The 62215-nt window shown below is 45.3% G+C and overlaps 3 protein-coding genes across 4 annotated transcripts; 2 read left to right on the top strand and 1 right to left on the bottom strand.

Moving 5' to 3' along the window:
- The first annotated feature begins 6646 nt into the window (after positions 1-6646).
- pwp1 (PWP1 homolog, endonuclein) lies at positions 6647-49641 on the top strand. The gene is made up of 15 exons (XM_072484903.1): positions 6647-6863; positions 9478-9536; positions 9715-9884; positions 11893-11978; positions 12178-12274; positions 13224-13334; positions 14247-14374; positions 14877-14953; positions 15990-16086; positions 39792-39853; positions 40780-40891; positions 42749-42839; positions 43899-44020; positions 45215-45320; positions 49326-49641. Exons 1-15 carry the CDS (start codon positions 6798-6800, stop codon positions 49433-49435), a joined length of 1494 nt encoding a protein of 497 aa, XP_072341004.1. The 5' UTR covers positions 6647-6797; the 3' UTR covers positions 49436-49641.
- LOC140396352 (complement C1q tumor necrosis factor-related protein 4-like) lies at positions 18402-28634 on the bottom strand. 2 transcript variants are annotated; one of them, XM_072484901.1, is made up of 3 exons: positions 28472-28634; positions 27492-27522; positions 18402-19599 (listed from the first exon to the last, which is right to left on the bottom strand). In XM_072484901.1, exon 3 carries the CDS (start codon positions 19591-19593, stop codon positions 18502-18504), a length of 1092 nt encoding a protein of 363 aa, XP_072341002.1. In that variant the 5' UTR covers positions 19594-19599; positions 27492-27522; positions 28472-28634; the 3' UTR covers positions 18402-18501. The 2 variants fall into 2 exon arrangements, with proteins under 2 accessions (XP_072341002.1, XP_072341003.1); XM_072484902.1 differs by lacking the exon at positions 28472-28634 and having other exon boundaries at positions 27492-27614.
- Positions 49642-50920: 1279 nt separating the features above from the next.
- On the top strand, positions 50921-59389 carry LOC140396354 (lysoplasmalogenase TMEM86A-like). Its single transcript, XM_072484904.1, has 3 exons — positions 50921-52982; positions 55527-55716; positions 58502-59389. Exons 1-3 carry the CDS (start codon positions 52965-52967, stop codon positions 58930-58932), a joined length of 639 nt encoding a protein of 212 aa, XP_072341005.1. The 5' UTR covers positions 50921-52964; the 3' UTR covers positions 58933-59389.
- Positions 59390-62215: the final 2826 nt, after the last annotated feature.

Below are 62215 nucleotides of genomic sequence, written 5' to 3' on the forward strand. Positions count from 1 at the left end.
CTAGCAAGGCATCACCGCAACCGGAAGTCTCCCTCTGCAGAATACTCAGTCTTTGACCTGCTCTTGTAGCCACATTATTTATATGACTGGTCCTGTTAAGGTTCTGGTCAATGGTAACCGCCCCCAGGCTGTTGAAAGTGGGGATTCTGTGATGTAATGTCAGGGGGCGATGGTTAGATTCTCTCTTGTTGGCGCTGGCCATTGCTTGGCACGTGTGGTACGGATGCTACTCGCTACTTGGCAACTCAAGCCTGGATATTTTACAGGTCTTGCTGCATTTGGACATGGGCTGTCGTGAATGCTGCTGAACATTGTGTGCAATTATCAATTAACATCCCAACTTCTGACATTATGATGGAAGAACGATCAATCATGAAACAGCAGAAACTGATTGGATCTAGGACACTACCCTGAGGAACTCCTGCAGTGATGTCCTGGAACTGAGATGATTGACCGCCAACCACTACAACCAACTTCCTTTGTGCTAGATATGACTCAAAGAAAGGGAGGTTTTTCCCCTGATTGATGCCACATTCTGGCAATAATACTGAAGACCTGTGCTCCAGAACTTGCGCACCCCTAGCCAAGCTGTACCAGTACAGCTACAACACTAGCATCTACCCGGTAATGTGGAAAATTGCCCAGGTGTGGCCTGTACACAAGAAACAGGACAAATCTACCCCAGCCAATTGCCCTATCAGTTATTATGGGCCAGGGTTTAGAGAACACCAAAGTATATCATGGAGTTCACCTGACCCACAACTTGGGTTGTGCGGACCATTCAGCCTCCCCATTACGAATCTTGCCCAGGCGACATCCATATCAGTGACACAGATGACCGAGACGCCTTCCGTGTTGCGGTCATTGATGGGAACCGAGTTAACACGATCAATCCGGGTGATGAATGGTGTGCCACCCTGACGGTCAACCCAAATTTGTCGCCCACCTACTAGACTGGACTTATGAGACTGTTTATACATTGAACTCATGCAACCACTTTGTTAATATGTTTATGTTCTTATCGTTACAGGAATTTGTTTTATCGTTCAACATTTCCCCGTTCTTTGTTATGGTACAACCTCGTTGTTATGTCACACCCGACATCGCCCCTTGTATATAGTTAAGCCCCATATACATGCTGTAAATATTGCACACACACACACATTTAGCTACACTCAGTACACATCTCTATTTATAAACACGTAGGCACATAATCCTGCAAAAAAGGGGGATGTCATGATATTCAGGTGAACATCACAGCACATACATACACACATAATGATGGACAGATCAACGGACCAATCAACACACAAAACACGACAGCCAATCACGGACAAGAGCATACATGGTTCAAAGCAGGGAACACGACATTTCCTGGGCACTCGAGCAGGAGAGGGCTCAGGGCACAGACCTCATTGCCAACCACTCAGAGGTTCACCATGTGCTGAATACCAGAGTTTAATATGTTAATAGTTCATTGAAATAAAACTGCGTTGTATCATTCGCAACCGTGTTGGTTCGTCTGTGTATCAGAGTACTCAACACTTCAATTTTATTTTTATTTTTTTACAAGTTCGGGGGGGCTTTATTTGATAAAATTTTACAGGAAAAAAATTCTGAACTTTGGACAGATGGAGACTCCATACTTTCCGACACTGGAAGGCTTCACCTTCATCCAACAGGTTCCATTGGAGGAGCGTGTACCAGGGCCAAAGGGACCCAAAACCATTTCCTCCATTTTTGTCAGCAGCAAACAAGGTAAGGGAAAATGGTGGGTCACGCAGGTCGGCCGGCGTGGGTCGTGAAGGTCGGCCGTGTTGGGTCCCGAAGGTTGACCAGTTGGTAAAAATGGTTCCCCGGGAATAAAGTTTGAAGAACACTGATCTAGAACGACGAGCAGCAGATACCTGGTTCCCCTCTAAGTCACCCAAAAGTAGCGATCCACCATTTTTGCTTACCTTTAATGCAATACGACAGGTGAGCCTGCTTGGTCCTCACAATCTCACTTAGCACACTGGGCTGAATAGCTGGTTTTTAAAGCAGACCAAGGCAGGCCAACAGCACGGTTCAATTCCCCTACCAGCCTCCCGGACAGGCGCCGGAATGTGGCGACTAGGGGCTTTTCACAGTAACTTTATTGAAGCCTCCTTGTGACACTAAGCGATTTTCACTTCATTTCATTTCACTTGCTTTGTCATTCAATGTTACATTTCTGTATGAGCTGCCCATCTGAGGTCCTGGAGCTCTCACCACTACTGCTTTGTCCTGCTGTGGATTCTGATCCACTTTCTTCATCAGGTTTAGTTGTGAGATCCTGGCCTATTTGTGTCTCTGGCCCTCTCTACCTTATTATAAAACACTCCATTTTAAATTCTTCCGTCCTGTTGCTTGCGTGCTGCTAACAAAACGGAGGAATCTGAATCGCGCCCAGAGCACGTGACGTCCGTTTTCGGGGTGCGTGACCTGCACTGCTGTTGCTTCAGGAAGGAAGACTGCATCGAATAAAAAAACAAATCTCCTGGCTGACGTCTGGAGGAGGCAGTCTATCCCACTGGGATCTGGGCCTGCGCACTGATGAGCGGGCACGGATGCATGGCACGGCCCACATTCTGAAAGCCGGTCGTAGCCGGCATTTTTAAAAGCTGGCTGCGGCTGTTGGGCACTGCTACCCATGATTGGGGGTGCCACAACACATGGCCCCTGACCCTCCCGATACCCACCTGCAGATAAGAGTGATGCTAGGATGAATGTGCTAAATTGGGGGAAGGCTAATTATAGCAATATTAGGTGGGAACTGAAGAACATAGATTGGGGGCGGATGATTGAGGGCAAATCAACATCTGACATGTGGGAGGCTTTCAAGTGTCAGTTGAAAGGAATTCAGGACCGGCATGTTCCTGTGAGGAAGAAGGATAAATACGGCAATTTTCGGGAACCTTGGATAACGAGAGATATTGTAGGCCTCGTCAAAAAGAAAAAGGAGGCATTTGTCAGGGCTAAAAGGCGTGGAACAGACAAAGCCTGTGTGGAATATAAGGAAAGTAGGAAGGAACTTAAGCAAGGAGTCAGGAGGGCTAGAAGGGGTCACGAAAAGTCATTGGCAAATAGGGTTAAGGAAAATCCCAAGGCTTTTTACAAGTACATAAAAAGCAAGAGGGTAGCCAGGGAAAGGGTTGGCCCACTGAAGGATAGGCAAGGGAATCTATGTGTGGAGCCAGAGGAAATGGGCGAGGTACTAAATGAATACTTTGCATCAGTATTCACCAAAGAGAAGGAATTGGTAGATGTTGAGTCTGGAGAAGGGTGTGTAGAGAGCCTGGGTCACATTGAGATCCAAAAAGATGAGGTGTTGGGTGTCTTAAAAAATATTAAGGTAGATAAGTCCCCAGGGCCTGATGGGATCTACCCCAGAATACTGAAGGAGGCTGGAGAGGAAATTGCTGAGGCCTTGACAGAAATCTTTGGATCCTCACTGTCTTCAGGTGATGTCCCGGAGTACTGGAGAATAGCCAATGTTGTTCCTCTGTTTAAGAAGGGTAGCAAGGATAATCCAGAGAACTACAGGCCGGTAAGCCTTACTTCAGTGGTAGGGAAATTACTGGAGAGAATTCTTCGAGACAGGATCTACTCCCATTTGGAAGCAAATGGACGTATTAGTGAGAGGCAGCATGGTTTTGTGAAGGGGAGGTCGTGTCTCACTAACTTGATAGAGTTTTTCGAGGAAGTCACAAAGATGATTGATTAGATTATCATAGAATTTACAGTGCAGAAGGAGGCCATTCGGCCCATCGAGTCTGCACCGGCTCTTGGAAAGAGCACCCTACCCAAGGTCAACACCTCCACCCTATCCCCATAACCCAGTAACCCCACCCAACACTAAGGGCAGTTTTGGACACTGAGGACAATTTATCATGGCCAATCCACCTAACCTGCACATCTTTGGAGGTAGGACAGTGGATGTTGTCTATATGGACTTCAGTAAGGCCTTTGACAAGGTCCCTCATGGTAGACTAGTACAAAAGGTGAAGTCACAAGGGATCAGGGGTGAGCTGGCAAGGTGGATACAGAACTGGCTAGGTCATAGAAGGCAGAGAGTAGCAATGGAAGGATGCTTTACTAATTGGAGGGCTGTGACCAGTGGTGTTCCACAGGGATCAGTGCTGGGACCTTTGCTCTTTGTAGTATATATAAATGATTTGGAGGAAAATGTAACTGGTCTGATTAGTAAGTTTGCAGACGACACAAAGGTTGGTGGAATTGCTGATAGCGATGAGGACTGTCAGAGGATACAGCAGGATTCAGATTGTTTGGAGACTTGGGCGGAGAGATGGCAGATGGAGTTTAATCCGGACAAATGTGAGGTAATGCATTTTGGAAGGTCTAATGCAGGTAGGGAATATACAGTGAATGGTAGAACCCTCAAGAGTATTGAAAGTCAGAAAGATCTAGGAGTACAGGTCCACAGGTCACTGAAAGGGGCACCACAGGTGGAGAAGGTAGTCAAGAAGGCATACGGCATGCTTGCCTTCATTGGCCGGGGCATTGAGTATAAGAATTGGCAAGTCATGTTGCAGCTGTATAGAACCTTAGTTAGGCCACACTTGAAGTATGGTGCTCAATTCTGGTCGCCACACTACCAGAAGGATGTGGAGGCTTTAGAGAGGGTGCAGAAGAGATTTACCAGAATGTTGCCTGGTATGGAGGGCATTAGCTATGAGGAGCGATTGAATAAACTCGGTTTGTTCTCACTGGAACGAAGGAGGTTGAGGGGCGACCTGATAGAGGTCTACAAAATTATGAGGGGCATAGACAGAGTGGATAGTCAGAGGCTTTTCCCCGGGGTAGAGGGGTCAATTACTAGGGGGCATAGGTTTAAGGTGAGAGGGGCAAGGTTTAGAGTAGATGTACGATGCAAGTTTTTTACACAGAGGGTAGTGGGTGCCTGGAACTCGCTACCGGAGGAGGTGGTGGAAGCAGGGACGATTGTGACATTTAAGGGGCATCTTGACAAATACATGAATAGAGGGATACAGACCCAGGAAATGCAGAAGATTGTAGTTTAGTCGGGCAGCATGGTCGGCACGGGCTTGGAGGGCCGAAGGGCCTGTTCCTATGCTGGTACATTTCTTTGTTCTTTGTTCTTATCGTGACCCCGACTTTGAAAATGACTGCCCGAGGCAGTGCAAACAGCTTTTTCTTGTCTACCTTATTTTAACCTGTCATAATGCTGTAAGTAAAAGTAAGAAAGTCACCAGAGGCTACTTTCCCCTGTGAGGGGGAGAGGTGATGTAACTTGAGGATCACCACCTCAAGTGAGGGACAAGGTTGAGAAGGTGGGGCCTTCATGAATTGAACCCACACTGTTGGCCTTGCACTGTATCCAAACCAGCTGTCCAGCTAACTGATCTAAACCGGCCTCCAGAATTGTGTATACTTCTATCAACTCACTACACTGTCTGCTCCAAGGAGAACAACCCCCAACTCCTCTAACCTAACCTTGTGGCTAAAATCCTTCAGCCTTGTCACAAGTAGGCTTACTTTAACTCTGCAATGTGGTTACTGTGAAAAGCCCCTAGTCGCCACATTCCAGCCCCTGTTCGAGTACAGAGGGAGAATTCAGAATGTCCAAACGACCTAACATCACATCTTTCGGGACTAGTGGGAGGACACCCACCTCTGCACCCTCTCAAGAACTCTCACGTTCTTCGTGAAGTGCGGTGACCAGAATTTGATGCAAAACTCTAGCTCAATCCAAGCCAGAGCTTTATAAAGATGTTCCATAAATATTGTGCTTTTGTACTAAATGTTCTATTTGAAGCCCGACACCCCCTGTGCTTTGCCCACCGCTCTCTCAATGTGTCCTGCCATCTTCAGAGTTGTGATCTTTTGGTGAATCTTGCTTCATTCACCTGAGGAAGGAGCAGCGCTCCGAAAGCTAGTGACATCGAAACAAACCCGTTGGACTTTAACCTGGTGTTGTAAGACTTCGTACTAATATCATGAAGCAGATTATCGACTCGGGGCTGTTGTGGGATCTTCCTGTGTGCAGCTTGGCTGCAGGGTTTTCCGACCTTTAAACATTGACAACGCTTTAAATGTGTTCCATAGTGAGCACCATGGTGAATGGGCCTCGGACAATGCTGAGGGAGGTTGCTATGGAAACTTCTAGTCTGAGCAGGGAGGACCCAGAGGGCCGGGGACGGAGGAGGCGGGGCCAGGGATGGAGGAGGCGGGGCCGGGGATTCGGTGGGAAGAAGCGGGACCAGAGGGCGGTGCCAGGGTTGCGGTTGGAAGGGGCGGAGCTGCGGATGCAGTGGGCGGTGCTGGGGGTAGTGGGCGGGGCTGAAGACTGGGCGGGACGGGGGCTAGTGGGCGGGGCTGGAGACTGGGCGAGACGGGGGCCAGTGGGCGGGGCTGGAGACTGGGCGGGACGGGGGCTAGTGGGCGGGGCTGGAGACTGGGCGAGACGGGGGGGCCAGTGGGCGGGGCTGGAGACTGGGCGGGACGGGGGCCAGTGGGCGGGGCTGGAGCCAGTGCGTGGGGTGAGAGGAAGACGAGGCGGGGCAAGGGGCTGGAGTGGGCGGCGCCCGGAGACTGCAGATGGCGGGTCGAGGGTCAGAGAGACGGCACCCATGAGTTCAGGGGGCGGAGCTCTGACCGGATGTGAGGGGGCGGAAGCTGCGCGTGGTTCTGAAGAGCGGCCTCATACGCAGGCAACGTGAGTCCGGAGCAGCGGCACCGGCAGTGTTGACAGATCCCGTCCCGAACATTAGCGCTTGCCGCCGTCACCCGACACCATGAGCAGCCTCAGAACCTGCGTCAGCTGGGTCCCCCGCGGGATGGCAAGGGAATCCCCGGAGAAGGTAAGGGGACGCGGGGTTAGAGGGCCAGTACTGTGGAAGTGCTGCACTGTCAGAGGGTCAGTACTGAGGGAGTGCTGCACTGTCAAGAGGGTCAGTATTGAGGGAGTGCTGCACTGTCAGAGGGTCAGTACTGAGGGAGTGCTGCACTGTCAGAGGGTCAGTACTGAGGGAGTGCTGCACTGTCAGAGGGTCAGTGCTGAGGGAGTGCTGCACTGTCAAGAGGGTCAGTATTGAGGGAGTGCTGCACTGTCAGAGGGTCAGTACTGTGGGAGTGCTGCACTGTCAGAGGGTCAGTACTGAGGGAGTGCTGCACTGTCAGAGGGTCAGTACTGTGGGAGTGCTGCACTGTCAGAGGGTCAGTACTGTGGGAGTGCTGCACTGTCAGAGGGTCAGTACTGAGGGAACACTGCACTGTCAGAGTGTCAGTACTGAGGGAACACTGCACTGTCAGAGTGTCAGTACTGAGGGAGTGCTGCACTGTCAGAGGGTCAGTACTGTGGGAGTGCTGCACTGTCAGAGGGTCAGTACTGAGGGAACACTGCACTGTCAGAGTGTCAGTACTGAGGGAACACTGCACTGTCAGAGTGTCAGTACTGAGGGAGTGCTGCACTGTCAGAGTGACAGTACTGAGGGAGTCCTGGACTGTCAAAGGGTCAGTACTGAAGGAGTGCTGCACTGTCAGAGGGTCAGTACTGAGGGAGTGCTGCACTGTCAGAGAGTCGGTACTGAGGGAGTGCACTGTCAGAAGGTCATGTACTGAGGGAACAGGGAGTGCTGCACTGTCAGGGTCAGTACTGAGTTCTGCACTGTCAGAGAATCAGTAGTGTAGGAGCTGTACGGTCACAGAATCAGTACTGAGTGCTGCACAGTCAGAGGGTCAGTACTGGGGATGACTGCACTGTCAGAGAATCTGCACTGAGGGAGCGCTGCACTGTCAGAGAATCTGTACTGTGGTAGTGCTGCACTGTCGGAGAATCTGTACTGTGGTAGTGCTGCACTGTCAGAGAATCTGTACTGTGGTAGTGCTGCACTGTCAGAGAATCTGTACTGTGGTAGTGCTGCACTGTCAGAGAATCTGTACTGTGGTAGTGCTGCACTGTCAGAGAATCTGTACTGTGGTAGTGCTGCACTGTCAGAGAATCTGTACTGTGGTAGTGCTGCACTGTCAGAGAATCTGTACTGAGGGAGCGCTGCACTGTCAGAGAATCTGTACTGTGGTAGTGCTGCACTGTCGGAGAATCTGTACTGTGGTAGTGCTGCACTGTCAGAGAATCTGTACTGTGGTAGTGCTGCACTGTCAGAGAATCTGTACTGTGGTAGTGCTGCACTGTCAGAGAATCTGTACTGTGGTAGTGCTGCACTGTCAGAGAATCTGTACTGTGGTAGTGCTGCACTGTCAGAGAATCTGTACTGTGGTAGTGCTGCACTGTCAGAGAATCTGTACTGTGGTAGTGCTGCACTGTCAGAGAATCTGTACTGTGGTAGTGCTGCACTGTCAAGAGAATCTGTACTGTGGTAGTGCTGCACTGTCAAGAGAATCTGTACTGTGGTAGTGCTGCACTGTCAAGAGAATCTGTACTGTGGTAGTGCTGCACTGTCAAGAGAATCTGTACTGTGGTAGTGCTGCACTGTCAAGAGAATCTGTACTGTGGTAGTGCTGCACTGTCAAGAGAATCTGTACTGTGGTAGTGCTGCACTGTCAAGAGAATCTGTACTCTGGTAGTGCTGCACTGTCAAGAGAATCTGTACTCTGGTAGTGCTGCACTGTCAAGAGAATCTGTACTGTGGTAGTGCTGCACTGTCAAGAGGGTCAGTACTGAGGGAGTGCTGTATTGTCAAGAGGGTCAGTACTGAGGGAGTGCTGTATTGTCAAGAGAATCTGTACTCTGGTAGTGCTGCACTGTCAAGAGAATCTGTACTGTGGTAGTGCTGCACTGTCAAGAGGGTCAGTACTGAGGGAGTGCTGTATTGTCAAGAGGGTCAGTACTGAGGGAGTGCTGTATTGTCAGAGTGACAGTAATGAGGGAGTGCTGCACTGTCAGAGTGTCAGTGCTGAGAGAGTGCTGCACTGCCAGAGAGTCAGTACTGAGGGTGTGCTGCACTGTCAGAAGGTCGGTACTGAGGGATCGTTGCACAGTCTGATGGTTAATAGTGAGGGAGTGCTGCTCTGTCAGAAGGTCAGCACTGACCAATAAATGATTCTGGTGCTGGATTTTAAACCATTTTGAGATACTGACCGGATCCGGGATGTGCTCTCATTGGATGAACTTTCTAACTCCCAGTCTGAGCTCGGAAATGAACTGTTGTAATAGCAAGAGTATTTTAGAGTTACACAGCCTGCTAGTTTGCACTGAGCTTCCAGCAGCAAAATAGGAAAATATCCTTGGGAATTCACAGCGAGCAGTCGTCCTATCCTGGGAATTATTGAAGCGGTCTGCCCTGGAAATTGCTGATTTGTAATTGCTCAGCAAATACCTGTTTCCCCTTACTGGTCAGACTTGGGGGGTGGGGGAAGGGATGTCATAATAGTCTGATTGTCAGATGCCCTGTCGTCTAGTTGACTGGGAAAGTTCCTTTTAGAATGGTAATAATTTTCACAAATTTTCTTTTCTAGGTGACTCTGACTCAGCAGGAGTTGAAGGAATTAATCCACAATGCAAGAGAAGAATTTGAGTAAGTTACATTGCTTCTCCTTCTACTCCTGAACAAAAAATTCCTTTATCAAAAGATAAGCAGAAAGTGGTGATTCGCTGCCTCCTTTTTGGGTGTGATAGCCGAGCGATAGCAAGTGGGAGAATGAGCGAGGCCTTTGACTGATTAAACACACTTAATACCATGGATTTGTTTCCAGTGATCAGGAGGAGGGGGAGGAACAGGCAGTGGATAGGAATGAGGAGGAGTTGATGGATGGAACAGACAATCCTGCCTCTCGTGATTCCAAGACCCTGGAGGATGGTGAAGAGGAGGAAGATAAAGACAGCCTGGCAGAATATGACCTCGATAGATATGATGAGGAGGAAGGTGAGTGTCATAGGAGGATGATTCAGGATATGATGCCACTGATCACCCTGTTATCATTTCAACTCTTAAATTGAATCAAATTGAAGTGTTCATAAAGTCCATAGTGCTTCCTGGAATGAGGTTTTTTTTCAGGTTTCATCTTTTTCTCTGTCATCCCCATTAGCCCCACAACCCTCTTGACGTATCTGTGCTGCTCTGGTTCTGGCATCTTGAGAACCCTCGATTTTTAATCAGTCCACCTGTGCCTTCAGTCGGCTAGGCCCAACTCTGGAATTTGCCTCCCCCTTAACTTCTCTGCCTATCCCTCACTCTCTGTCCCTCCTTTAAGATGCTCCTTAGAGCCCACCTCCTTGAGCAAGCTTTTAGTGACCTGTCTCAATATCCCCTTATGAAGGTCAGTCATATGTTTGATTTTCTAATGCTCCGGTGTGTTTGATTTTCTAATGCTCCAGTGTATCACCTTGTGACATTTATTACATTAAAGGTGCTGGTGCTGAGAGAGAGAGCACAAGGGCAATGGGTTGAATAGGACTGAAGGAGAGGGCATGTACTATAGGTCAATTTGCTGTAAAGTTCTCACCTTGAAGGTCTGTTGCTGTTCTGCACTCTGCTCGGAGTTTATCCAAAATGGGCTGCCCGTTTTTTTGTCCTGGCCACTTCTGCAAGTCGGGCATTATCTGTCCGATGATGGCCCTGACTTACACAATCACCTGAGGGAGTTTTCGAAAACAGCGTCCCTTGCCCACTAGTCTGTCCAAGGAAAGCACTGGAATGATATCTTACTCTCTGTGTCCTTTAAATCAAAGTACTAACTTTGCGCAGGCAGTCTGAATTGTAGATTCACAGAAACCGTGATCCATGAAGTATCTGACCAATTTCTTGGGAGGCTGACCAGTCCAGCACTTGCTGCCCATCCCTAATGCCCCTGAACTGAGTGGTTTGCTCAGCCATTACAGAGGGCAGTTAATAATAATCTTTATTAGTGTCACAAGTATGCTTATATTAACTGCAATGAAGTTACTGTGAAAATCCCCTAGTCCCCACACTGCGGTGCCTGTTTGGGTACACTGAGGGAGAATTCCTAATGTCCAATTCACCTAACAAGCATGTCTTTCGGGATTTGTGGGAGGAAACCAGAACACCCGGAGGAAACCCAGGCAGACACGGGGAGAACATGCAGACTCCGCACAGACAGTGACCCAAGCCAGGAATCGAACCCGGGTCCCTGGCGCTGTGAAGCTACAGTGATAACCACTATGCTACCATGCAAACTCATTGCTGTGGGCCTGGAGTCACAGGTAGGCCACACCAAGTAAGGATGGCAGATTTCCTCCCCTAAAGGATATTAGTAAACCAGCTGAGTCTTTATGACAATTGATAGTTTCAGTGTGATAATGGCAATTATGTTATTATCATGACATAAATCTAGATCTTATTTACTGCACAAGATGAAAGGCAGCAATCGCTCCTCAGGGATTTGGAAACGCCACCATCTCCCCATAATTTTGACAATGCAGCTTCAACCAAAGCCCAAACCAAATATTTCACCAACATTTTGATGGAAATAATCAGCAGCTTTGCACATTTAATAATACTTGACTAGGGGGCGGCATGTGGCATAGTGGTTAGAACTGGGACTGCGCCGCTGGGTACCTGGGTTCGAATCCTGGCTCTGGGTCACTGGCCGTGTGGAGTTTGTACATTCTCCCCATGTCTGAGTGGGTTTCATTCCCACAACCCAAAGATGTGCAGGTTAGGTGGATTGGCCACGCTAAATTGCCCCTTAAATGGAAAAAAAATAATTGGGTACTCCAGTATTATTTTAAAAAAAATAAAAATTTAGAGTAGTGAAATGAGCAAAGCGCTCCACTTGAGATGCGTTGTTTTCCCAGTTTTTGATGGTTGCGGTCATTTACTGAATCTCTCACCTCCCCGGAACCAATTAACTTTTGTGTCGTCTTATTTTATAAAACTTTTCTTTTGATTATGACTCTGCCTTTCTGTGTAGGTGGCGTGAATCTTGGTGATAGTTTGGGAGGACTCACTGTCTACGCTAGCAATGAAGATGACCCATATGTCACTCTTAAAAATACAGTAAGTCGGAGCACGAAGCTTCACAGAATGATTCCCATTCACCTGAACCTGCCTGTCATTCTCTTTCTGACTGACATTGTTACAGAAACGCCTTTTAATGATTAATGAATGTGTAAATTTAACGTCTGGTGCCATGCTGCTGCTCCTGAGCCACAGTGCTGCGGTTACTTGAAATTTAAACTGGCAACCTATGTTACAGGACCACTATGAAGATGAAGATTTCAAAATCAAGCCCACTGATAACCTAATCGTTGTGGGGAAGGCCGAAAAGGATTGCTGCAGCCTTGAGATATACGGTGAGTGTCAATTAATCTCACTTTGCATATCAGATTGTACAGGGATTCTTGTATTCTTTCCTGTGGTCGGCCGGCGTTGGAGAAGGGGAAATCGTGGGGGAGGTGGTTTAATTACTACTGGCCTTAGTGCTTCTCCAGTGTGTGGTTTAAATATCTGTCGTAACAGGTTAAATTAAAATGGTTTGGAGAGAACTGACCCAACGTCCTCAATCGTTGGGAATCCTGTGCATTTGTGTGGCTGTGGCTTGGTGGGTGGTCCCTTTGCCTCTAAGTCTGAAGGTTCACGTCCCACTCTAGAGGCTTGAGTCACAAAAATCTAGGCCGACTCGTCAGTACAAAGGGAATATGGCACTGTCAGAGGTGCTCTTTTATGGGTGAGGCATTGAACCTCACTCATGTAAACGTTTCCTGTGGCACTAGTTTGAAGAAGAGCAGGGGCATTCCCCCCAGTGTCCTGGTCAATATGTATCCCCCAATCGACATCACTTTAAAAATAATTAGATTAGCTGATTAGAATCACATTGCTCTACTCAAAACGGCTGCTGCCTTTCTGATAGTGACTGCATTTCAAAAGTACTTCATCGGCTGTAAAATGCTTCAAGGTATCCTGAGGTTGTAAACGACACTATAAATATAAGTCTTTTTATTCAACTGCATGTGTGCAGAGTTGCTGACTTCCAAGGTGTGTTGTTTACTGGTGCTGGATTGCATCATTTGTAAGTCCTATATCAGATTTGTTTTAAATGATGGGGGTTGGTTTGGGTGGGTGGGTGAGGGGGGGGAAGCAGCAGAGTGCAAAGCTCTGGTCACTATGTTGTGGTGAACTGTGATGTAGACTAAGAAAGGTGTGGTGTCAGAAGCTGGTTGTCACGCGTCCATGTTCATGGTGGTGGATGTTCCTCAATGTTGTTCACAGTTTGACACACTCACAATGAATTGTCTATTACAGTTCATAACCAGGAGGAACAATCTCTCTACGTTCATCATGATGTGCTGTTACCTGCTTACCCGCTGTGTGTCGAATGGCTCAACTTTGACCCAAATCCAGAAGCACTAACTGGTATGTTGGGGGAGGACGTTGTTCAAAGGAATTTTCATTGAGTGGTTGCACAGTTGTAGTGGAATTTTCTGGTCATTGTGTTGGTCAAAGCCCAGACTATATAAACTGACATCCTGGCCATGAAAGTGAAAGCACATTGGAACATTGTCTCCCCAGCTAATGCCCACTCCCAGAGCTTGTCTAGAAGTGTTGGCAAATCCCTGGCCATTGAGGGGGAAGGCGGGACCAGGCTATTGAGTTGGATGACCAGCTGTGATTATAATGAATGACGGAGCAGGCTCGAAGGGCCTCCTCCAGCTCCTAAATTCTACATTTCTGTGTTTCACCAGTTAACTAAAGCTGCATCCCATCCTTGTGACCTCCACCAAACTGTTCTTTTTTTTCCCATAAATTTAAAGTACCCAATTCAGTTTTCCAATTAAGGGGCAATTTAATGTGGCCAATCCACCTCCCCTGCACATCTTTGGGTTGTGGGGGTGAGACCCACGCAAACACGAGGAGAATGTGCAAACTCCACATGATCAGTGACCCAGAGCCGGGATCGAACCTGGGACCTCGGCGCCGTGAGGCAGTAATGCTAACCACTATGCCACCGTGCTGCCCCCCTCACCAACCTGTTCTTTTGATTAGTATTTTCTGCCTGATCTCCATTTCCCTTTTTCTTTCTTGATTCTTTCATTATTTTCAAACTCAAATTTCTGTGTGTTTTGCTACTTATCATAATTTTAAAAACAGCTTTGGACTTTTTATGTTCCCTCAGGCTTTATTTGTCTGCCCCCCCGCCCCCAAGACCTGTCCTGATGGGTGTTGTGTCCCGTTCACTGGCCACTCCCTGAGTTGCTGTTCCACTGGTAACTGCATGTCCTGTTTTTTTCCCCCCATCGACTCCTGATCATATTTTTCTCCTTGTAGGGAATTACGCTGCAGTGGGTAACATGACTCCTGTGATTGATGTGTGGAATCTGGATGTGGTAGATTGTCTGGAACCCGTCTTCAGCCTGGGGATCAAGAAAGCAAAGAAAAAAAAGCAAGGCAGAAAGGTATTGAGACCGTATAGTTCACATACTGTGGCAACCCGGGAGTGTGAGTATTTGCTCCGTGTTGCTACTTGTGCATACTGGTTGATAGACGAATCACCGAGGACTGCCCTACTATCTGAGTCCACAGGTAGCCAGGTCAATCCTCGCCCTGTTTGTTAGTCACAGAGCTTGTTTGATTTTCAGCGTCACACCTTGTGTTCGTGATGCCGAGAGGGAATCTGACATCACGGACCAGCTCCCTGCCCGTTTCCACTCTTCTTTCCCCAGCCTGAACACAGGTAATTTAATTGAAGTATTGATCCTGGCATCTCCCCATTATACAACTTGTTCCTATTGTGCAGTTCTTTAATGCTGGCTGTTTCATCAGGGCACGAGTCTCCTGATGTGGACGCAAACAGGCTTAACTGTTCATTTAAATAGCCAGACTGTACTGCTTCTGCAGGGAATCAACTGGTGAGAAGTAAGCCTGAAATTTCTCATCAATGGTAATTAATTATTTCAGGGTGCTGCAAGTGCAGAGAAAGGAGAGGATGGACACACTGATGCGGTTCTTGACCTTTCATGGAACAGACACATCAGGTAATGCTTATATTGTCATATTGCCACTTTCTTCATGGGGTGTTCAAATTGTAATGTAGAGTCATAGAATAAATGCAAATACTGCCCTCACTGGCTGAGTTTACAATCTTGTATGTTTGACACACAGCACTCCGTTTCACCACAAGGTGTCAGTATTTGATGAGAAAAATTACATTTCACAACATTTTTAAAGCTGTGATTATATTAACATTTGATTATGTTACATTAATTTTAACTTATTTTTGTTCAAATACCTGTGCTTGCACTTTCATATCCCCACTGATGTGGGTCTGTGTAATTGAACTGTCAGGTTAATGTTTCTGGGGAATTAACAGGAGAAGCACAAATCTAACCAACTGCCAGAAGATGGTGCTGTTGGTTTATTTTCCTTCTCTTGTCTGTGTAGTTTAGTGCTGCTAACTGGAGGGAGGAGACCAAGGAAATTCAGGGTTTAGTGCTAGTAATTGGAGGGGAGCGAGGAAATTCAGGATTTAGTGTTAGTAACTGGAGGAGACTAAAAAATGCAGGCGTTAATGCTAGTCACTGGAGGAGTGCGAGGAAATTCTGGGTTTAGTGCCAGTAACTGGAGGGGAGCGAGGAAATTTGTGGTTTGGTGCTTGTAACTGGAGGAGAAATTGGTGAGTTGGCATGATTAATTGGAGGGGAACGAAGAAATAGACATCTTAGTGTTATTAACCAGTACGGAGGGAAGTGGTGCATGGGTTAGTGCTGTTAACTAGTGAGGAAGTGGTCAGTTCACTCAGTAACCAGCAGTCAGCGAGGAAATGCGTGATTGATGAACATGTGTCCTATGTTCACACAGCTGACTTTGGTGTTTTAGAACTACAATCAATGTGAATATTCCTGGTTTTGATTTTTTTTCCACATAATTACTTTAATGGACCAAACGTGATAGAGCAAAAATACAGAATAATTCAGCACAGAGTCATTTATTGTTGATTGCCTGAATAAAGAATAAGGATTGGATTTGAAGCCATTAATGTCAGTGCTGCTAACTGTGTTTGATGTATGATAGGACCGTTCTGGCCAGTGCATCTGCTGACAAGTCAGTGATTCTCTGGGATATGTCGCAGAAGAAACCTGTGACGCAACTCTCTTCACATACAGACAAGGTAAGCTGAAACAAACCCACCTTTTCAGTACTGCTGATACCTGACCCAGAATCCACAACTCTCTGACTGATCTTCTCACAGACCTAGGGTTGTAATCTCTGGAGTGCATAACAATGTTTGAAAAATCCTTCGTGGGACTGCTGGCCTAACATTTGTTGCCCATCCCTAATTGCCTTTCGATCGAGTGGCTTGTTGGGTCATTTCAGAGGGCATGTAATAGTCAACCTCATTGCTGTTGGTCTGGAGTCACCTGTAGGCCAAACCAGGTAACGGCTGCAGATTTCCTTCCATAAAGGACATTAGTTTTACGACAATCGACAATAGTTTAATGTCATTGTTAGACTCTTATTTTTATTGAATTCAAATTTCACAATCTGCCATGGTAGGATTCGAACCTGGGTCCTCTGAGGATTATCCTGGGTCTCTGGATTATTAGTCCAGTGACAATACCACTGCGCCACTGTGTCCCTGTTATAGTAGCTCACCCAATTTAGAGGAACACCTCCATACATGGCTGTGTGCTACTGAGTGCACCCTTCCTCCACTTATTTCACTCCACCAATATTGGTCGAGCTTTCAGCCGACTGGGAGCTAAATTCTGGAATTCCTTTCTGCATTTCTCTGCATTTCTGCATCTCTTTCCTCTTGGAAGACGCCTCTTAAAACCTACTACTTTGTACAAACTTTTGGTCATCTCTCCAAATATCCCATTGTGTGACTTGGTGTCAGATTTTGTTAACTGCTGTGAACTGTCTGAGGGCATTCACTATGGTAAAGCCAATGTTGTATAGCCGTGTGTCAGTTTGCCTATGAATTTCTAGGTTAAACCTTTAGCAGTTTTGTATTGCTCAGGTCATCTTACTGGAGAGCGCAGCCACAAATTCCTGTGCTTGATCCCAGTGACAGTACATTGTTTCTATAATAATGAGATAACTCAAAAGAACTATCAAATAGTCGTTTGGTAGCACAGAACTTGCGTATTTCTGAAAAAAGCGACATGCTGTCGAAGCTTTTGGTCTTTCACTCATCAGGACTGCTGCAAGAATATCAATAGTAAAGCGAACAACAGTTTATACTACATGAGAAGAGAGTGCTGATTGGCAGGCTTTGACTGGTAGAGGTGTTGCCATGGAGAATGCAGCAGGGAATAGTTAACTATCAAACTTCTCAAATTCAAATGAGGCAAATTAACTCTGATCTGTCAAGACGTTGCCATGAGGAATAAACCAAGGAATGGCTGTCCCTAAAGCTTTTGCTTGGTTGAAAAAGGTATGATGTGTGAACATCCTGTTTCTGTCTACAAAGGACAGGGCCCTGTGTGTGAAAATATGTAGTCCCTAGCATGCGTAAGTGAGCCACACTGCAAACCTGACTGATAATCGTAAATCAGTTTGCAATGTTATTCTTGGCACAATCAGGATTAACATAGAATTTACAGTGCAAAAGGAGGCCATTTGGCCCGTCGAGACCGCACCGGCTCTTGGAAAGAGCACCCCACCCAAGGTCAACACCTCTACCCGATTCCCGCAACCCCACCCAACACCAAGGGCAATTCTGGACACTAAGGGCAATTTATCATGGCCAATCCACCTAACCTGCACATCTTTGGACTGTGGGAGGAAACCGGAGCACCCGGAGGAAACCCACGCACACACGAGGAGGATGTGCAGACTCCGCACAGACAGTGACCCAAGCCGGGAATCGAACCTGGGACCCTGGAGCTGTGAAGCAATTGTGCTATCCACAATGCTACCGTGCTGCCCAATTGCGGAATCATGTCTAATGTTGGAAACCTTGTTTAGAATCTATGCTAGGAAGGGCATGACGACTTTCGAGAGGATGCAGAGAAAATGTGCTGGACTAGTTCTGGGGATGAGGCCTTTAGTTACAGGGAGAGACCGAGAAGCAGAGAAGGTTGAGAGAAGATTTGATAGATCTGTTCAAAATCATGAATAGATAGATTAGGTAAGGAGAAGCTGTTCCCAGAAGGTTGAAAACCAAGAGACAAAGATATAACTGCCAAAAGAACCAGAGGTGACAGGAGGGGAAAGTATTTTTAATGCAGTGTGTGGCTAGGATGTGGATTGCACTGCCTGGTAGTGGATACAGATTCAATATTGGCCTTTAAATTGGAATTAGATAAATATTTGAAGGAGAAACAAATTGCAGGGCCTTGTGGAAATAATGGGGGAGTGGGAGTAACTGGGTTGCCCTTTGAAGGAGCTACCACATGTGATGGGCTAAATGGCGTGCTTCTGTGCTGTGCTATTCTATGATTCTAAAACAGTCAAAAATGCTAAACTAGTAGCCTCTGGTTGGGTACAAAACTTTTTATTTAAAGTACCTTGCAGTAAAATTCAGCTGGGTTTCAGATGTACTGAATGCTGCAGACATTTGGAATTAAAGAGAGTTCCGCTACTGGTGAGTGGTTTTACACAGTTTCCCGTGGCTCTTTAGAATGTCTGGGTAAATAAGAAATCCAGTGAAGGTGATGTACTTGCCATGGTTACTGTACAAACCGAAGCGCTGGTGCTGCTGGCTGTACAGCCACACTCTGTCACCAGTCCCCAGGTGCAGCATTATGCTCTGACTTTGCATCTCCCTCCGCTGAGAATCATCTTCGTTGAAAATCATGGCCTGCACCTCACTGAGATTTTTCATCAGCTTGACCGAAATGGCCTTGAAAGGATGTTTTCCAACATTAAAGGAGAAGTAGTAGGCGCCTGGGATCTGGCACGTGAAGAAGCCGCTCAGTTTGTTAAAATGTTTGCCAATGTTGATGTATTCAGTGTCAAACGTCACCGCTTCATGTGGCAGATGCTGTGTGTGTTCCCCGAGCAGCGACCTTGTTCTGGCTGCAGAAAATGCAGAACGAAGGCTGTCCTTTGGCTGAGGTGAAGTTAGGAAGTTGAGAGAGGATTGGTTTCTTTTCGGTTTAGAGTTGGAATGGGAGCAGTTGGAGGTGCTGCTAACTGAAGGCAAACTGTTGGCCAGCCAGTGGGGTGGCAATTCTGGATAGACCAGGTAGCCAGTGAAGGTGGTGTATGGCCCTACGTTACTGTACAGAGCGTACTTTGAGCTACCATAGAGGAATAGCCAGACACTATCGCCTACGTCTAACTGCAGCATCAAGCTCTGGCTCTGTACTTTGCGATTCTTTTGCCGATGTTCATCGAAGACCGTTGCCTGAACCTCATACCCGTTCTTCACCAGCATGACTGACAGCATCTTCTTTGGATACTTTCCAACTGTGAAGGCAAAATAATAAGCCCCAGGAATTCTGCATACAAGCCTGCCTGTATCCGGATGGAAGTCGTTCCCAATGTTAACCAAGAGCTTGTCGAATGTAACCGCTTTCTGGGGCCCTCCCAACATGCTGCTTGTCCTGGCAGCGGAGAATGCTGACTGCTGATGGAGACTGCAGTGGTAACCAGATGCTGCTGTAACTGACTGACGAGAAAGAGAGTCCACAAACCCTGTCAGCAGCATGAACCTCAGAAAGGCCATTTCACCCTGGGGAAAAAAATGTAATTGAATTGACGAGGACTGGAAGTAAGTGTTGGGGTAATCTAACAGTATATTGATTGTGATTGTTCTAATCACTTACACATGCGTTGACTCTGACAAGACTGAATTAAGTGAAGGGCAACAAACCAAACCCACCGCACATTGTGAAGGTACATTTCAAATTGTGCCTGTTTCTTAAATATCTTGAGAGTGATTTGGAATTATATTTTCACATTGGATAATAGGCAGAGTACAGGCCAGAGAGCCCAAATAGTCTATGCCAGCGTTTATGCTCCACTTAAGCCTCTTTCCAATCTTTCTCATCTAAATCTGTCAGCATGACCTCCTGTTCCCTTCCCCTTCATGCTCATCTAACCTCCCCTTAAGTCAGTCTGTATTGTTCACCTCAGCCACTCCCTGTGGTAGTCAGTTTCACATTCTAATTGAGTAAAAGAAGCTTCTTAATCATTTTCTTTTTTTGTTTAAACTTTTTTTTATTCTCCTCATTTTCCACATTTTCAACAAGTACACAACAAAAGATAAGCAACAATAACAAATACAGTATCAATCCCCCAAACAGCATCCCCTTCAACATACAAACCCAAACACTAGAAACAAAACAATTCTCTTTAGTCATCCCATAAACACTCTGCTCAACCTGCACCCGCCCCCCCATAATGTTCGATGTCCGATTCTTGAAGGTGCATGATAAACAATGCCCATGAATTGTAGAACGCTCCCACCTCCCCCTCAGCTCAAACTTCACCTTCTTGAATGTCAAAAATTCCAGCAGGTCTGCCGCCAAGCTGAGGCACAGGGCAGAGAAGCTGACCCCAACAGGACCCACCTCCAGGCAATCAGCGAGGCGAAGGTTAAAACATCTGTCCCCGAAGCCGCCTGCCGCCCGGGCCGGTCCGACACCCCGAAAATGGCTTGTAGGGGCCCTGGCTCCAAACTCGCATGCACTACCCCTGAGATGACCTTGAAAACCTCCTTGCAATACCCCTCTAGCTTCGAGCAGGACCAAATAATGTGAACATGGTTAGCGGAGCTCCTCCCACAGCGCTCAGATACATCCTCCACCCCCTCAAAGAGTCGGCTCATTCTTGAGGTGCGCCCTGTACACTACTTTCAGTGCGCGAGGTTGAGGTGTTTACCCTCCGGATCACATCACATCACAGACTGTTTTTCATAACCTCCCCCAAATCTTCCTCCCACTTGGCTCTAATCCCCTCCAAGGCTACCATATCCTCCCCCAAAATCCTCCCATAGATTGCTGTCACCACCTCCTTCTCCATTCCTCCTGTCGTCAATACCTCTCCCAACAACGAGGGGGTCGGCGCCATCAGGAAGTTCTGAACCTCCTTCCTGGCAACGTTCCGGAGCTGCAGGTACCTAAATACTTCCCCCTGGCCCAGTCCATATTTTCCCCCCAACTCCTCAAAACGACCTCCCAGGAACAGGTCTTTTAATACCCTGACTCTCCTCCCATCTCCGAAACCATCCAACTTCCCTGGCTCAAACCTATGGTTCCCCTGAATGTGTATCTCTCTTGACCTTGCCCTCAGCTTCAAATGCTGCCTCAGCAGCCTCCAAATCGTCAGCGTTGCCACCACTGCCGGACGCGCAGGATATTCACCTGGGCCATCGGGAGCGGCGCTGTTGCCAATGCTCTCAGCCCCAACCCCCTGCACAGACATTCTAATTATTTTCTTGGTCACTGTCTCATATTCGTGACCTATCGTTTTGCTTTTGCTCACAAATGGAAACAATCTCTGTTTATTAAAACCATTTATAATTTTCAAGAGACCCAACAAGTCACCACACTCTGCCTTCTCTTTTCAAGAGAAAAGAGCTCGAGCATGTTTATCCTTTCGCAGTAGGTATAATAATAATCTTTATTATTGTCACAAGTAGGCTTACATGCTTACATTAACACTGCAATGGAGTTACTGTGAAAAGCCCCTAATCGCCACATTCCGACGCCTGTTCGGGTACACGGAGGGAGAATTCAGAATGTCCAATTCACCTAACAAGCACGACTTTCGGGACTTGTGGGAGGAAACCGGAGCACCCGGGGAGAACGTGCAGATACTGCACAGACAGTGACCCAAGCCGGAATCAAACCTGGGACTCTGGTGCTGTGCAGCAACAATGCTTGCTACTGTGCTGCCCAAATGGATACAGTAGCAGAATGGTAATGTTACTGGGCTAGTAATCCAGAGGCCTGAATTTGGGACATGAGTTTATGTCGTACAACAGCAGCTGGGAGAATTCAATTAATTAAAATCAGGAATAAAAATCTGCTCTTGGTAATGGTGATTATGAGACTATTGGATTGTTGTCAAAACACATCTGGTTCATTGATATCCTTCAGCAAAGCGATTCTGGTGTTCTTACCCAGTGTCATGTGAGAGTACCTTTAAGAAATGGGTGTGTATAGAAATATCTGTAGTGAGAATACCTTTAAGAAATGGGTGTTTATTACTGCAGTTATGTCAGAGTGGGTGGAGCTGGGCTGTCTGTCAGCTTTTTACTTCTGTTTTAGGCTGTTTGCTGCAGGGTGTGTTTTAGTTTTGTTTACAGTGTTGGAGCTGAAGCCAGACAGAGCAGGTGTACTGTTGATCTCTCTGCCATGAACAGATTATTGGTTTATACAGAATTATAAATGTTCTCAGTAGTGAATGTAAACCTAATGTGCTTCTGTTAAAAGGTGTTTCTTAAGTCTTCTAGATGTTGTTTGGGAAGTTATTAAGGATTACTTAGTGTATTCTTTGGGGGTTGTATTTGAATTGATGGTTGCTAAGATGTTCACTGTATGTTTTAAAAAGGTTAACTTGAGTTCATAGAATAAACATTGCTTTGCTTTTAAAAAATACTTTTCAATTTCTGCTGTACCACACCTGTAGAGTGGGCCGTGTGCTCCCCATACCACAATCTATTAAAGGTTGTGGGTCAGGTGAACTCCATGATACACTTTGGGGTTCTCTAAACCCTGGCCCATAACCCCAGTCTGACTCAAACCCACAACAATGTTGATTCTTAAATGCCTTTTGAAATGACCTTGTAAACCGCAACAGAAAAGAGAATAAAACTGGACAGTCACACGACAATAAGAGCAGCAGCGGCATGGGAATGACACCCCTCTAATTTGCACATTATCCTGATTTAGAACTATGTCATAGTGTTCGGAAAACAAAGGTAGTTTTAAGGGGTTTCTATTTGTATTGGTAAACATTAGAAATAAGGTATAGTTTTAGGTGGGTTTAATGGGCGGCCTGGTAGCACAGTGGTTAGCACTGTTGCTTCACATCGGCAGGGACCTATGTCTGATTCCTGGCTTGGGTCACTGTCTGTGCTGAGTCTGCACGTTCTCCCTGTGTCTGCATGGGTTTCCTCCGGGTGCTCCAGTTTCCTCATGTGCTTGTTAAATGGAATTGGACATTCTGAATTCCCCCTCAATGTACACGAACAGGTGCCGTAATGTGGCGACTAGAGGATTTTCACAGTAACTTCATTGTAGATTTACTTGTGACACTAATAAAGATTATTATTATTATTAATGTTTCTGTGCCTGGAAGGGACCTATCATTAGATTGTGTATGTGTGGGAGTTGGTGCAGTTACAACCGCGATAGAGCGAGCAATGGCGTGAAGAATAAATATAGTTGCTTGGCAACTAGAGGCCCTTGTAAGGGGAAAAAACTTTCCTTTTGTTCTAGTTTTAACTGAAAGTCAGGGCAGTTAGTGTAGTTAGACTGACTGAGGGAATATCTCCCACAGATCTGCTAACAGTTGGAGACACCGAGCGTGAGAAGGCAGCTTTCATAGCTCTGCTCAAAGCAATAGAATGCAAGAAAGCAAGCTCCAGAGGAACTATAAAGAGCGGTTGGGTCTACAAACTTGGAAATAGAACAGGATAACGTTCATGGGTGACAAAGCTGAGACGGGATTGGCTCATGAGAAGCTAAGTTTCCAAAGTAATCCTACAGTTTGGGATGTCTTCCTATAGGCTGAAAAACACTGTTTAAACATTGCTGCCTCACAATGCCAGGGACTCTGGTTTGATTCCAGCCTTGGGTGATTGTGTGGAGTTTGCACATTCTCCCTGTGTCTGCGTGCGTTTCCTCCAGGTGCTCTGGTTTCCTCCCACAGTCCAAAGATATGCCGGTTAGGTGGGGTTGCAGGATTAGGGGGGGGGGAAGAGTGGGCCTCAGTAGGGTACTCTTTTTGGAGGGTCGGTGCAGACTCGATGGGCCAAATGGCCTTTTATATTGTCGGGATTCTATGGATTCTAAGTGGAGCGGAAGCTTTGTTCGAGAGTCCTTTGGAAAATGTGGAGTGGATTTCAGAATGCAACCTGCTAATGGAAACCCTTTATTACAAGAGAAAGTTTTAAAAAGTGCTTCTGGGAGTGGAGCTTGGAAACTCTCGTGACAATCTGGGAGGATTCTGAGGAGAAATCCACAGACACTAACTTCTTTTCAGAGTGGAGTGTGTGTTTGACCACAGCAAATCTGTGTTTTAAAAAAAGACTGTGTGCTAATAAGACTATTTAGCTTCAAATGTACTGTGTCATCCGTGTTAACCTTAAAACCTATATTTAATTGTTCAGATAAGGGGATAGCAAAGGAATATTGTATTATTTTCCATGTTTAATAAATGTTTTTTTTTGTTATTAAAACTAATTATCACTCCTGAGACATTCCTCCTCCATGTTTTTTTAAAAAGTAAAAGTTACAGTCTTTTGATTCAGGGTTCCATTCTGGAATCTTCCCATCAGTTATATCATCAGCTGGGGTTGTAACAACTGTGCCTTCACTGTCAATTGGTAAAATTCTGGAACTCCCTTCCTAGCAGCACTGTGGATGTGCCTGCATCACAGTGGTTCAAGAAGGTAGCTTATTACCACATTCCTGTGGGCAATTGGGGATGGATACAAAATACTGGGTGAATATCATGCTCATAAAACATTTTTGAACCCCTTCCAGTGTGTCTCTACTGTTTTTATAATATGGCAACCAGAACTGTGCAAAAGACCAGCAAAGGTTCTGTACAGGTTGAACATTGCTTCTCTACTTTTCAGTTCTATCCCTCTTTTTTTAAAAAAACCCTGGTGTTTGTTTTGCTTTTCAATCGCCTTATTAACATGTGTTTTGTGCTCCGAGATCACTTTGCTCTTACGCAATTTACATTCTTACTTTCCAATTAATTTGTGACCTCTTTGTTTTTCTCAGCAGAATGTAATTCCCCACACATGCCTGCATTAACATTTATTTGCTCATTCTGTGGCGCAGTGGTTAGTTTGTTGCAGTCTCCCGCTGTGACTATCCCTCCCAATTTGGGGTCTTCTGCATATTTAGAAATTGTTTATGATTCTAAAGCCCAAATCATTAGTACGAATTGTGAACAGCAGTAGTCCCAGCACTGTTCCATGTGGGATTCCACTTCCCACCTTCTGCTGTAGTTTTGTAGATACCCTTTACCCCTATTCCCCGCTTTCAGTCTTGCAGCCAGCTAGCAATCCATTCTGCCACTTGTCCCCTGACTTCAAGCTCTGACCTTATTAATCTGCTACATGGTAACTTAGCAAATGCCTTTTGGAAATTGTAGATAAATTTCATTAATTAACAGAACAGAATTTTATGATTAACCCAAAATTATTTTTTAAGTATTCTTGACACTAATTTAACATGTTTTATTCAAACAGTCAGATTTTAAGTTGTTAAAATATTCTTTCTAAGTACGTTAGCATACTACCAATGCAGGACACATCCCACAGTCCTATCCCCCCTGCCCCCAGGTAACCCACCAGAAATCTGTCAGGATCTGACCGATCTGCTCCACTTGATAAGCAACAAGGACACTGGCTGAAGCCAGCAGGATCCTTCACAGATTCGCATTCCATTCTGACACCATCAGGACCCAACTGAAGATTTAGCCAGAAAGGGCAGCAAGGTGGCACAGTGGTTAGCACTGCTGCATCACGGCTCCGAGGATCCGGGTTGGATCCCGGCTCCGGGTCACTGTCTGTGTAGAGTTTGCACATTCTCTCCGTGTCTGCACCCAACCAACCTGTGCTGGTAAAACCCAAAATACATTGTCCAACATTAGATGTGATTCCGCGATTCGACAACATTTAGTAAATAATCCTCAGCATGCTAGCAATTACACCGATTACCAAGTTAAGATTGTCAGTCGAGCTCGCAGTATAGCATGTTTATGTGTACTGGAAGCTACGTATATTAATAAACAGGGCCCTGTTCTTTTCAGACAGAAAGAACATGTACACATGTTGCTCCTGTTTCAGCCAAACAAAATAAGTGAGTCAATTACTGATTCATTCCCAAGACAATGCCTCGACCAATCGGGCTGCCTGGTTTGAATTTTGAACGACGCTTTGCAGTTATCTGTCAATTACCAGTAACTGGAGCATTCTCCATAGCAACACTTACCAATCAGCGTCCACTTTCCAACTAGTCAACATTCCCTTCTCAGATAGTATAAAGTGTCCCGATTGAGTGCAAGACAAAAGTTTCAGCGTGTCTCTCTTTTTTTCAGCAATACCTAGGTAATCAGTCCATTCACAAGGGGAATGTGAATCTTGAGGCAGTGCTAGAATGTGGTGCCGCACTGTGAGAGTCATTGTATTTCTGTCTTTAAAGATCTTGAATGTCTTTTGAATTTCTGGTGATGAGGAAGGGAAGTGGCCTGTGAAAGTGTTCCTCTGGAGGAACTTGCAAATTGGGGCACTAGGCTTTGGAAGTAGAAACCTTGAAAATGAAATGGAAGCTTGCAGGCTTTGTACCTGGTCTGAATGATGGCATTGGAACATGTACTACGAGCAAGAGGATTTCTCACACTCATTTTATGCATTACCTCCTTTCTCACTAATGTGAATATTTACACAGGACATTGATTCTGAGACACTGTCACTGGGAAAATCTATGTTAACTACCTTTCTAAAGTGTTTCTGTGGAGGAAGGTTAGTGCAATTGAAAAATTAACAGTGATTCATTTGCATTCACATTCTTTCTCCCTTAAATATGTCCCCACTTCTCCCTCAACAGTCTACTCCACACCCTTTTTGAAGTAGGTACATCTTGCTTTGTTTTAAACCTCAGCTCATGTCCTGCAGAGTCTGCAGCACCCATTGCATACTATTGGAATTTAATTTATCAGTTCCCACAAAAACCTTGAACATCTGCCTTGAATCTTCTCTCCGGAAGCATAATGGTTTGCAATGTAAAGTGTGAATAATAGATGCCTTGTACCAGTTAATGTAAAAGAAAAACATTTTACTGGCACTCTACACCTCTTTTCTGAAATTCTTTGACCTACTTTAGTAAGCAGGACTGATCATGCAGACAATTTTAACCTTGCAACAATGTTCAACTGAGGGGGAGAATTTATACACCAATTGGCACTGTGGCTCCTTACACAAGTTCAGTGACCAACAGATTTAACCTATCTGGTCCCTACAAATCGCCTCCTTCATGAGTCACTTGCTCACTGAAGCATTGTTTCCATAGGTTTGGTTTGAACTCGCCCACCACCCCAAGCACAGGCTACGTCCCCACTCACTTTTCTGGATAAGGTGGGACAGCTCGTCATGGTTGACATTATCTATCCCTTTAGAATCCTAAAGACAACAATCATATCACTTGTCTCCGTGTCAGTTTTCTGGATTAGCTGCTCCTGGACTGAAATCCTTTCAAGCCGCAGTGTTGCAGATTTATTAGTCACTAAGTGCACGTTTGCCCTGATTAATTCGTGGACAATTGCCACACTGAAAACTGAGGCTGTGACTCCACTTTGCAAATTTAAACAATCCGTATCTGGTTATAACCATAGAGTAAACATAAATCTACAGTATTTAGAAAAAATAAACATACTTACGGGGAAGGGCAGGAGGATATGATCCTTGAAGCTGCGGGGTATAAATATTGAAGAATTAACGTGCAGACCAGTCTGATTTAAGCTTTAAGTTTCTGCAGGGTCTGAGCAGAAGGTCAGTGCAGTTCCTCTGTAAATTTCTCATTGCTCTGCATTAGGTGCAGTTCTGTGCATTCTGGTTAACATATTAACGTTTAGTGTCAAGTGAATAAAAGGTGCCATGTACCATTAAGAATAGGGATCAGCAAACTAAATTCCCAGAAGCATTCATTTTGTCCATCAGCATTCCAACAGTTTGTCATCATTACACCGGTAATGGAAGCTCATTCCATTATAAAGCAATATTTTTAATATGTCGCCTGATCGCAGTTGTAGGGCTTGTGAGCTGAACATTATATTTGGCACATACACAGATGGTAACTGCAGGTGAAAAGTAAGTCTTTAAAAGAGATTTTTTTGTTGTATGTTTGTCCTGTATTATTGGCATACCTATGACGTGCACTGCTCCCAGCACTTGCAGTGGTGTTGGGGGTGGTCTGTGTGTGCGCGCGTGTGTGTGCCTCAGCCGCCAGCACCAGGGGCACAGGTCGTGATGCAAAAGTTTAAGATCATTCTAAACTAATCCTCTCCCCTCTTTTTGAAATTATTATTTTCTGCTGTCGCTGTTATGGTCACATCAAGATTGCTATGGTGGTAAATCATACACTGTCTGCTGTTTAGTGGAAGTGCAGTCCTTACTCAGTCTGGGACTTAATGTGACTCCAGTCCCGTTCAAATGATTGAAGCCTAACTGCCCTCAGCAGTTGACTGGGAAGCCACTTGGTTGTATCAAACCCACCAGCAGTGCTTCAGAAAGCCAGCCCACCACTATCATCTCCAGGCAACTCTGGAAGGGCAGTAAATGCCAGCGATGCCTACATTCTAAGAATATTTTAAAAACTATTTGCTGCCTTTGTGAAGTGCTTTGATCTTATCTGGTTTACCTGCTGTTGGCATGGGCTGCAAACGATAGCTTGGGTTGGTGAGAGATTTCATACAAGCCGTAGGAAATCTTTGAGCGATAAGAAATTCCTCTCTTTCAGTGAGCAGATGTGTTTTGGAATTGTAGTCAATGTACCCGGGACTGCAATGTAAACATCCTTTTTAAAGTGTTTTTCTGGTTGAGTACATATGAGGAATCTGTTGTGTATTTCAGTGAGCTAATAGAATTGTTAATACAAGATGCAAGGGAATTGCTATTTGATGTCTGAACTAATAAGTCTGATCGAAGGCTGTCATGCAGAGTTAACCGTCTTTTGTCTAACTTGATTATCTTGTTTTTCTCAGTACTGGGAAAATGCAAGATTAATTTATTCCATGTATCCTTTGACCCAGAACATCAGTTGATTTTAAATGGGTTTCGAAACAATCCCTTTCATTCATAGTCTTTAAGCCTGATCCCCAGAGAGGGTAATTACTGGATCTTGTCTGCCAGCATTTGCCCACAAACCATCTGTGCCAATCTTCACCTATTTACACTGCAAGTTACTTGGGGTTTTGTTATATCAAAATGTTCAGACCTACTCAATGAGGCTCCGTAGGGTGTGACTACTGTTTGTTTCTCACAGTCGAGCTAATGTGCTCTGTTTCATCAAGATATTCCAGCTCCGGAACTGTAAATGAGCAGCTATAAACCATTTTGTGATAAGTGGACTGAATGGGTTATAGCCTTGTGCTTTAATAAGATGTGATATAATGGGGCATGTATGACGTGGGATGGAAATTTGCTTGGGCTGCTGTGTCGACACTATCTGTGTGCAGGGAATGATTCCTGTGTTCTATGGCACAGGCTCGCTCAATATTTGACCTCTGCTCCTGTAATAAGCAGTGCATTGAGGTGATCTAGTGTACGTCCACAAATTCCAAGACTTTCTGATTCTGCCAATAGCACTCAAGTAGGTTCAGGGTGGGCGTTGATGGAGGTGGGGTTGAAAAGAGTACTGCCTGATGGAATCTCACAGCGTTGCTGCAAAGAGGGGGCACCATGTTGTTGCTTTGAAAAGTTTAACAGGTTTGAAATTTGCCTGGTCTTTAACAGCCTTTCTCTAAAGGCTGCTGGTTGGGCCCATGTGGAACCACAGACACGAGTGTGAGTGGCACAAGTTCCACCTGGTGTTTCACCAATCTGGGACAAGTCTTACAATAGACATTAGCTCCCCTGGATATACTCACTTCAGTGATGCCATTACAATGCATAAAACCACAATGTTAGATTTGTCTGCCACACAATGGGATGTTGGCCCCTAGCTGCACCTTCTCTGAATTTAGATTGCTGCCCATGGATTGATGGAACACTATTTTGAAACTAGTCAGGAGTACACACAATAAAGCCGAGGCACTTTCCCCAACCAACAGCTTCTTTGAGATTAGGGACCTGGAGTTGTGATGTCGCCCAATCCAGACGTGGATTATGTTTGAAGATTAAGTGTTAGTTTGTTCAATCTGGTTTCAGCGTGGTACTGCACCACATTACACATGTTCCCATTTAACAGCTGCTGGTGAGCTTGTGGTTAGTGAAAGATCCTGATATGGGGGGGTTGTATTGGAAATGTTGTTTGAAATCTACAGGATGCTCGCAGCAAGAAAATTTTAAATACAAGATAGCCATTCTACCCCGCTGTGTAATTGTACAATCGGACTGCAGGTATTACTTTGTGCATCATAACAGTGTAAATCAGTGGAAAAATAACAAGGTTCCAGGTAATTATTTAAGGATTCTGCAGTTGCCAGAGATTTAAAAGAACTGTGCGACCTTTGTCATTATTTAATATCCTTCTTCAAAATGAGGATCCTGCACAGTGGGTGTGGTAGAACTAGACCTCTGGCCCCAGCATCCCTCCTGGAGAGACGCGCTGGGTGCTCGCTACGGATTGCTATCCAATGATTCTATCTCCACTGTTCCAGAATGTGCATATATCAATAGAGAAGCAGTATAGATCCAACTTTTATTTTGCTTTTGCAGCCAAGTAGAATCTTAATAGAATCCCTACAGTTCAGAAAGAGACCATTTGGCCCATCGAGTCTGTACTGACCCTTTGAAAGGCCCTATCCCCTGCCCTGTAACCTCACCCTAAGGGGAAATTTACCATGTCCAATCTACCTAACCTGCAAATCTTTGGACTGTGGGAGGAAACCAGAGAATCCGGAGGAAACCCACGCAGACATGGTGAACATGCAAACTCCACACAGACAGCCACTCAAGGTGGGAATCGAACCTGGGCCTCTGGCGCTGTGAGACAGCAGTGCTAACCACTGAGCCACCGTGTCGCAAGTAGATTGCAGATGCTCATTGTCTAGGCTTGCATGTGAATGCTGGATATTTGGGTAAGGTTCTGAAGAAGACCATTTACCATGGGATCATACACACAGACAATGGTCTCTGGAGAGAGGGGACAGAAACTGGAAGTATAAATTAACAGAAAACCTGCTTTGTCAGCTCTGACACAACTTCTAGTTCTTCCTGAACTGTGTCCAGGACAGAACTGTCCCCAGTGTTTTAAATATAGGAGAGTGGGAGAGCAGCAGCAGTAATGTGAAGTTGGCCATGGATCAGTAAGTGGCGCATGAACAGTGGGAGAGACCTCCTCCTGAGTCAGGCTAAGTGAGTGGGCAAAAACTTTGCAGATGGAATATAATGTAGGAAAATGTGTAGTCCTGCTCTGCATCTTGGTAGGAAGAATAAAGTAGTTGAATGTTATTTATGGGGAAAGACTGCGGAGAGCTGCAGCACAGAGGAATTTGGGAAATAAATCACTAAAATTCATAAATCACAAAAAGCTAGCACGCGGGTTCAGGAATAGGGAAGACAAATGGAATGTTGGCCTTTATTTCAAAGGGAATGGAGTATAAAAATAGGGAAGACTTGCTAAAACTATACAAGGCACCAGTTAGAATACACTTGGAATGCTGCGAATAGTTTTGATCCCCTTATCTAAGGAAAGATTTACTGGCATTGGAGGCAGTCCAGACTAGGTTGATCCGAATGTGGAGGGATTTTCTCGTGAGGAGAGGTTGAGCGGGTTGGGCCTGTACTCAATGGATTTTAGAAGAATAGAGGCGACCATATTGCGACATGCAGCATTCTCAGGGGGCTTGACAGGGTAGATGCTGAGAGGATGTTTACCCTTGTGGAACAGTCTAGGACCAGGAGCATAATCTCAGAGTAAGGGGTTGCCCATTTAGGACAGAAAGGAGGAGAAATTTCTTATCAGTGTGCAGTGAATCTGAAAAATTCTTTACCACAGAGGACTGTAGAGGCTGGCTTGTTAAGTATGTTCAAGGCTGAGACAGGCAGATATTTAACTGGTAAGGAAATTGTGGGTTATGGCGATAAGGCGGGAAAGTGGAGTTTGAGGATTGTCATATCAGATCAGTCATGATCCCACTGAATTGCAGAGAAGATCAGATGGGCCAAATGGCCTACTTTTGCTCCTTATGGTGTTATGTCTTTGGAGACAATGAACCTATTCCCTATCCATTTATATTTATTAAGTCGGGTCAGTTTTGGCAACAATCAGTCCCGTAGTAGTAACTTCAGGTGGGGAGACTGGGTGTGAGTAAATAGGACAACAACATCACCCCGTGAGCCCATGCTTTAAATGTATGAAAATCAAATTCGGCATAATTTATAAAGAACTTTGGGATCAAGCTAACACTTGGAAGCATAATCAGGTTTTCACTCTATTGCATAACTATCATTACTCCTTTGTACAGGGAGATGCATATCAAGCAGTAACCTACATTTTAAAAATTTACACCTAGTTCAGAATTGGTTTTCAGCACCTTTTTTTTTTTTTCTCGGTCTCCTTTTTAGCTTTTCACATGTATTTTTTTTGAAAACAACATTCTGCGAAGTGTAATCCTGTTATTAAAGCTACAAGATGAAAGCATTTGAGTGATAAACCCAGCTCTCTGCTGGAAGTGGCAGTGTAGGACAGGTGACTGGCCTTTGATCCGCTTCCCATTGTGGAATGTTTCTCTTCTCCCTTTAATACTATCAGTGTCAAATGCTTAAAGCATTTCTCAAATGATAGGCAGGAGTTCAGCAGCACTTCAACGGCCAGTAAAAAATCCCAATCAAGCCAGTATTATGGGGTAATTATACCTGAGTTCCAGAGGCATCATCTGTATTTGTGTATCTTTGTACCATAGAAATAGAGAATCCGAAATCTTCCTGTTTATCTTGTCTCAACAGTTAACATTAGGTGAAGTTTGGGTCAGATTGTTCTATAAATAAAACACTACACCAAGATGACTGAACAATTCATAATGTGGTTGTATATTCTCAGAATCAATACTGACACGCATCTGGCTTGTTACCAGCCCTTAGAGGCATAAGATATCTTCACAAGAATTTTCAACTTGTGGCGTATATGCTATCAAGATTTATGTCTACCTGCTCTCTACTTTTTATAAGGATTGATTCCTTCCTCCAATATAGTTCACAGAAACTCCTCACTTTCTAGCACTCTGCTCCTGACCATCCTTCATATGGATGCATGTACACAGTGGTTAACACTGCTGCCTCACAGCTCCAGTGTCCATCCCATGGGATAATTGGCCAATAGCTGACTGCAGTCCACCAAATACCTGTCTGAAGTCTACACTGGGAGAAATTGGTCACAGTGTAATAACACCCTCACACTGCACCAAGCTTATTGGGTGAGGCGTAATAATGGTCCCTGAATATGTTTGGCATGCCCGGCAATGTGTTTGACTGGTTCTAGTATTTATTAAGGAGCCACATCCTGCAAAAAATTATATTATTAGTTATAAATATTGATGGGCTTCTGAAAGAAAGACCTGCATTTATATAGCCATTTCCATGACTGGAACCTCGCGAACATTTTGCGGCCAATTAAGTATTTTTTGAAGTTGCATTGTACACAGCAGCCAATTTGTGCACAACAAGCACCCACAAACAGCAAGGTGGTAATGACCAGATAATCTGCTTTTTAGTGATATCTTGCCTGAGAGATAGATATTGGCTAGGACAGGGGAACATGGCATTTCAGAGAGAAGTGCCGTGCTCCTCTTCGCAATAGTGCCATGTTTTTACATCTAAGAAGGATGGGGCCGGGGCCTTTACTTAACATCTAATCTGGAGAATGGCATCTCCATCATTGCAATGATGTACTCCATCATTGTACTGCACTTGGGGGTGTCAGCCTTGATTCCTGTGCTCAATTGCTGGAGTGGAGCTTAAACCCTCAGCCTTGTGACCAAGAAACTAGAGTGCTACCAACTGAGCCATGGCTGATTTCTGTGGGACAAAATTTTTGATGGTGACCCAATAAATCTTATCTTCTGTTAAAATGCAATTCTTGTCGATGAAGTTAGTTCCTGACAACAGAGAAAATAGACTGAGCATTTAATTAATTCCCCCCTCCTGTCTCTTAGCGTTTACAGTAGGAGTGGAGCTGGACTGTAGGTCAGGTACTGTTTTTTCCCCTGGGTTTCACTGTGTGTCTGTGATCTGGTTTGCAGCCAATTTAGTTCATAGAGAGTTTTTACAGCATGGACACGGGCCCTTTGAGCCATTGCATCACGCTGCCATCAAGTATCTATCTATTCTAATCCCATTTTCCAGCAATTGGTCTGTAGCTTTGTATACTATGGCATTTCAAGTGTTCAACTAAATATGTCTTAAATGTTGTGAGGGTTCCCACCTCCAACACCCTTTTAGGCAGTGAGTTCCAGATTCCCACCACCCTCTGGGTCAAAAGGTTGTTCCTCACATCCTGGTTATGGACCTCTCGCTAAGGGGAACACTCCCTTTCTATGCCCCTCATAATTTCGTACACACCTCAATCAGCTCCCTCCTCAGTCTTGTCTGCTCTAAGGAAAACAACCCCAGCCTATCCAGTCTCCCTTGATAGCTGAAATGCTCCAGCCCAGGCAACATCCTGGTGAATCTCCTCTACACCTTCTCCAGTGCAATCACATCCTTCTTATAGCGTGGCAACCAGAACTGCACACAGTACTCCAGCTGTGGCCTAACCGGCATTTTATACAGCTCCATCATAACCTCCCTGCTCTTAAATTCTATGCCTTGGCTAATAAATGCAAGTATTCCATATCTAATCTTAACCACCTTTATCCACCTGTCCTGATGTCTTCAGGGATACAAGGGCATGCCCACCAAGGTCCCTCTGTACTTCCAAGGGTCCTACCATTCATTGTATATTCCCTCATATTTTTAGTCCTCCCAAAATACATTACCTCACACCTTTCTGGGTTAAATTCCATTGGCCAATATTCTGTGCATCGACTCAGCCTATCTATACCATCCTGAAATCTAAGTCTTTCCTCCTCATTATTTACCACACCACCTATTTTTGTGTCATCTTTACCTTCCTTCAGTCTCGGTGAAGCCTACATTGTTAACATAACTGGTGAGACTGTTTGTTCTGAGAGCTAATGTAACAGCATCCGACTGATCCCAAGCCACCATCGCAGTACCCGCACCTCAACACCCGACTGACTGATGCTGGAGCATCACTGCAATACCGACACTCCAACAGCAGAGAAGCCACTACTCTATCTGCATCACAGGACATCTACCTGGGTAGCATGGTGGTTAGCACAATTGCTTCACAGCTCCAGGGTCCCAGGTTCGATTCCCGGCTTGGTTCACTGTGCGGAGTCTGCACGTTCTCCCCGTGTGTGCGTGGGTTTCCTCCGGGTGCTCCGGTTTCCTCCCACAGTCCAAAGATGCGCAGGTTAGGTGGATTGGTCATGCTAAATTGCCCTTGGTGTCCAAAATTGCCCTTACTGTTGGGTCGGGTGCTCTTTCAAAGAGCCGATGCAGACTCGATGGGCCGAATGGCTTCCTTCTGCACTGTAAATTCTATGTCTTAGCTGTTGGACCTGCACTCATTGAATTCTTGCAATGTCTGGTTAAACGTACCTGTTTGGGTGAAGCTTCAGACGTTCTCAGATCTTCAGTTTTTATTAGTTAGTGACCTCAGTCCCTTGGTCCAGTTTCTCTGCACCTGCTGACTGGTGGGAATTTGTGCAGGACTGATGGTTCCTCAGGCAGGTGTGGGAGGAGCCTGTAGCAGTTGTGAAATCTGCCTGTGTTAACCCTTTTGAGGCAGAATTTCATTCATGTTTTCATGTCATTGGTCAGGTGTTTGGCAGTTTGGTGAGTGACGGGTGTGAGAGCAATCTTCAACTCTCTTAATGTACAAGAATCATAACAGAAGTATGGCTATTGAGTGTTTGGTTACTGCGTGTTTATTTCTTCATTTATTTTTACTAGTTTAGATTCTTATCGCTGGTTTGGGTGTTTGTCAGAGGTCTGGTTTTGTCCACAGGATACCTGTTGGAAGTGGTTATAAATCTCAGTCATACCTCTGACAGCCTCCGGAAATGTTGACATTTGCCACCGTGCCGTGGTGGCTTTTTTCAGCTTTGTCCTGGTTTCTGAGAGACGATCGTTCAGAATTGATGTGTGTGCAAAATAATAAACTCGCTGCTAAATATGAAGACCAGCTGCAGATTCCATTCTCTGTGAGCTTTCAAAATACTTCAAAAGCTGCTGTTGTCCATGTGGTGTAGGTACACCCACTGTGCTGTTAGGGAGGGAGTTACAGGATTTTGACCCAGCGATCGTGAAGGAATGGTGCTATTTCTCTGTTGGAGTGGTGTGTGGCTTAGCGGGTTGCTTTCCAGAGGATGTATTCTCCTGTGTCTGTTGCCCTGGTCCTTTTAGGTGGTGGATGTCGCAGATTTGAAAAGTGCTGTGTTGAGTTCCATGTTGTCGATGGTACACTCTGCTGCCACAGTGCACCAGTGGTGAATAGGGTACCAATCAAGTGATGGCCTGACCATAATTGTGTTGAGCTGAATGGGGACTCCCTTCTTAACAGCACCGTGTGTGTACCTACAGCACATGGACTGCTGCAGTTCAAAAGGCGGCTCCCCACCCACCTTCTCGAGGGTAATTAGAGGTGTGAAGAGCAGCTAGTGATGCAGTGGTTAGCACTGCTGTTTCACAGTGCCGAGGTCCCAGGTTCGATCCCAGCTCTGGGTCACTGTCCGTGTGGAGTTTGCACATTCTTCCCGTGTTTGCGTGTGTTTCACCCCCACAACCCAAAGACGCGCAGGGTAGGTGGAATGGCCACGCTAAATTGCCCCTTGGAAAAAATGAATTGGTACTCTAAATTTATATTTTTTTCAAAAGTGATGTCCAACGCATGCTGACTCGCATCCTCTTGTTGCCCCAGTATTTATAAGGCACATCCAGCTAAGTTTATAGGCACTGATGTTCCCCAGAATGTTGATGAAGAGGTTTCAGTTATGGTAATACCATCAGTTAGATCATTGCTTCCCAAACTTTTTCCATTCTGACCCCATTGTGATCAAAATTAGCTGGTCCCAACTTCTCTCACTCTCTCTCTCTATCCAGCACATTGTTCTCTTTGTCCTGCTACAAATTGTCCCCGTAAAAATGGCAGCAGTTAACCTAGACCTATCGTTGAGAAAAGCCCGACAGCAGCCACTCTGCTCAGTGTTTTAATGACAAGCCATTCAAATCTCTCACACCAAAAAACAAAAGAGTGCGTGTGCTAATCATGGGCCTCAAAACCAGGTTCTGGAGTCTGCTCTCCATGGATGCCATTGCAACCTCCGAACATGAAACCCGACTAGGGATCATGACCTATGACTTGGAAATCCCTGCCTTTACAGGACTGTACACCCTTATCTGATGTGTGTTTCGAGGGTCTGTGCGCACTGTAATCTTCATGTACATTTCTAGGGTCTGTGCGCACTGTAATCTGATGTATATTTACAGGGTCTGTGCGCACTGTAATCTGATGTACGTTTACAGGGTCTGTACATTCTGTAATCTGATGTACGTTTACAGGGTCTATGTATTGTAATCTGATGTATGTTTACAGGGTCTGTGATTACTGTAATCTGATGTATGTTTACAAGGTCTGTGATTACTGTAATCTGATGTACAATTTCAGGGTCTGTGCATACTGTAGCCTGATGTACATTTACAGGCTCCGTGCGCACTGTAATCTGATGTATGTTTACAATCTCTGTGCGTACTGTAATCTGATGTACGTTCACAGGGTCAGTGCGCACTAACCTAATGTACATTTACAGGGCCTGTACGCACTAATCTGATGTATGTTTGCAGGGTCTGTGCGCACTGTAATCTGATGTACGTTTACAGGGTCTGATCGCATTGTAATATGATGTATGTTTACAGGGTCTGATCGCACTGTAATCTGATGTACGTTTACAGGGTCTGATCGCACTGTAATCTGATGTACGTTTACAGGGTCTGATCGCATTGTAATATGATGTATGTTTACAGGGTCTGTGCGCATTGTAATCTGATGTACGTTTACAGGGTCTGTACATTCTGTAATCTGATGTACGTTTACAGGGTCTGTACATTCTGTAATCTGATGTACGTTTACAGGGTCTATGTATTGTAATCTGATGTATGTTTACAGGGTCTGTGATTACTGTAATCTGATGTATGTTTACAGGGTCTGTGATTACTGTAATCTGATGTATGTTTACAGGGTCTGTGATTACTGTAATCTGATGTACAATTTCAGGGTCTGTGCGTACTGTAACCTGATGTACATTTACAGGCTCTGTGTGCACTGTAATCTGATGTATGTTTACAATCTGTGCGTACTGTAATCTGATGTACGTTCACAGGGTCGGTGCGCACTAACCTAATGTACATTTACAGGGCCTGTACGCACTAATCTGATGTATGTTTGCAGGGTCTGTGCGCACTGTAATCTGATGTACGTTTACAGGGTCTGATCGCATTGTAATATGATGTGCGTTTACAGGGTCTTGCGCACTATAATCTAAAGTACGTTATCAAGGTCTGTGTGCACTATAACCTGATGTACATTTACAGGGTCTGGAAGCACTAATTTGATGTACAATTTCAGGGTCTGTTTGCACTGTAATCTGATGTACGCTCACGGTCTGTGCGCACTGTAAACTAATGTACGTTCAGAGGGTCTGTGTGCATTGTAACCTGATGTACATTTACAGGGTCGGTACGCGCTAATTTGATGTACGATTTCAAGGTCTGTGCACACTGTAACCTGCTGTACATTTACAGGGTCTGTGCACACTGTAACTTGATGTACATTTACAGGGTCTGTGCGCATTGTAATCTCATGTACGTTTTGTTGCGCGTTTCTTTTGCTTTGTCTTTTCTGTGGCTCTGTTCCAATTATGGCAATCAGTGAGTTTGCCCTTCTTTCTGTGTTATCTATGTCTTAATGCTTAGAGTCGCCAGGTATCAAATGATACCACCACAAGTTTCAACCGGCTATCGATCAAAGAGCCAAACACCAGTTAGTTAGTTCAAGGTCAAGGGTACTTTATTTACACACAATTAGTCATGCAACATAAACACTACTAGTTAACTGCACCTAACCTGTACTTTACTTCGGGCACCCGGCTTAGGTCAGAAAACAGTGGCCGCTGTTCGCTTCTGGATCTATCGGGTTCAAAGGAGTAACTGCTGCTCAGCTAGGCTCATCCGTCTGGTAGCGAGTGTTGAACATGGACTCGCTTCTGGTGTTGCTGCACTTGGCGAAGGCCTGACTGGGGTACCAAGAACAAGAGAGAGCGAACATATGGCACACTACTCTTCTTATACTCGGGGGGTTTTCGCGCTCTTTTGGGCAGTCCTTCGATTTGGGCCTTACTAATTGGGTGATCCCTGATCAGTCTGTTTGATTCCTTAGCTAATAAGTGGGCGGGGATCTGGATGGCTGGGCGTGTTCCAAGCGGTCACTGACCCTGTTGTTTGCGTTTCCCTTGAACAGGGAGTGGCACCGAAATGTCTGGAACTGTCCCGGTTGCTCGAGTACCAGTCCTTTGTTTTGGTGAAGATGGGCCATCAAATGCTAATCGGCCCCATTACAATGCTAATTGGACAGAGTTTCGATACCGTCTGGACTTCTGGCTTACGAATATGCATTTCAGGCTCTGAGCCTGCCTGAGTCTTGGCCTGTCCATTTTACCCGCCAGGCTTTGTGAGTTTCTCTGTACCTTGTTGGAAGTGGCCATCCCAGATGGCTACAGTTTACAGGGTCTGATCGCATTGTAATATGATGTATGTTTACAGGGTCTGACCGCACTGTAATCTGATGTACGTTTACAAGGTCTGTGCGCATAATCTGATGCATGATTATTTTGGGGGTTTGAAGTTTGACAGCGTTATTATGAATCTTTTGCTCACTCATTTTATTTTGTCTATTTCAGGTGCAGACACTCTGCTGGCATCCGTTTGAAGCACAGACACTCCTTTCTGGATCATTTGATAAGTGAGATACAATTCTAGGCATCTGCTTCCATTTCCTAAATTTTCTCCTCCCCTCTTTGGGTGGATTACCTATTTACTACTCCGACCACTAACTCACATTTACAATTCTCATCCTCGTGTTCAACTCCTCTTTTCATGGTTTCCTCAGTCTGCATCACTGTAACGTCCTCCCGACCTATAACCCTCTCTGACCTCTACACTCCTCCAACTTTGAAATCGCCTCTTACACCAAGCTTATAAAATACCCTCCCTTTGGCCCTGCAAATGTACATCAGATTACAGTGCGCAAGACCCTGTTGTTCTCGTGTCTTCGGACATTTTGCGACAACTTGTTGAACAGTTTAGAAATGCTGTGTAATACATTCCATTCACAAATGAAACAATTTCACACGCTGCATTGATCTAAGTTTAGGGTTTTTATTTTAATTTCTGACTCCTGTTTGTCATCATTTTATATCCTGCAGAAAATCTGATCTTTTCTCTATGTTGCCCTATGGCAAGACTTTATCTTGGTCCAAGCCCTCACTGTGCAGTGACTGCTGGGTGTCTGCCAGACTTCATGCTGTCTGTACAGAATCAAATGGACCACGTGCTGTCTGTAAACCACCATAGTGAAGGCAGGAGACCCTCTTGCTGTCTTTTGCCGATATTTCTGTTCGATCAGCTGTTTTAAGACTCATTACAGCAGCATGCGGATTACTCACGCAACCCCACCGCCACCAATAGAGAAGTGTTTGGTGGATGAGACCTGGATTCTGGTGTGGTAAGGAATTACAATTGTCCTTTCACACTGGTGCCCTGAATGGTCTTGCATGTCTCAGGCTGACTGTGAGAATGTAAAACCAAGATCAAAGCCTTTGAGCTTTCATGTCACTATTTGTCATGGTATTAACCTCAGACGTTTGTGTGTACCCTGGTCTTCTGCAGGTCAGTCATACTTTATGACTGTCGGAGTCCGAAGGAAAGCCATCGCAGCTGGAGATTCAGTGGGGAAATCGAGCGAGTGACGTGGAATCATTTTTCACCATGTAACTTCTTGGTGAGCTTGATTCTGGTTGCAGAGTGGGATTTTAGTGGTAAAGAACAAGAAGCACAGAAACTGATTCTATCAAACGGGTATGATGTACTTTCCACCTGTGAGGATAAGGATAAAAGCTGTCTGAAGGACAATTAGAATGCAGACCATGGCACCTTGGCGCAGGAGACTCTCCGAAGGGGAAGGGGAGAGAAATATAACCTGATAGTTGTAGGGAGTTCAATAATTAGGGGCACAGACAGTATTGTGTCTAAGCAGGATCCAGAATCCCACATGGTTTGTTGCTTTTCTGGTGCCAGGGTGAAGGACATCTCGAATGAAGGAGGGAAGGCAAGGATCCAGTCGTTGTGACCCATGTTTGTACCAACAGCATAGGGAAGAGTAGGTGAGCAATCCTGTTTGGAGAGAACCAGGAGCTGAACTCAAGAACAGGACAAAAGCCCAATGAATCTGCTGGAATTTTTTGAATGGATGACTAAAGTAGTGGATAGGGAATGCCAATGGATGTTGTTCATATGGACTTCCAGAAGGCATTTGATAAAGTCCCTCATCTTATCTCACAGAATTGAAGACAAAGTTTTGTCCTGGTTAGTCAATTGACTGAGTGATGGGAGCAAGAGAAGTTGGGGTGATGGGCACGTACATCAATTTCCCAAATGTGGCTTATGGTGTCCCACATGGATCTGATTTGAAGCCTCAAACATGCCCTGTATTTATTGACTATTTGAATGGAATAGAAAGCAAATATCCAAATTTGCCAACGCCATAAGGATAGATGGCATTGTGAGCAATATAATTGGAAGCGTAAAATTATTGAGATATTGACAGGTTTGTGATATTGACAGGTTTGTGATATTGATGGGTTGATAGATTAAGTGAATGGGCAAAGTTGTCGCAAATGGATTCTATTGTAAGCAAATGTGAGGTCATTCACTTTGGGTTTCAAAAGGATAGAAGAGGGTATTTTTTAAATGATAAAAGCTATAATTGGTGGATATCCAAAGAGATTTGTGAGTCCAATTTGATAGATAATTAAAATGTCATGAACAGGTAAAGAAAATATTAAAAAGGCGAATGGAATCCTGGAATTAAAAACAGAATATGCAGGAAAACTCAGGCCTGGCAGTATTTGTGGAGAGCAAAACCAAGTAAATGTTTTGAGTTGATTTATGACTCTTTGGAACTAAAGGAAGGTAGAAATGTGATGGGTTTGATGTTGTGAAAAGGCAAGGGGGCCAGATAGAGCAAAAGAGGTCTGAGATAGTTTAGAGGGCGGATAAAGAAACAAAACATTGGCCCACAGCAAGTGTTCATGGCAGAATAATGGAAACTCTGTCTGAAAGCAAAATATTAAAATAAGTTCACTTCAGACCACAAACTTTCCATTTTGATTTTTTGTTACCTCGGGCCAGTCTGTATCTTGTTCAGGAATAGAATTAGGAAACACATCTATGCACAAAGGCTGGAGGAAGTTTGGAACTCTCTTCCAATTAGTTCCATCTCCATTTTAATTTTATAACTTGAGTTTGAACAATTTTTTGATATCCATAGATATTAAGGGAAAATGGGGCAAAGGTGGCTATATGGAGTTAGGTTGCAGATCAACCATAATTTCATTGAACGGCTGAATTTAGCCAGACACAACGGCCTCCTCCAGTTCCTATGTTCCCAGCAACATGGTCCAGTTTCTGAAGCGGGGGGGCTGCTTTTGAAAGTAATTGCTGGGACTTTGCAGCTAAGAGTTTGATAGTTTTGTTTGTATGGTTACTGAGTTTGGTAGTTAGTTCTAGTAATTAAGAAACCTCGTATTCCAGTTTTTATGGTTTGGTTGGAAGTTAATGCGTCGCCTTGCTCCTCCAGGCCAGCACAGAGGATGGTTTTGTTTACTGTTTGGATGCTCGATCAGATAAACCACTTTTCACACTCAAAGCTCATGATGGAGAGGTAACAGGTAAGAAATCATTTATCACCTAATTGTGAAACCACGCAGTCTGTTTCTTATGGCTACTGGCTCTGACTGCCAAACAGTGCGACAAAACCTGTTCTTGGATAATTTCTTCTTTTCATTGTTGTCTTGACCAGATCGTTTTTTTTAATGAACTTCAGGAAACATAAATTTTTAGCTTTTTGATCAATGATGGTCAGTATTATTGGGTTCATGAGGCAGGATTCTGGAGATGTCCCCAGCAGAGTAAAGTGCAGGTTTTGTGACTCAGCTCATCATCATCATTATTGTTGGCTCTAGGCACCGATTTCGATGTGTATAATGAGCTGAGTGCACTGGTGATGGCAGTAGATGAAATTTAAAGGGATGACTACAAGTAGAGGCAAGAGTAACTATTTACATATTGTAATGGTTGTCCTTGGTTTGGTCCAGATGGCCTGCCTCTCCCGTTGGTCCTCCTTCATAGTGGGGGTTTTCAGTGATAATAACAGGGCTGTGCCCATTGGCACAAAGGCTAAGGAGCTCAAGTGCCAAGGTAAACAGCACCAAAGAAAAGCAGCGATGAACAGGCTTCAACTTCTTGAATGAATCTTCTTACTTAAGTATTTGAACCATATCACGGCAGGTACCTCAATGCTGATGAACCCAGGACTGGCTCCTGTACCCAATTCTCCAGAAATGAACTTACATTCCAAGACTCTAGGCTTTGCCCTTGTTGTTTCTGTGCAGCGACCTCTCGGGATCTGATGAGGGAGAGCTAACATCGAGGTCAAAGCCTCCCACCAGTTCTATTTGGTAGTGTGTGTTTGAACGTTTCCTTCAATAGGAATTCTCCTTCACTCTCTGTATATTTCTGTTACTCCTATTGTTACTTTGCAAATTATATTCCATTCTCTTCTGGAGCAAGAGCAGAGATATGAGATGAAGATTCAGATCAGCCGCAAGGCTTGAGGCCTGTTCCTGTGCATTCCATCCTTGTAAGCTGCATAGTTTCTCCATTAGCTGATTCTTGGCAAGAACATTTAATAAACCACCATGATCTTAAAATGCAAATTGTTTCTTTAGGCCTAGAGCTCAGCAGTGAAATCCAAGGCTGCCTGGTAACGTCATCTTCCGATAAACATGTGAAGATTTGGGATATTTTGGGGAATAAGCCCAGCTTGGTGCATTCCAGGGATATGAAAATGGTAAGTGAATGAAAAGCGGAGAGAAATGGACTGAAGAATCGGAATGTCTTAATGCTTTAGGGAGAGATGGTGGGCTCATAGAGATGTTGAGCGAGTGGCGGCGAGGGTGAGCGAGTGGCGACGGTGGGCCCGTGGCGACGGTGGGCCCGTGGCGACGGACTTGTAATCAAGAGGCTCGAGCTAATGATCTGGAGCACGAGCTCAAATTCCACTGCAACTTGTGACTTTTAAATTAAAGCAATTCATCAAAAAATATGTAGAGCTAGTCTCAGTCAACAATCATCGACTGTTGTAAAAACCCATCTGGGTCACTAACGTCCTTTAGGGAAGGGCATCCTTACCTGGTCTTGTCTACATGTGACTCCGATCTGCAGTAATGTGGTTGAGTCTTGTAAAGCCCTCTGAAAAGGCTGAGCAAGCCACTCCATTCAAGGGCAATTAAAGATGGGTAACAAGTGCTGGCCCTGCCGGTGACACTCACATCCCAGGAAAGATTAAGTGCATTCTGGCAATGCCACTATTGTTTAAGCATATTAACCCCCTTGCACTTTGAGTGTGATACAGTGGCTACAGGTAAAAAGTTGTTAATCAGCTAGTGAATTCATCATAGAATTTACAGTGCAGAAGGAGACCATGCGGCTCATCGAGGGCACCCTACCTAAGCCCACACCTCCACCCCATCCCCCGTAACCCAGCAACCCTACCCAACCTTTTTTTGGAAACTAAGGGAAATTTAGCACGGTCAACCCACCTAACCTGCACATCTATGGACTGTGGGAGGAAACCGGAGCATCCGGAGGAAACTCACGCAGACACTGGGAGAACGTGCAGATTGCGCACAGACAGTTACCCAAGCAGGAATAGAATCTGGGAACCTGGTGCTGTGAAGCAACAGTGCTAACCATTGTGCTACCGTGCCGCCCTATGTGTATTTATACAGGGAAATGTTTTATTCAAATGTTAGTTTGATATCCGTGGGAATGTCATTCCCAATACAATAAGTTCCCAATCTCTGTTCTTGGTGTGGGTAGTGATGAAGGTAAAATACGAAACACTGCTTTGGGCTGCAATGCTGGGCTGGGTGGAAATACAGTGACCGGGGAGCTGGCTCCTTTTTTTTTTTTTTTTAAGGCATTGACCTATCTTGAACTGTAGTTTCAGTCCTCTGACTTTGCCCCTGTGGTCTGTTTGCAGGGTGTTGTATTCTGTGGAGCTTGTTGTCCGGACTTGCCATTTGTCTACTGTTTTGGAGGACAGAAGGGAGGCCTGCGCATGTGGGACATCAGCACAGTCTCTGCAGGTAATGACTAGTACTGAGGACCTCTGCTTTCTAAATACTTAGCTAGAGTGAAAATGTTTGTCACAACCGAAAAATAATATTCTGCACAATAAATTCAAAGATAATTTCAGGAATGAAGCATTGCTTTAAAATGGTCAGAGTGAGGTTAGGAAATCTTTTTATGTGGAACAAACCGTTGGGACATTGAATGCTTAGCCACGGGTAGAGATTGAGGCAAGAGATCATTGCATTTTTGAAGGGAAAATTGTAGAAATATTTGAATCCGAGGACGACACAAGACAGGGGGTGGAGGTGGAGGCAGGTGGCAGAGAATGGTGAGGTTAGCTTTCAATTGTTCTAGCAGAGAGGCAGCACAGCCAAGATGGACCGAATGGGTGTTTTCTGTGTCGTAAGCTTTGGTTCTATAGAACAATTTTTTTAATTACCAGAAATTAAGAGTATAATAATGCTTTTGATGAGGTGAGGCAAGCTGCTACAGATGGGGCTGGGTTTTAGTGTTAACATTTTTTTTAAATGGAAATTTAGAGTTCCCAATTATTTATTTATTTTCCGATTAAGGGGCAATTTAGTGTGGCCAATCCACCTAACCTGCACATCTTTGGGTTGTGGGGGTGAAGCCCACGCAGACACTGGGCGAATGTGCAAACTCCACACGGACAGTGACCCAGGGCTGGGATTGAACCCAGGTCCTCGGCACCTTAGGCAGCAGTGCTAACCACTGTGCCACCTTGCTGCCCGGGGTTTTAGTGTTAAATAAGGCAAACGGGGCAGAAGGATTAGTAACCAGAGGACTTGAGGTCATTGGCAGAAGAACAGAGGCAAGAAGCATAAACATTTTATTTTGCACAGTGAGTTGTTGTGATCTGGAATGTGTTGGCTGGAAGTTCAATGGCGGGAGAAGGGAATTGAATAAATACATGTAGGGAAATATTGCAACATTGTGGAGCAGAATTAATATTAATAATGCTTATTGTCACAAGTAGGCTTCAATGAAGTTACTGTGAAAAGCCCCTAGTCGCCACATTCCAGCGCCTGTTCGGGGAGGCCAGTACGGGAATTAATTGAATAACTCTAACTGGCACACGCACAATGGGCAGAATGGTGTCCTGTACTGTATCATTTGATTATTCTAGGGTATTGAAGGAAGTGCTTGTTCAGTTGCCAAGTGATTGGTAACCTGCGTTGTAACTCCTCTGGAGAAAATTCCCAGTGTGTGAATGAAGCTTTTCCTTCACAGTCTAATGCCTTTAAAATCTTGGGAGTGTTTTAATTGCCACTTGTAAGAGTTGAGATTTCATTCAGATGGAATTTCGGCCCCCTCTGATTCCAGATTTTGTGCATTGAACATCAGACTCTTGAGAGCATCTGTTGATGCAGCAGGTTCAGTGCTGAAGAGTTCATTGTAATTTGTGTTGGGAGGCGATGGTGTGTTGTGTCTTGTGTTAACCACAGCTTAGCTGGTAGCACTCAGGCCTCCTGAGTCACAAAGTTGTGTGTTCAAGTCCCTTTCCAGAATGAGGGTTTGCGTGAGGTATTAAACCAAGGCCCAGTCTGCCCTTTGGAGTGCCTGTGAAAGGATTCCATGTCAAATGGAAACAGGGTGGCTCTCCATGATGTATCTATCCTTCAAGCAACATCACAAACAAAAGGTGATTTGGTCATAGAATCATAGAAGTTTACAGCATGGAAACAGGCCCTTCGGCCCAACCAGTTCATGCTGCCCAGTTTTTACCATTAAGCTAGTCCCAGTTTCCCGCACTTGGCCCATAACCCTCTATACCCATCTTACCCATGTAACTATCTGAATGCTTTTTAAAAGACACAATTGTACCCGCCTCTACTACTACCTCTGGCAGCACATTCCAGACACTCACTACCCTCTGAGTGAAGAAATTGCCCCTCTGGGCCCTTCTGAATCTCTCACCTTAAACCTATGCCCTCTAGTTTTAGACTCCCCTACCTTTGGGAAAAGATGTTGACTATCTACCTTATCTATGCCCCTCATTATTTTATAGACCTCTATAAGATCACCCCTAAGCCTCCTACGCTCCAGGGAAAAAAGTCCCAGTCTATCCAGCCTCTCCTTATAACTCAAACCATCAAGTCCCAGTAACATCCTAGTAAATCTTTTCTGCACTCTTTCTAGTTTAATAATATCCTTTCTATAATAGGGTGACCAGAACTGCACACAGTATTCCAAGTGTGGTCGTACCAATGTCTTGTACAACTTCAACAAGACGTCCCAACTCCTGTATTCGATGTTCTGACCAATGAAACCAAGCATGCCGAATGCCTTCTTCACCACCCTATCCACCTGCGACTCCACCTTCAAGGAGCTCTGAACCTGTACTCCTAGATCTTTGTTCTATAACTCTCCCCAACGCCATACCATTAACTGAGTAGGTCCTGGCCTGATTTGATCTGCCAAAATGCATCACCTCACATTTATCTAAATTAAACTCCATCTGCCATTCGTCGGCCCACTGGCCTAATTGATCAAGATGCCGTTGCAATCCTAGATAACCTTCTTCACTATCCACTGTGCCACCAATCTTGGTGTCATCTGCAAACTTACTAACCATGCCTCCTAAAGTCTCATCCAAATCATTAATATAAATCACAAATAACAGTGGACCCAGCACCGATCCCTGAGGCACACCATTGGTCACAGGCCTCCAGTTTGTGACCAGAGGGTAGAGGGTAAAAACAACCCTCTACAACCACCCTCTGTCTTCTGTCGTCCAGCCAATTTTGAATCCAATTGGCAACCTCACCCTGGATCCCGTGAGCTTTAACCTTCTGCAACAACCTACCATGCGGTACCTTGTCAAAGGCTTTGCTAAAGTCCATGTAGACAACGTCTACTGCACTGCCCTCATCTACCTTCTTGGTCACCCCTTCAAAAAACTCAATCAAATTTGTGAGACATGATTTTCCACGCACAAAGCCATGCTGACTGCCCGAATCAGTCCTTGCCTCTCTAAATGCTTGTAGATCCTGTCTCTCAGAATACCTTCTAGCAACTTACTTACTACAGACGTTAGGCTCACCGGTCTGTAGTTCCCAGGCTTTTCCCTACTGCCCTTCTTAAACAAGGGCACAACATTTGCTACTCTCCAATCTTCAGGCTGCTGTGACTGCTGATGATTCAAATATCTCTGTTAGGGGACCCGCAATTTCCTCCCTAGCCTCCCACAACATCCTGGGATACATTTCATCAGGTCCCGGGGATTTATCTACCTTGATGCGCTTTAAGACTTCCAGCACCTCCTCCTCTGTAATATGCACACTTCTCAAGACATCACTATTTATTTCCCTTAGTTTCCTAACATCCATGCCTTTCTCCACCGTGAATACCGATGAGAAATATTCATTCAGGATCTCACCCAACTCTTGTGGCTCTGCACATAGATGTCCTTGTTGATCCTTAAGAGGCCCTACTCTGTCCCTAGTTACTCTTTTTCCCTTTATGTATCTGTAGAAGCTCTTTGGATTCTCCTTTGCATTATTTGCCAAAGCAATTTCATGTCCCCTTTTTGCCCTCCTGATTTCCCTCTTAACTCTTTCGACAATCTCTATACTCTTCAAGGGATCCACTTGATCCCAGTTGTTTATGTACGTCATATGCCTCCTTCTTCTTTGTTGTTTGTGGGATCTTGCTGTGCTGTGCACAAGCTGGCTGCTGCATTTCCTACATTACAACAGTGACTACAATTCAAAAGAACTTCATTAGCTGTATAGGTAATCCTGAAAGACATGATGTAACACAAGTCTTTTTGTAACACGGGCTTATGTTCAGAACTGCAAATACTCTGGGGCCATAATTCTGTGACCTTATCACCTGTCATGTTTGAAGGATAGATACATCATGGAGAACCACCCTGTTTCATTCATTTTTCCTTTGTTTAGAAACCTTACACTGATTTTGTACAAAGTGTTTGTTTGTCCCAGAGTCTTCAGTCACTCTGAAGATTAACTCTTTTCCTTGTCTGTGATGATCTCCAGTGAACGTGGCATTTGGATCTCGTGAAAGATTACAGGTCGCTGCACCCTGGAGTTCATCTGTTACTGGCCCTGTGACGAGCAGCACAACACAGAACGCAATGGAGTCCTAGACTGAACAACACAGACACTCCGGATCAACAGATAGCTACTTACAACTTTACAATTCCTCTTGTTAAAGTTGTAGATTGCTGTGGAGGAACGATAACACTGACTGATTTTTAAAAAACTAATATTGCATTATATGAAATTACTGAGCAGGTATCCTGCCTCATATAATGCTCTCGTATTCGTGGAATAAAGTTGAATGTTGCTTAAACCCGTGCAAGTGATTTTTGCAGCTTCACGTTGTCAAAGATTAACGGTAAGATTCTTGTGGAAACCTTTGTGAGGAATCTCTGACCAATGCTCACCATCAGTGAGAACAAAGTCAGTCGGCACAGACATGATGCTCTGGCCTCCTGGCTGGACGTGTTGAGAGCAAATACAATTGCGATTTGGATACACGCATGGATGGACAGGACGTTGTTAATTTACACAGCACAGCCACACTTCTGGAATCCAATATTTTCATTAATTTTTCTTCTATAAAATCATTATATTGGAAGGAAGGGTGGAGATTGTTGGAACAAAGAAAATGAACAGCTCATCTGAGCAAGTTGGGAGAGCTATTAGTTCCATGAAGATGTTTGAAAGAATGGGACCACATGGATTGAAAGTTGATTTAAGAGCAGATGGAATTCCCTTAAAAGTTTCAGTTGGGATCATTGTGAGTATATTCACTGATGCACTTCAATATCACTGAAGGATATTGAAGCCTTTGATCAGGTTCAGAGGAGATTCATTTGAATGGTATCCGGGATGAGGGTCTTTAGTTTATGTGGAGAAACTGGGGATTTATTTTTACAGCATGGAAGGTTATGGGAAGATTTAATAGAGGTGATCAAAATTGAAAGCATTTGATAGGATAAGGACAAAGGGTTTCTATTGGCAAGGAGGGCTGGTAATTGAGGTCATAGATTTAAGGCAGTTGGCAAAATAGTCAGGGTTTTCTTTTAACAGTGGGATGTTATGATCAGCAATGCACTGGCTGAAAGGGTGACAAGAAAAGATTCAGTAGTAACTTCCAAAAGGTTTTTGACCGAGCTTTTTGGTCACCTGCCCTCATTTCCTTGTGTAGTTCGGTATCAAACGTAGTTTGCTAACGCCCCTGTGAGGAGCCTTGGGCTGTTTTTAAATTGTGGGTGTTGTATAAACACTTCTGCACCTAGCCCTGCATATTTCTCATCAACAAGGAGAGGTGGGACTGAATGGAGAGCTCTTTCAAAGAGGCAGCACAGGTGATGGACTGAATGGCCTGTGCTGTATTGCCCTATCCAAAAATACCTCTGCCATATAACAAAAAAATAGATCCGAGATTGCAGGAGAAATTGTGAATAACCAAAAGCTTGCTGGTCAAGAGGTGGATTTTAATGAGAGTCTTAAAAGGAGAGAGGGAGGGATATCAGAGCATTGGGGGGGGGGGGGATTGGGTACCTGAAGGTAATTGGTAGTACATGTGTATAGCAGGTATGGTACATGTGCAATGGCAACTTGTATTTACATAGCGCTTGTAACGTTGTTAGAGGTGCCTTATAGGCAATTATCAAACAAAATTTGGCAACCAGCCACAGGCAATTTTGAGGCATTTGATCAAAAGATGTGGATGTTAAGGGCGCTTTAAAGGAGGAAAGAGCAACCAAGACATTTGGCAAGAGAATTCCAGAGCTTTAGACGCATGCAGTTGAAAGCCTGACCCCCAGTGGTTGGAGCAATTAAAGTTCAGAAAGTGATGAGGCCAGAATTAAACAGGTACTTCGGAGATTTGGAGGGATTGCAGAAATGGGGAGGGGCAAGGGTATTTACAATGTAGAAAACACAGGTGAGAACTCATTAAGGTGTTGATGAACCAAGAGCCAGTGTAGATGAGCGAGCGTGGGGATGCTGGGTGAATATAGCTTGGTGTGAGTTTTGACATGAGCAGCAGAGTTTACATGATTAGTTTATGGTGTGTATAATGTGGAACACTGGCCAATGGTGTGATGAAATTGTCGAGTGTGGTAGGAGCACAGGAGTGAATGTAGGTTTTGGCGTTTGGATAGTGGAGTCGGGCAGTGTTGCAGAGGTGGAGATAGGTGGTCTTGGTGATGGTGCAGATGTGATTGAAAATTCATCTACAGTTATGAATAGTCTGATCCAACCTCTGGCATATGCCAGGGAGAGGGTAGAGTTTGTAGTTGCCTTTCAGTTTTCCCAATAATTAGTGTGAGGAAATTTCTGCTCATCCAGTACTGGATGTTGAACAAGCAGTCTGAAAATTTAGGGACAGTGGAGGGGTCGAGATGAGGTAGAGCTATATGGTATAGCTCTGTATGGCATACCAAGCTGTGCCATTAGACAGTGTCTGAGAGATGGTGCTGATGAGAAATAGGAGGGGGGTCAAGGATAGAGGTAAGTGTAGGAGTGGGAAGAGAAGCCATTACAGATGACTCTGACTGGAAGGATATGAATGGGACAGGTGAGTGTATCTCACCCAATTCAACCAGTTGGAAGCAAGGGTGGGCGAAACGGCGGAGGGGTTTAAGGAGGTGGTTTGCTGTAAAGAAACTTGGCGGTCTTTGGATCCTGGGATGATCCACAAATAGCAGATGTGGTAAATGCGTACAGCGGAGATGTTACAGGAACAAGACTTGGATGTGGGCACACCTGTCGACAAATGGTGATGATTCACTGTGATGAGCATAAATGCCCATCATGTGCCGACTGACTTTCCTGGACTTCAGGAAATCAGCAATGATCAAGTGAGAATGAGGTTCAAGATAATACTCAACATTGGTCCTTCCTGTTCCAGCTGCATTGGTCTTGAAACAACCGCACGGACCCTGCCTGTAACAACGCCACTGACCCTGTTACAACTGCATTGGTCTTGAAATATCCGCACGGACACTTCCTGTAACAACTGCATTGGTCTTGAAATAACTTCAGGGACCCTTCCTGTAACAACTACATTGGTCTTGAAGTAACTGCATTGGTCCTTCCTGTAACAGCTACATTGGTCTTGAAATAACTGCACTGGTCCTTCTGTAAAACTACATCGGTCTTGAAATAACTGCATTGGTCCTTCCTGTAACAGCTACATTGGTCTTGAAATAACTGCACTGGCCCTTCTGTAAAACTACATTTGGTCTTGAAATAACTGCATTGGTCCTTCCTGTAACAGCTACATTGGTCTGGAAATAACTGCACTGACCCTTCTGTAAAGCTACATTGGTCTTGAAATAACTGCCATAGTCCTCCTGTAACAACTGCATTGGTCTTGACGCTTCCTGTAAAACCTGCATTGATTGTTCCTGGAACGCTGCTTTGTCATTTGACGCACTGATGATATAAACACGCACATTATTTGTAAACAATGAACAGGTTACGTTTTAAATAATTCAGAATCTAATATCAAATGCGGCCGATCATAAATAGCACGATCATAAATAAGGCATGATTTACGAACCCATCCGAATTTATCATTGTGACTATGAAAACTGTTCTTTGAGCAGTGAACTCAAATAAACCTCAATTTCAGAGCCGAGAGTTGGAACCTGCAAGCGCATGGAAAGAATCTTGAAGGTAAATGTCAAGTCCCGGAACTCGGTGCTGGTTACAATCATTGGCTTCAACAATCAGATAATTGGCGCACCATGCAGGAACTGCGGGGGGGTTATTCCCAGCAAGAATCAGGGGGTCTCTTCCCAGCAGGATATTCACAGCAAGAATCGAATTCCCAGCGGGAAATGGGTTTATTCCCAGCAGGAACAGAGGCTTATTCCCAGATGGAGCAGGTGTTCCAGCAGAAACGGGGTTATTCCAACCAGGAGCAAGGGATTTATTCCCAGCAGAAACAAGGGTATACTCCCAACAGGAATCAGGGCTTTATTCCCAGCGAGCATCAGGGCTCTTCCCACTCCCCAGCAAAACGGGCGGGTTTATTCTCAACTGGAACAAGGGGTTAACCCCAGTAGAAATTGGGATTTATTCCCAGCAGGGGGTTTATTCCTAGCAGGAGTCAGGCATTCATTTCCAGCAGGCACCAGTGTTTTATTCCTGCAGAATCAAGAGTTTAATTCCAAGCTGGACCAGGGGTTCCCACCAGAAACAGGTTTATGCCCAGCAGAAACGGGCTAATTCCTAGCAGAAACGAGGTTTATTCCCAGTGGAAATTAGGGCTTTATTCGCAGCAGGAATCAGGGCTTTATTCCCAAACAAGCATCAGGGGGTTATTCCCAGCAGAAACAAGGGTTTCCTAGCAAGAACAAGGTTTATCCACAACAGACATAGCAGCTTTATTCCTTGGGGAATCCAATTGCTTAGTTTCTGAATCCAGGATCTGAACCAAACTCTTATTCCTGAATGTAACATATTGGCTCTTGCCTCATCTCCTTGCTTTGTGGAAGTCTATCGGGGACTTTAAACTAATGATGGGGGCGACTGGGAGTAACAACCAGTAATGTAGACTGATTGTACACAGTTTAAAACATGGGTCAGAAAATAACAAAAGTTCCTCCATTTCGCAGACTCTGTCAACCTACTAACCATGGATCATGTAAGGCGAGCACCTTCACCATAATGGATTTGAAGTCTAGTCATTTATGTTTGGGGGACAATCATTTGGGCACAGGGAGATCCCATAAATAGCAGAGATGAATGACTTCGCTAACTTAAGCTTTGTTGATTGTGTCAGAGCACCCAGAAGGAGGCTATTCTGCCCATCGAGTCCCTGCCAGGTCTCTAGATCAATCCAGGCAGTCCCTTAGCCCAGTTCTATCCCCGTAGCTCTGCAAGTGCCCATCTAAGGTCCCTTTGAATTGATTTTTAAAAAATGAGAATACCCAATTCATTTTTTTCCAATTATGGGGCAATTTAGCGTGGCCAATCCACTTCCCCTGCACATCTTTTGGTAGTGGGGGTGAAAACCATGCAAACACGGGGAGAATGTGCAAACCCGACCCGGACGGTGACCCAGAACCGGGATCTAACCTGGGACCTCGGCGCCTGAGGCCGCAGTGCTAACCACTGCACCACCGTGCTCCCCTTCGTTTGAATTGATTGATCTCTGCTTTGTCTACCTCATGGGCAGTGAGTTCCAGGTCACTGCCACTCACTGCATAAAAAAACATCCCCCACCTCACATCTCCCTCCCTCCTTGCATCTCTTGCCCAAAACCTTAAATCTACATCCCCCAATCCTTCAGCTAATGGGAACAGCTATTATTGCCTAAGTGTAAACCTGTCATAATCCTGTACATCGCTATCAGATTTCCCTCTCAATCGTCTCTTACCAGGGAGCGGTGGTGGCGGCGGCCAGGAAAACATTGGAACTTTACCATTCACCTGCACAGCGAGTGAGACATCCCTGACAATGCAGAACTCCCTCTGATACTGCACTCATTTGGGAGTTCAGGTCCTGGCGTCACCAGAAGCCACAACCTTCAAGCGGCTTGACAAGAGTGTTCCCAGGCCTAGTTCCTTTCCTTGGTCAAGGTATTACATGCTTCAATAATTCTCAATATGAACAAATTAATCCTAACCCCTTAACTCGTACTGTTACGTTTCTGCTCTCTTGGGTATCCCCAATTTTAACCGCTCCATTATTGGTGGCCGTACCTTCAGCTGCCTGGGTCCAAAGCAATGGAATTTCCTCCCTAAACTCTTTGCCTCACTCTTCTCCTTTAGAATGCTCCTTCAAACCCACTCCTTCGACATTTCACCACCAATTAAACCATTTCCTCATGTGGCAGTGTCAGGATTTGATCGTGCCCCTGTTTCGCTACATTAAAGTTGTGGTCGATGATAATACCTTGTCACTGACTCCCCAGCCACATGAAACCATCTCCAATTCACCTCATCAAATTCCTAATAATATCTTTATTAATTCTCCCCTCAGCCTCTCTGCTCAAGTACAAACAGTCCCCATATCCTGATAACTTTAGTTCCCCATTTCCGAGTGAATCGACACTGTCCTGAGCTTTAATAGCCTTTCTGCAATGGGCGTTTGAAAGTGTACACAGAGTGACCAACAGACTCAAAGTGCACACCCAGAGTACAGTCATTGAGTACCCTGATATGACCCATTTGTGTTTGTGTGTGGACTGAATGATGTCCTCTCTGACTGCAGGTGGTGCTGCCCTTTGCACTAGCCCTCTTGCTGAGATACCAGTTCGGACTGCCAGAGAGCCCCCCGAATCCGATAAAGGCCCTCTTCAAGATTTTGCCGATCGTCGTCCTTATCGCTGCGATCCAGTATGATCAGCGTGGGAGCGACTATTCTGCCAGAGTGACGGCAGGACTGTGCTTCTCGGCTGCAGGTGAGGATCTGAGACAGTGACTGCAACTCAGGAGGAACTTTGGCCAGTGGCCTGGAGAATTATTTCGAATAATGATTCTTTTACTCAATCATGGGATGTGGGCATCGCTGGCTGGTCTGGCATTTATTGCCTATTCCAAATTGTCCTTGAACTGAGCAGCTTGCTAGGCCATTTCAGAGGACAGCTAACAAATCAACCATATTGTTGTGGGTCTGGAGTCACTTGTAGGTCAGACCATGTAAGGACGGTATATTTCGTTCCCTAGTGGACGGTGAACCAGATGGGTTTTTACACCAATCATTGATAGTTTCGCCCTTACTGAGACCAGCTAAAGTTACAGATATCTGGGGCGAAATTCTCCGGTATCGGCGCGATGTCCGCCGACTGGCGCCCAAAACGGCACAAATCAGTCGGGCATCACGTCGCCCCAAAGGTGCGGAATGCTCCGCATCTTGGGGGGACGAGCCCCAACCTTAAGGGGCTAGGCCTGCGCCGGACGAATTTCCGCCCCGCCAGCCGGCGGAAAAGGCCTTTGGTGCCCCGCCAGCTGGCGCGGAAATGACATCTCCGGGCGGCGCATGCGCAGTGGAGGTAGTCTCTTCCGCCTCCGCCATGGTGGAGACCGTGGCGAAGGCGGAAGGAAAAGAGTGCCCCCACGGCACAGGCCCGCCCGCGGATCGGTGGGCCCCGATCGCGGGCCAGGCCACCGTGGGGGCACCCACCGGGGCCAGATCACCCCGCGCCCCCCCCAGGACCCCAGAGCCCGCCCGCGCCGCCTTGTCCCGCCGGTAAGGTAGATGGTTTAATCTACGCCGGTGGGACAGGCATTTTAGCAGTGGGACTTCGGCCCATCAGGGCCGGAGAATCGCGGGAGGGGGGCCGCCAACCGGCGCGGCGCGATTCCTTCCCCCGCCGATTATCCGGTGCTGGAGAATTCGGCAACCGTCGGGGGCGGGATTCACGCCAGCCCCCGGCGATTCTCCGACGCGGCGGGGGGTCGGGGAATCTCGCCCCAGGAACTTCCTGATGATTTATATTTACTGTTTATTTTTCAATTTCACTAAATTTGATCACCCCATTCAATTTATCCAGGCTTCAGTATATAGTTTGTCCAATGCAATAATAAATCCCACTCTTAATTTTCATGAAGAAAATCCATGAAGAGTTGAAGTCAAAATACAAACGGATAAATGATCACTTGGAACAATTATAGCTCTGATCAGAAGGTCGTGGTTTCAAACACCAATTCAGAGACTTGAATGAAAACATCAGGGTGGCCTTCGCAGGGGAGTGGGAGTGCTGCACTGTCAGAGGGTCAGTACTGAGGGAGTGCGGCACTGTCAGAGGGTCAGTACTGAGACTGCTGCACTGCCAGAGGGTCAGTACTGAGGGAGTGCTGCACTGCCAGAGGGTCAGTACTGAGAGAGTGCTGCACTGTCAGAGGGTCAGTACTGAGGGAGTGCTGCACTGTCAGAGGGTCGGTACTGAGGGAGTGCTGCACTGTCAGAGGGTCAGTACTGAGGGAGTGCTGCACTTCCAGAGGGTCAGTACTGAGGGAGTGCTGCACTGTCAGAGGGTCAGTACTGAGGGAGTGCTGCACTGTCAGAGGGTCAGTACTGAGGGAGTACTGCACTGTTAGAGGGTCAGTACTGAGGGAGTGCTGCACTGTCAGAGGGTGGGTACTGAGGGAGTGCTGCACTGTCAGAGGGTCAGTACTGAGGGAGTGCTGCACTGTCAGAGAGTCAGTACTGAGGGAGTGCCGCACTGACAGGGTCAGTACTGAGGGAGTGCTGCACTGTCAGAGGGTCAGTACTGAGGGAGTGCTACACTGTCAGAGAGTCAGTACTGAGGGAGTGCCGCACTGACAGGGTCAGTACTGAGGGAGTGCTGCACTGTCAGAGGGTCAGTACTGAGGGAGTGCTGCACTATCAGAGGGTCAGTACTGAGGGAGTGCCGCACTGTCAGAGGGTCAGTACTGAGGGAGTGCTGCACTGTCAGAGGGTCAGTACTGAGGGAGTGCTGCACTATCAGAGGGTCAGTACTGAGGGAGTGCCGCACTGTCAGAGGGTCAGTACTGAGGGAGTGCCGCACTGTCAGAGGGGATTGTCTTTCAGATGAGACATTAAGCTATGGTCCTACCTGGCAGCTCGGTGTGGAGGTGAAAATCCCACGGCCATGTTTCAATGAAGAATAGGGCAGTACTCTGGTGCCTTGACCAATGTTCATCGCTCAGTGAGTATCACAGAAAATAGAATATCTGCTCATTATCACATTTGTCAGAGTTTTCTCAAACTAGCTGCTGCGTTTCCTACTTTACAATAGGGACCACAGCTCAAAGTACTTCTGAGGTTGTAAAAGCGCTTTGAGAAGACAGATGTTTTTTTAAAAAATGGTATATAACATGACAAAGCGCTCAATTGTTACCCCATCCACCACCTTCAACAGTCACTCCCTCGACCATCGATGCCGTCCAACCCAGAACCTCCAGCACCCCGAAGGACAAGGGCAGCAAAGACATGGGGCGACAACCACCTGGAAGTTGCCCTCCAAGCCCCACACCCTCCTGACTTGGAAATATATCGCTGTTCCTTCAATGTCACCGAGTCAAAATCCTGGAACTCTCTGCCTAACAGCACTGTGGGTGTACCTACACCACATGGGCTGCAGCGTATCAAGACCGCTCACCACCACCTTCCCAAGGGCAATTAGGATCCTACCAGCGACACACACGCCCCATGAACAAATTTTTAATAATTAAGTCTTACTCTTTGTTTTAATCTTGCAGGTGACCTGTGCCAGCTGTACAAACAGGAATACTTCATTTTTGGTGTCATCTGTTTTGGGATTGCCTACTGTATGTATGCTGTAGCGTTTACACTGCACGACGATAACTTCCTCCTGGCTTGTTCTGTCTGCCTTGCCGCTGGGGTAGCTTGTATCTTTGGATCTCCAAAACTGCAGGAGTTGGCCCAACCTGCTGCGATTGCTTACACCCTGACCTTCCTCCTCATGCTCTGGAGGGCACTGGCTTGGTGGAAATCCGCCCAGAACAAGAACAGCTCCGCTGCCCTTGTGGGGGCCGCCACACTTGTCGCATCCAACGCTGTCTTCTCAACTCACATATTCCAGTTCCAGTCGCCAGTCCCTCACACCGAGTTAATCGTCAGCTCCACCTATTACATGGGACAGTTACTCATTGCTCTGTCTGCTCTTTAGGCCCATTCACTAACAGAGAGTGAAAAGTATTTACTAATTCTAAATGTTTTTTTTAATGCAATTTGTCCCCTCGTGTTTTTTTGCCCAGCATTCAGCTGGAACCCCTGCTCGGTCAATGGATCTTTACCAAAGGTTAATCAACCCGTTGATAGGTCTGTTGCTGAATTATATTTCCTTGGCCAGTGACAGAGTCGGACTGAACACAGGTTTAAACAATCTGGGCTTTCCATTCACCCCCCCCCCCCCCACGCCGGTGACGTTACCGGTTTCAGTAGCTGAACCCAGTGATCCCCATTCAGTGATTTGAACCTGTGGCTGGAATCGAGTATTTTGAGCGGATGGAGCACAACAAAAAAACTCACCCTGTTCCGTGTCCCAAAGCCAAAGATTTTCTAATCTACCTGCCCAAAACCAGCGATATTCAGAAATAAACTTTGAGAGGGAATAAAGTTTGGGAAGAAAATGTTCATTTATCCATTTAATTTAGTTTAAAGAAAATTCCTTTTAGAATACAACTACCTGTCAAACTACTGTCTGTAGGCACATCCACACCCAAGTAACCCTGGACCCTATCTCAGACTCTTATACTTCACACCCCTAAGGTCATGGCCCTTGCCCAACAGACAGTCTCTCTCTCTCTCCCTATAAACCAATACAGAGTATCAAAAATAAAACCATCCCCTATGTTATAATAATAATCTTTATTGTCACAAGTAGGCTTATATTAACACTGCAATGAAGTTACTGTGAAAAGCCCTTTGTCGCCACATTCCGGCGCCTGTTCGGGTACACTGAGGGAGAATTCAGAATGTCCAATTCACCTAACAGCATGTCTTTCGGGACTTGTGGGCGGAAACCGGAGCACCCGGAGAAAACCCACGCAGACACGTTAACCAGAAACACACAATTAATAATTTCACTTGTTATTATACAACTTGAATATTGCTGAAAAGAGAAGTGTTGTCAAAGTTTTTCATCTTGCACCCATCAGGACAATTACTAGAATGCCAAATTTCAAACAACCATAATTTACATTGCAAGAGAAAAGGAGTCTGATTCATTGGCAAATTTAGACTGGTAGGCTGAGGCCAGAAGTTTCAGCAACATGTCAGTTTTTTCAGCAATATTGATAATGTTCCAAAAGGTGGTGAATCTGTGGAACTCTTTGTCGCAGAAGGCTGTGGAGGCCAAATCACAGTGTCTTTCTAAAAAAAAAAAAATTTAGAGTACCCATTTATTTGTTTTTCCAATTCAGGGGTAATTTAGTCTGGCCAATTCACCTAACCTGCACATCTTTGGATTGTGGAGGTGAAACCCATGCAGACACGGGGTGAATGTGCAAACTCCACATGGACAGTGACCCAGGGCCGGGATTCAAACCCCGGTCCTCAGTGCCATAGGCAGCAGTGCTGACCACTGTGCCAGGTGCCGCCCCCCTCACTGAGTGTCTTTAAGACAAAGAGAGATAGGTTCTTGATTAATAAGGGCATCAGGGGTTATGGGGAGAAGGAAGGCAAATGGGGATGAGAAAAATGATTGAATGGCGGAGCAGACTCGATGGGCCAAGTGGCCTAATTCTGCTCCTACGTCTTCTGGCCTTATAACAACTTTCTATAATCTGGAGGCAATGCAAATTTTTCAGGGAGTTCTGAGGAAGGATCATAGTCTCTGAAGCTTCAACACTGCCAAAGTCTGAGCGCCCATTTCACTAAAAAAGGGGCTGCAAACTGGGATCTTCGCCTATTTGCCAAATCGGGGAAAATTGAGTAAATCTTGGAGCGAGCAACTCCTTCTGGAGTCTCCAGCATGTAAAGGCTCTCCAGCAAATTGAAGAATAATTAACCAAGGGCTCAAAATATCTACCAAAATGCAGGTAACATGTTATTCAAACACAATAAATGGAACAGAAAAAATAGCAGCAGGAGTAGGCCATTCAGTACCCTGCACCTGCTCCCTGAGAGAAGAAATTCTTCGCCATCTCTGTTTTAAATGGGAGACCCTCGATCATCAAACTAAAGGATAATTGCATAAGGAAAGATATTTTGGGCATGTTTCTGTTATCTGCAGAATAGTGCGGTTGTGCTTGGCATTTTCCATCCTGCAGCTTTAGAAAGTTGGAAGATACTCGTGCCTGACACATTACAGGATCTGGTTCATTAACCTCCAGTGTGCACAGTGTCTGTGCATTTGGCATTGTCAAGTTGCATGGTGCATTTTCTGGGCGCATTTTGGATTGTGATATATCATGTATCCCACTCATGGCCTGCACGCAGCACCTCAGCACATCCCAAATCTGCATCCATACACCAGATTTTGATTGCACTGGCTACAGTATGACTTCAACCCAGTTCAAAGTTATGGTTACCCTGGCTCCATGGGTTGCTAACACTCTCCCCTCAGTTCACATCATCCTGGATTTGTTCCCAATACAGAGACTTGAGCCCATAATCCAATTGACAAGGTAGTGCAGGACTAAGGAAGGAAAGAGAGAGTACGAGAAGAGACCGGCAGCTAACAATAAAGGGAATCCCAATGTCTTCTACAGGCATATAAATAGCAAAATTGCGGTAAAAGTAGTTGGCTCGGTTAGAGACCAGAAGGGGATTTATACATGGAGGCAGGAGGGATGCCTAAGGTATTAAATTAATATTTTGCATCAGTCTTTAACAAGGAAGAAAATACTGCACAGATTGTGGTGAAAGAGGAGGGCTTCTGCCAGGCCCGCACTGTTTCTCATTGGAATCGATTGTGTTCCACGTGAGGTCGGTGCCGGCCCCTTAACAGTCGCTGAATCGGTCCAGGTGGAGCGCCAGTTTTGCTGGAAGTCCACAAATCCTGCCCCTGCATCAACACTTAATCTCAGAAACGGAGAATCTCACCGCTGAGGTCCGTGTTGGGACCATTGCTTTTCCTGATAGATATTAATAACTTAAACCTAGGTGTACAAGGCACAATTAAAAAATTTGCAGATGATACAAAACTTGGAGGCATTGTGAAGTGAGGAGGATAGTGTAGAACTTCAAAAGGACATAGTTAAGTTGGGGGAGTGGGTGGACAAGTGGCAGATGAAATTCAATGCAGAAAAGTGAGGTCATTCATTCTGATAGGAAAAGCATAGAGAGAGACACTTTAAAATAAAAGGTACAATTCTAAAGGGACCCAGGAGCAGCGAGACCTGGATGTATCTGTACACAAGTCTGTGAAGGTGGCAGGACAGGTTAAGAGCGTGATTAATAAAATAGACGGTATCCTAAGCTCCGCCAATCGGAGCAAAGAGGTAATG

This window comes from Scyliorhinus torazame, chromosome 19, assembly GCF_047496885.1.
Source record: "Scyliorhinus torazame isolate Kashiwa2021f chromosome 19, sScyTor2.1, whole genome shotgun sequence".
NCBI lineage: Eukaryota > Metazoa > Chordata > Chondrichthyes > Carcharhiniformes > Scyliorhinidae > Scyliorhinus > Scyliorhinus torazame.

Bases quoted from the DNA above. Each gene is read 5' to 3' on its own strand.
- pwp1 (XM_072484903.1), top strand. From the start codon at position 6,798: ATGAGCAGCCTCAGAACCTGCGTCAGCTGGGTCCCCCGCGGGATGGCA. The intron at 13,335-14,246 runs GTATGTTGGGGG...TTCTCCTTGTAG, and splicing joins AAATCCAGAAGCACTAACTG to GGAATTACGCTGCAGTGGGT. The intron at 45,321-49,325 runs GTAATGACTAGT...GATGATCTCCAG, and splicing joins CATCAGCACAGTCTCTGCAG to TGAACGTGGCATTTGGATCT.
- LOC140396352 (XM_072484901.1), bottom strand. From the start codon at position 19,593: ATGGCCTTTCTGAGGTTCATGCTGCTGACAGGGTTTGTGGACTCTCTT.
- LOC140396354 (XM_072484904.1), top strand. The intron at 55,717-58,501 runs GTGAGGATCTGA...TTAATCTTGCAG, and splicing joins ACTGTGCTTCTCGGCTGCAG to GTGACCTGTGCCAGCTGTAC.